Source organism: Cupressus sempervirens, chromosome 3 (assembly GCF_028749045.1).
Source record: "Cupressus sempervirens isolate cs-2001-9-10 chromosome 3, ASM2874904v1, whole genome shotgun sequence".
Lineage (NCBI taxonomy): Eukaryota > Viridiplantae > Streptophyta > Pinopsida > Cupressales > Cupressaceae > Cupressus > Cupressus sempervirens.
In genome coordinates this window covers 562,674,117-562,746,205 of record NC_143120.1, presented here as the reverse complement: position 1 = coordinate 562,746,205, position 72,089 = coordinate 562,674,117, and the positions used below count along the sequence as shown (strand labels likewise).

The following is a 72,089-nucleotide window of genomic DNA, read 5'->3' as shown; positions in this document are numbered from 1 at the left end:
ATGGAAACAAAGTTATGGCATATCAAATTTTCAATAAATTACAACAAGATTTTACAGATTAACCACTTTCAACAACAAGAAGAGGATACTTAACATGAGAGCACAAGATATGATAACACCTAATGTAAAAAGGTTTATGAAAAATGTAAGAAATTATCATAATGGGAATAATAAACAAGTGGAAAGTATTGATAAAATATTTGTAAGAGAAGGAACACCAACAAACACTAAATTATGGGTGGAAAAGACAAAAGATTCATTAGAAGATGAGATGGAAATGGTCCAAGTCTTGAACCCTCCACATCAACATGAATTATCTTTGTTTAAGCATAAACTTGGGCTATCATATCAAAAAAATGATAGACCCCTCGATGGTGGAATTAATTTTGTGAGGTTAGAAAAAGCTTAAAATTATTATATGGAGTCTACATCTAAGTTCATACAAATTCATACTCTTTCTATATTCCTTTCTAGTCTATATTTTAGCATCATCCAAAGAATGGGAGGGACTTCTACATACGCCTTGGATAGAAGAGATGACTATCTACCAATACTACAAAGACCTTCATGCAACAGAATCTTGCCAGGAATTTAGGAGGGTTAATGATGTCTTTCTCAATAGGTTAGTTTTTGAGCTCCAAGGTCATGAAAATAATAGGCTGTCAGAGGAATCCATGCAAGCTATTAAAATTTATGGTTGTTATTATATTAAATTTCCTAAATTTGCATATCTCAGAATTGAGGGTTTTTCTGATGAACTACTTAAGTTGCCACATTACTGTCTAGATAGTATTGTTTTATTAGAGATATGTACGTAGCTCATTTTCGTGTCTGACTATTCCAAAAGTACAAAGAAGTCAGTCTCATTCTTATTCCTTATTGAAATTGGTCACTACAGGTGTTCAAACTACAAATAGGCCAGGTTAGCACAACTTGCATTGTCATGTTTATGCCTCAAACCATATACTCCCAGAAAAGAGTTTGATTATGCAGGATTTGCCAGGGATAACTCTAGGCACACATCTTCATTAACTGATGTTCCTCATCTAGAAGATTATTGGGAAAATTGTACGGATGAATTTGAAGTGAGAAAGATATTATGGTCCAGATTGACAATTAATCATATCAATATGTTTAAGGTAGCTCTCAATACCCACAGGATAAAGGAGGATGAAGCTGAAGAGGTGATTGACCTATTCTATGTTGAACAAATTGAATGCATACCTATCCTTGAGCTCGAATGGACTAAGAGGGAAGAAGATGACCTAATGTCTCGTACTTCAAAGGTGTTGAAAAGAACTGAGAAATGGTTGAAATCAAAGAATATTGAATCAACCACTCTCAACATCCTAGAATAATACTCAAGAGCTAAGCACAAAAAAGCACAACCCAAACCTAAGGCCATCTCTAACCTTGATGTTGCTGACTCTGTTGCAGGTTCTCCTAAAGTTGAAACTGAAACTAAAGTTGAAGTAACTCCCAAGCCACTTCAACTTAAAGTTCAAGAAGAGGTCCCAAAATTCAGAAGGGTAACTCATTCCAGCACTAAAAAGGCAACATCAAGTAAAGAAACGGGGACAGTCATAGTTGACCTAGATCCTACCAAAGTAAAGACAATTTTGAAGCACTCTCCCATTTCCCTCATGGCTAATAATACCCTAGATCCTTAGAAGTCTCCTAAAAACACTGATTCTCAATCTGACGCCTTGGCCTTAGCAAAAATTTCTCCTATGGAAAGTAAAGAACCTACTACCCCCAAGTGGCTAGAAACTTTTGTTGAGAAGAAAAGGAGTTTAGTACCAATATCCATGCCTATTGATGACCTGGTCAGTAAATGCCTAATAAAGCCTTCAAAAACTAAAAGGGCCAAAACTAAGTCTAGGTTGAACTTTGATAAAAAGCTTGGGACACTAGACAGCTGAAATAACCAAGCCACCAGAAGGTAGTTCCCATGAAAACCTCACTCCTCAGGACGATCAGATATTGAAGATTGACCTTGGAAAGGGGAGCCGTGCTATTGATATGAAGATTTTCAAGGTTTCAAACAAGAAAATAGCAAATAGAGTTTAGAAGGATGCACAAGACAAGCAAGAAATGAAAGAGGTAATGAAAAGCATGGCACAATATATCAATACCATCCTACATCCATAACCCAAACCTCTGAATGAGATGTTAGCAATGGTGGATGTATCCTCTTCAATTAATCAACAATTTCTTGACAATCTACAAAAGTGCAAAGTTGTTGCAAAAACATTCAAAAAATGGTTGCAGTTTGTCCTAAAAGAAATTGAGCAACATATTAGACTTTTGGACAAGGCTTCGAAGGAGACTGTTGTCATCGTTGAAAAGGTGGAATCTAGCAATGAAGGTTTTGAAAAGGAGAGAAATAACTGGGTGAAGGTGGTGCTTTGGATTGAAGAAATTTAGGGATTTGGTTTGTGAAAATTCCAAGCTGAATGCCCTGTTGCTGGCCTTGATGAGAAAACCTTACATATGATTAAGGATTTAATCGAATGGAGGAATGAGGCACTAGTCCAGGCAGTCACCGAAACTAAAGAAATCTTGGATAGCCTCAGGCTTGTGGATGAAATCATTCGAGGTGATTTAAAGTTGTTCAATAAGAATTGCGTAGGAAAAGAGAGTGACTCTGTTGCCCCTGTGGAGGAACTAGTAAGTGAAATCCAAAGAAAGTTCTAGGAGGTCCAAGATAAAAAGATACCATGTAGGCAGGATTTCTCCAATGTTGCTCGTATTGAGGCTATGCTGATAATCAATTTGAAGCATTTGGAGATGCACGCAAAGAAGATGATAGAACTAAAGAGAGAGAAAGAAATCTAAAAACAGAGCATGGCATATATTGGCTTACCCCATTAGTCTGTTATCTTTGCATTTTCAACCGCATATGAGACATGTAAGCCACAAGGATTGCGGCCAATGCAGACAGTTCCTCCTGATGTGTCACATGATCGATGGATAGTTATTTTTCTTTCCTATTTTATTTTCTGATGCTTTTTAGTTAACAAAATTGTGTTAACATATGGACAATTTACCTCTAATGGAGTAATTTTGGATAACTATCCAACCCTATGCCTATATATATGTAATAGATGATATTTGATAGGGTTAACCTCTTCGTAGACTAAAACAAAAATACTTTTGTTTTGATACTTTGTGCTTTTAAATTTTGAAATAAAACAATTCAAATTTGCAGCAATTGAAGTAAAGTTTTATAATTTTATTTTACTGAAACTTCTTGAAGCAAATACTATTTTTTTCTTTGTGGTGATGTACATTCTTGAGAGTCTGTGTTATATTCGAAAGTTAAGTTATAATTTCTGCACTCTTTTGGAATTATTATTTTTAATCTCAGAAGCTGTGGGAGGTTAAATCTTTATTTTTTTAACACTGTTATTTTATCTTAACATGCAATCATGTATATGATATTGATCATTAAGGTTAAGTAGTTTTTCAACATCAACATTTATCTTGTATTTGTGAGATGATTTTGAACTTTTAAGTATTTTCAATAAAATACTTCTTGGGAAGATTTTCCCTTGATAGAGGAAGAACGATTATCTTTTCATAAAGGTTAGTTGCACTTTGATTAATATTGAGTAAATCTTTAAAGCAGAGAATTCCTTATCAATAAATAGGAATTCAATTTGTTAGTTTGCATTTTTCTCCCTTGTTCCAATCTGCTAGAGATCTTGGGAAAAACTGTTCACTAACACCACTAATCAATATAGATATGATATATCCTTAGGGGTCCTACAACCGCTAGGGACATATGTTATTGTAGAATGGTTCGAAATGGGTCATAGGGTACCCTATGACCCATTTTGACCCATTTCATGAGAAAATATGAACTCCTAGGGGTCCTACAATCCCTAGGGACATATATTATCATAGAATGAATTGAAAGGGGTCATCGGGTATCTTATAACCCCTTTCAATCGAGTAGAATATATAATATATCCTTAGGGTTCCTATATCCCCTACAAATATAGGTTATCATAGAATGGATCAAAATGGGTCACAGGGTATCCTATGACCCCTTTCAACCCATTCTATAACAACATATAAACTCTTAAGGGTCATATGACCCTAAGGGATATGTTATCATAGAATTTGTTGAAATGGGTCATAGGGTACCCTATGACCCATTTTGACCCTTTCATGAAAAGATATGAACTCCTAGGGGTCCTACAAACCATAGAGACATGTTGTCATGAAATGGGTCAAAAGAGGTCATAGGGCTTTCGTCTGATTAGAATATATAGAATATGTCCCTAGGCATCCTAGGGACATATATTATCATATAATGAATCATAAGGGATCATATCTGGTCCTGTTATCAAAATTTCATTACCTACAAAATTTTGTTTTAACATTCATTACTGTTTATCAATCGCATTCATTTGCCAATGTTCACAGAAACGGAAAAAGTATATTGCATTGATAAAATGAGAAAATTCTTTATTTGTGTTAAACAATGATAATTTTCATTTTGAAGTTTATACATTAAAGAATTAAAGAACATGTAATGAGTGAAAAAGTGATCAAAATCTCTCACACAAGGCCGTGAGGGTAACCTATTCACTATTCTTGTGCAAATAAGGAACATGTAGAAAATAGAATAAATGATACAAATGAAGATGCAAAAGTAGAGAAAGGGAACTAGCCATTGCCTGGGGGTATATGGCTGGTCTGAGCCCGCATTCTCGAGGTTGCCTTGATGAAACTGAGTTCTCCCTGGTTCCCTAAGCATTCGACTCCTGCAAAAAAATCAAAGAAAGGTACAAGCTAGATCCATATGGATGTAAGCAATGTCTGGTTCTGTAAAACATACATATACACTTGTACCATTTACCCTTGATCCTGATTTGAACAAGAATAGTGAATTCAATTAATCATGGAGTAACAATATCAGAAGTCTGAAAATCAATTCATACAAGTGATTTTATTATTAACATGTTTGTGCCATGTGTAGAAAGCAGAGACATTAAAATGATCAACAAAAAGTGCAACTGCTAATGAAGTTGTTTATAGGTGTCACAAGCCCATGCTCGAACCCTATAAGTCAACTCAATCAACATTTTTTTTAAAATCTAGAAATGCATATTAATTGTTGCCTGGGAAGAAAGAAGGCAGTTTGTTGTAGTAAAGAGAACACATTTGAGCTTGAATCTTGTGATGGGACTCATGAGAAAACACCCATTAGTTATACCAAAAAGGATTAATATTTGGGGAGTATTTCTGTTCGAGTAAAGTATATAACCTTGGATCCTTCAGAGAACGAGCATGTTAAGTGCATTTGTAATGTCCATGCGATTCAAGATTACCTTTGCAAAGGAGCTCACAGACATCTATTCCAAAGGTCAATAATACTAATGTGGATAGAAGTGTGGGTTCTATACATGCCACAACATTCAGTTGTTTATGCAAACAAGCAAATTCAACACATCTATGATCAAGCAACAAATACAGTGAAAGTTATAGATGAAGAGTATTGTAATCGATGCACTATAAATTCCCTTAATTCAAAGAGTATAATAGCTTATTCGGAGCTCATATTATTTGAATTTTGAAATCCAGAAAGAGTAAGTCTACAATGGTTGGCTCTTGATTTTAGAAGAATAAGCCACATAAAACTCGGTTTGCATCAAAATCTTCAAGGCACATACACAAACTATCTGAGTCAGGTGCAAAGATATCCAAGGGTTCACAACATGATATGAGTAAAGGAGAAAAAGCTGCCAGGATCCAATGCTGTAAAATGGTTCGGGAACAAAAGCGGGCTGCACTTTTGGCAAAAAAATGTGCTTTAACTGGCTCAACAAGTCCCCCACAGATTATTGTACTATTTCCTCTTTCATCAAATGTTCAGTTGACAAAACTAAAGCAAAAACTTTCGTCAGCAATTGCTTTGGATGAAACATGCAATTTGAATGGTGCAGATACAACGCAGATTGATATATCAGATAATGGAAAAATAGAAGCTATAACAGATGTTCTTTGTTCTTCTACTTGCAAATTAAGATCAACAATTCTGGAAGCACCACATGGCAATCTTCATACATGCTTAGACATGGCATAGGTTGCAGATATAATTGCATTTATAGCTTCGGTTGATGGCTATAGCAATGGAGTTGTGCACAATCGATATATTGATCTAATGGGAAGCCAATGCTTATCTATGCTTAGAGCTCTGGGTTTGCCCAACACTATTGGCTTGATTATTGACTTACCAATGAATCAAAGGAAGAAACAAGATGCTAAAAAAGAATGCATTTCAACTCTTACAAATGAATTTCCAGAAGACTGTAAAATATTCCCTGCAAATATGAAGGATGACTTTCCAAAGTTAGTAAGACATTTGGGTGAGTTGCGCTTGTCAGTACCTCAATGGAGGAATCAACGACCTTTTCTTATGACTCAGCAGGTTGAAATTTCAACATTGGACCATGATTTAGGCAAGAGTACACTGCTTTTTTCAGGCTATGTGCGAGCACAGAGTCTATCTGTTAACTAGTTGGTTCATGTGCAAGGAGCTAGAGATTTTCAACTGGATCAAATTGACATTCTTGAAGATCTGTTTCCTCTTAATCAACACAAGAAGAGTAAAGTGGATTCCATGCAATTAGATGATAACTCACAAAGTCAGAAGATTCTTCGATCATTGGTGTGAAACACATTAGAGCAGGAACACATTGTTGTTGAGAATGTTCTAGATCCTCTTGTAGGCGAACAGACATGGCCAACAAAAGAAGAGAACCCAAAATTTGAAGAACATTCTTCTTAATATAATAGCAAGGAATTCTTGTAACAATCCTACGGATGGTAGCCATAATACTAGTAAAAACAAAGCAAATTCATACATGCTTACCTGTTATTGTACATGATAGCTCGAGCTAAATGAATGGACACAATTTTTTACCTAAAAAACTGTGAAAAGGGGAAAAATCAAATGGAGTGATGTCTTCAGTCAACCCACAAATTACATTTCAGGCTCTCATGGTGGCAAGGGTTTCAAAAATCTTCATTATCGCAGACAAGAAGCAAAATGGAAAAATGAAATATGCTTAATGATGTTAGGGTTCATATGCAAAAGACACCCTTTTCTATATTGTAATATCTTTTCAAGTCCGAGCCCTTATGCCTATCGACATTTTTTTTCCTTAGTTTTGTTTAATAAAGCTTTGTAAATATGTTAACAGTGTGTTAATATTATCTTGTAAAAGATATATTAATATGCTATTAAGTTTTCTTATGAGCTTTATTTTATTTTGTATGTGCATAAGCATTTAATAATTGATTTTTATGATCAATTAGTTACCTATGAGGCATGCAGAATCAGTTGGGGGAACAAATAAAGGGAATATAGGACTTGCTTGAGCATATTAGGGATCGAATTGAGCATTCCAAGGGGTTGTTAAGGGGCATTTATTGATAGTTTGAGCCTTTTGGGGGCAGCTTTGATAAGTCACATGGGTGGTTGATAGCTTGGCTTGACTTTTCTAGTCATTGAATGCTTGTTGGAGGAGTGGGGAGGTTATTTTCAAGGCTATGTTTGTGCATACGACCCAAGAGGTTGGGTTTTGTACTTAATGAGTTTTAGAGCCCATTAGAAGTTAGTTCTGAGTTATGCAAAACAATATGGAGTGATATTTTATCCTGAGTACTATTATGTGCTTTTTCTGTAACTATTTTGAAGAAAAGTTGAATATATGACAAGCATTTTACAGGTTCATTTTGGAAAAGATTTTCAAGCCTCAATCTTTTTCAATGGTATTGTGTAGTTTTTTTTTTCTGATTTGATAAGGTTAGCCTGTGAATCAAAACCTTAATGTGAAATACTATTGCAGGCCAATATAAAATTTGAGTGCTCATTAGTATTTTTCCTACATTTTGATGGTGAAATGTTCGTTATTAGTTGAAACCTTTCTTTAAACATTTTTGGTGCATCACCTTTTAGGAAGTAGTTTATTTTTTCCATTTTTTGTAATCTTCCTTAACCCTTTTCTCAGCAAGAAAGTAGTGTTAGAAGAATCAATCAAGTGATTTCCCATAAAGGAGCCGACCTAGAATCCGGAGGTTCAGTCATTGATAGGTTAGCCACAGCCTTTGGCTGTTCCAATGTTGGCCTAAATTATCAAATTTCTATTGTAATTTGATAGGGTGCAAATTTGGGTGACAACAGTTTTTGGCACGCCCGGTGGGAGTCAAGGAGTTTTTGTACTTCTTTTATGTTTTTTTGATATTGTTGTTGGTGTGTTCAACAATATATTTTTCTGCAAAAGGCAAAAATAAGCACACTTGGGGACTCCGTTACTCTGGTATGAGTATTTTCAATGCAGTAATTTATGAGTAAAGTCCAAACAAGAAGCAGTGCTGCATCTCTTCAATACAGTGAGCTATCACTACCCAGGAGAGGCAGGAGAACAACTGACAGAGTGCAAGAAAGCTTAGTCAAGACAAGAAGAGCAAAATCTATTCCTCCTCCTATAAGTCCAGTATTAGTACAGTCATTCCCATTAGTGTTTGGCAGAAGAAGAAGAAGAAGAGCAAAAATGGCAAGAGCTTTTGCTGCGTTTGACCAGGGGAGTCCTTTAAATCTAGCACAACATGATCCCATACCAGTAGCTGCTTTGAAAAGTTTACCATACTTTCAAGAGAAGAACAAACCACTCCTATAGAGCATATTCAAGATGTAGCTAATTTATGTGCATTACATCATGTGACAGAAGACAATATTGCAGTTAGGCTCTTGGCAGCCTCATTTAAAGGAAAAGCTCTAGAATGGTATAGAAGGTTAGCTGCAACATCCATTACAGATTGGGACCAGCCAGGAACAGCCTTGTGTGACTTTTTTAAGGATACCTCAGATCATTTTTCTTTGATGGAGCAGTTGTCAACTATCAAGCGGGCTCCTCATGAACAGGTATCTAATTTCAACTTTAGATTCCAAAAGACTTGGGAAAGAATTCCTGCGACAGTAAGGCCATCTGCTGAGCATGCATTCTTATACTTCCTAAGGGAATTTAACATCAACATTGCTGTAATGATTCAATCATTAGGAGGAAATACTCTCCCAAATGCATATCAAATAGCTATAAGAGCAGAAAATAATTTGATACAAGCTGGTCAAATAGCCCCAAGGCCTGCAATGCCTATTTTTCCAGTTGCACCAAGGCTATCACTAGTAGAGCCATTGCAAGTAGCTCCTTTAGCGGCCATTCCAGTTGTACCAGCACTGCCAGCACCAGGAACATCTCAGAATGCATTACAAACAGATGTTTCAGCTCAATCAAATGAACTTCAAGAAATCAAAGGCTTGCTACAAAACTTTGGTAATGAGATAGTTAATATTAAAAAGCAACAAAGTCAGAATTATAGGCCTTATCAATAGCCTATACAACCTGGGTTTCAGCAAAACCAAGGGAATAGGCCCATGTTCTAGCAAAATCAAGGTCAAAGAGCATACAATAATAGACCTTTTCAACCCTATAATCCAAACTCTGCCAGTACTTCAAAGGAAATGGTTCCTGTTTAGAATAACTTGGTACAAGATTTCGAATGGTGCTATCCTTGTAACCAAGCACACAATCAGAATACTTGTGTGAATGGAATGATCAATCAGGCACTGATGATTCAGAGTATACCAGTCAACCAGCAAGTTGTAGCCAATGAAGTTTCAACATCCAATCAAGTAGAGCAACAACCTAAAACAACATTGTTAAACTGGCAAAAAGAAGACTTTTGTGGAGTTAACCAGGACGGTTCCATAATAACAGATAACACGAGAAGCAAAAAAAGAGCTTTGGATGCCAACATACCAGAAAAAGTAGCTATGGTACCAGATAAACCAGCAACGGCCGTGGTTACAAATCAAGCCCAGCAGATTCCTTCCAACCAAAGGATTTCACCAAGGGGTCAATCTTTACCAACTGCTAACCAATCAACAAATGTACCCAAACAAAGCATCCAACCTGCTGCCCTGGCAACTGATAATCCGGTGATTCGTTCTAAAGGTGCCAAAGTAAGTGTCCCTACCTTCAATATTTTAGATTCAATGAAGAAGGTTAATGTTTCCATGTCATTGTGGGATTCTTTAAGTATTCTGGGGCAAAAGGATTTGTTGCAATCAACTTTGCGTGATTTGAATTTGTCTAGTGAGCCTAATCCTGATAGTGCTAAAGTCATATTGACTAATGCCGAAGAAAGTCCAGCAGTTCAAACTTTGGTACAGCCTAAATCACCTCCTTTTTATGTATCCTTAATTATTGGAAATAGCCTAGTCCATAATTGTATGATCGATTTGGGAGCTAGCAGCTCTGTTATGCCTAAACAAATTGTGGACAAGCTAGGAATTAAGTATGAGCCTCTGTAAAAGGGAGTTGTTCAGCTAGATGGAACATCGGTAGGCACGATTGGTGTTGTTAAGGGTTTGGATTTGTTTCTCCATGCCTGTCCAAACTTTTCTATTCCTCAAGATATCTACATCATTGAGTTACCCCCTTATTTTGCCTTGTGTCTTTCGCGTGATTTCACTACTAAGATAGGAGGTTATTTATCTTCAGATTGGTCACATATGTTGTTTAGGACTAGGTATGGCACCAAAGTCACTATCCAGTCTGAACCTATTGCAAAAGATCACATTGAGCCCTATAATCCTAGCCCTGTCAATGCCGACTTGATAATAAATGAATTAGAGGATAATGGGGCAAAAAGTCAAACTCCGATTGAAGGTATTCTAGATATGCTTCTCGATGAATGGGCTATTTAGGACCAAATGCAAAATACGTCAACCCTTGTTGAACAGTCAGACCTTGGAGTTTACATGATGATAGAACCAAATGTCGTTATCCCAAATCTGGTCAAAGAAATTGAACAACAAGATGAGGAATTAGTTGAGCAAGTTTGGGACATGTATTTTGATGGTGCTAGAAGTAAAGTCGAAGCTGGTGGTGGTTGTATGTTGATATCTCCTAGTGGAAAGAGGTATTATTCTTCTTGTCGTTTCTGTTTTAGCTGTTCCAATAACTGAGCTGAGTATGAGGCATTGATACATGGACTAGAATGGGCTAGAAGGATGGGTATCTGTTGTTTAAAGATCTATGGAGATAGTGAATTAGTGGTTAATCAAGTGAGGATTTTGAAAACAACCAAGAACAATCTGTTGAAATCTTACAGAAATAGAGTATGGGATTTGTTAGAAGATTTTGATGCCATAAATTTGATTTCAATTCCAAGAAATCAAAATAGACACGTTGACAGGTTGGCCACCATAGGGGCAAAATTTAACATTCCCAAGGAAGTCAACAACAAAGGCTGGAACAAACATATTAAGGTGGTTGTTAGATCGGTTATACTTGATAATAGCGTACATTGGAAGGCCTTTGACAGTGACTAGCAAATCGTAAATTTTATCAGAGAAAAGGCAAAATTCTCTCTAATGAATCAAGATAAAATTCAACATCTCTTTGATGATCAAATTATCCAGCTAAAAAACAACAAAGTTCCAAAAGGATTGGTTACCCTTGAATTAGTATTTAATATTGATGATGAAGCTAAAAAGCCAAAATCCAGCATTCAAGTACAACAAGATCATTATGAAGAGGTGGAGGTTTTAGTGGGGAAGAAACTTAAGCTAGGAAAAGTGTGTATAGCAGAGGAGAAAGTATCTTTTATGCAGCTTTTTAATGAGTTCAGTGATGTTTTTGCCTGGGAGTATGGAGACTTGAAAGGCTTTGATCTGAAATTAGCTCAGCATACCATCGAATTGGAAGCTAGTGCTAAACCAGTTAGGCAGAAACAAAGGCCTGTGAATCCCAAATTAGAGCCTTTAATGCAAAAAGAACTTAACAAACTAATTGAGAGCAACATAATTTTTCCAATCAAACATACTTCCTAGGTTTCAAATCTAGTCCCAGTGAGAAAAAAGAATGGCGAGCTTAGGCTTTGTGTAGATTTCAGAGACCTTAATAGGTCCTCATTGAAAGATCGTCACCCTCTCCCCTCAATGGAACAAATTCTGCAGTTTGTTTCAAGAGCTGAACGCTTTTCATTGCTGGATGGTTATAGCGGATACAATCAAGTTTTGGTTAAAGATGAGGACCAGTATAAAACAACGTTTACAACCAAGTGGGAAACTATGGCCTATAAAAAGATGCCTTTTGGGTTGTCTAATGCTGGAGCAACATTCCAGAAAGCTATGGATATGGCTTTCGACAAACTAATGTACAAGATAGTGCTGGTATATCTTGATGATATAACAGTATTTTCAAAAGAAGCGAAGGATCATCTTGGCCATTTGAAACAGATTTTTCAACGTTGCAGAGAGTTCGGGATATCTTTAAATCCTAAAAAAAGTGTATTTGTTGTTCACCAATACAAATTGTTAGGTTATATTGTGTCAAAAGAAGGAACCACCATTGATCCTGAGCGGGTTTCTGCTATTTTGGAGCTGCCTTTGCCTCATCATAAAAAGGGACTGCAAAGTTTCTTAGGAAGGATCAATTTTGTTCGAAGGTTCATTCATAATATTGTAGATTTGCTCAAACCATTGACAACCATGCTCAAGAAACATGCAGTTTTTAGTTGGACAAAAGAGGGAAAGAAAAGTTTTGAAGAGATCAAGAAAGCTCTAAGTGAAGCTCCAACATTAACAAATCTAAATTTTGATAAGGATTTTGTCCTTTATGCTTATGAGAGCTATGATTGTATTTCTGCAATTTTGGTCCAAGAAAATGAAGATGGCTTTGAACAACCAATAGCCTTTTTCAGTCAAGGGCTTCACGACTATGAGTAGTGTTATTCCTTTGTGGAGAAGCATGTGCTGGCTGTTATCAGAAGTTTAAAAAAATTTAAACCTCTAGTGTCTAATAGCAGGATTAATCTTATGGTTTCTCATCCTAGCGTGAAGGATTTCCTATTAAACAAAGATTTAAATGAAAAGAGGGCAGGATGGATTACTAAAGTCATGGAATATGACGTGCATATCAAGATTACCAAGCTGGTCAAAGGTAAAGGTTTATGTGAGCAGCTAGCTGAAGGCCCTGTTTTAATTGAGATCGATAATGTTTTAATGCTGCAAACTAGACATCGGGAGGAAGCAGAGGTTTTAGAAGGTGATTGGATGACTGAAATGATAAGTTTTTTGCAACATGGTACATATCCAACTAATATGAATAAACTAAAAGAAGGTATTTTAGGTTGTAGTCAATTCCATTTGTTTTGCTTGAAGGTGTGCTAGTTAGAAAGGACCATAGTGGTGTGTTACTGCGATGTGTAGCTTCTCATCAGGTTGAGAAGATTTTGCATGAGTTTCATGACGGAGTAGCAGGAGGACATTTTGCACCCAGGACTACAGCTTGGAAAATCCTAAGGGCTGGCTACTACTGGCCAAGTTTGTTTAAAGATGCACATGCTTGGGTCAGAAAATGTATCAAATGTGTTGTTTTTGCTGGGAAAGACAAGTTGCCAGCGTTACCTCTTCAACCAATTCAAGTGGATCAACCCTTCATCAGGTGGGGGTTGGATTTTATAGGACCTATTAGCCCTCTATCCAGTTCAGGACATAAATGGATCCTTACTGCTACTGATTATTTCACAAGGTGGACTAAGGCAGTGGCATTAAAGGAGGCTAATGAAACATCAGTTCTAAATTTTTATGAAGATTTAGTAGTTAGGTTTGGAGTCCTGGAATCAATTATATCTGACAATGCATTGGTATTCTTGGGATTAAGAATCACTGATTGGGTTGTCAAGCATGGTATTCATTTAAATACATCCTCGAACTATTACCCTCAAGGTAATGGTTTGGCCGAATCCACATATAAGAATCTGATAAGGGTTATTAAGAGAACATTGGAAGATAACCAATGAAATTGGAATACTAAGCTGAAATCTGCATTGTGGGTAGATCGTATAACACCAAAAAGATCAATTGGAAATTCCCCTTTTATGCTAGTTTATGGGAAGGAAGCCAGATTACCCTTATCTGTCGAGATTCTAACTTTGGAGATTATGCGTCAATTGGAAATTTTAGAGGGGCGAGACCCAATGGCAGTCAGATATGCTGAGCTCATGGAGTTAGAAGAAATGCGGGACAAAGCAATGAAGGATATGGAGTATCATCAACTCCGAATGAAAAGAAGTTTTGATAAGAAGTCAACTGTCAAAGTTTTCAAAGAAGGTGATGTTGTCTTGAGGTGGGATGTTCTGAAAAGTAGACCAGGATAGCATACTAAGTTTAACAAAATGTGGAGCAGTCCTTTCATCATTACGAAGTGCAAGGAGCACAATGCTTTTCAGTTATCAAAGATGAATGGAGAAAGGCTACCGATCCCTGTGAACGGGATCCACCTCAAACCATGTTTTGAGGTATGAGTTTCAATCCTACTTTGTACATATTAGGTTTAGATTCCCTCGTTTTCAATAAATGCGTCTGCATTTAGTTTAGTTTAGTTTTCTGTCTTGTTTTTGGTTTAGTAGTCTAGGTTAGTTAAGTTGTTGGTTTACGTTGTTCTGCAGTCATATCTGCCTTTTCATTCACGCATGCATAAATGTGTGTGCTCAAATGCATATATATATATATTCAATATATGTCCATACACACATACATATTGCCAACACTAAATATGTTTGGCCGCCAGCCATACATATCTGCATATCCATGCATACGTTGCATACATACATGCACTTACGTCCATATATCCATGCATACATCAACCAAATGGTCGACTATGACGGTTCAACTCCTAAAGTTGATACTTGAGTTCTGACCTTGCATAGCTGTCAATTTAATAAGAATTTCTAGTCTTATTAAATTCACGAGCATACATTCAAAACTGAACCAGCAACTTTAGAAGTCGCTTTGTGTCAGGTTTAGGTGCTAGGGATGCATAATTCAAACTCTATGTCTAATGAGTACAACAAACTGGTCAAATGTCTTCACAACATACATACAAGCATGATTGCCCAATCAAGATACCTATGCAAGAGTCAACCATCATTACTTTCAACTCAGTATCATTCACATAACTCATAATGATGAACACAAGTCTTCATCATTACAAGACTCATTACTTTCTTGCATTATCAGACTCCATAACCCAATGGACTTGTAAGACAACTGATCTCGTGTATAGTAGGCATACATCCCATGGAAGTCACCAAAAATGTTATCAAAATTTCATTACCTACGAAATTTTGTTTTAACATTCATTACTGTTTATCAATTGCATTCATTTGCCAATGTTCACAGAAACAAAAAAAGTACATTGCATTGATAAAATGAGAAATTTTTTTATTTGTGTTAAACAATGACAATTTTCATTTTGAATTTTATACATTAAAGAATTAAAGAACATGTAATGAATGAAAAAGTGATCAAAATCTCTCACACAAGGCTGTGAGAGTAACCTATTCACTATTCTTGTGCAAATAAGGAACATGTAGAAAATAGAATAAATGATACAAATGAACATGCAAAAGTAGAGAAAGGGAACCAGCTATTGCCTGGGGGTATATGGCTGGTCTGAGCCTACATTCCCGAGGTTGCCTTGATGAAACTAAGTTCTCCCTGGTTCCCTAAGTGTCCAACTCCTGCAAAAAAGTCAAAGAAAGGTACAAGTTAGATCCATATGGATCTAAGCAATGTCTGGTTCCATAAAACATACATATACACTTGTACCATTTACCCTTGATCCTGATTTGAACAAGAATAGTGAATTCAATTAATCATGGAGCAGCAATATCAGAAGTCTGAAAATCAATGCATACAAGTGATTTTATTATTAACATGTTTGTGCCATGTGTAGAAAGCAGAGACATTAAAATGATAAACAACAAGTGCAACTGCTAATGAAGTTGTTTATAGGTGTCACGAGCCCGTGCTCGAACCCTATAAGTCAACTCAATCAACATTTTAAAAAAAATCCAGAAATGTAGATTAATTGTTGCCTGGGAAGAAAGAAGGTAGTTTGTTGTAGTAAAGAGAACACATTTGAGCTTGAATCTTGTGATGGGACTCATGAGAAAACACCCATCAGTTATACCAAAAAGGATTAATATTTGGGAAGTTTTGCTATTCGAGTAAAGTATATAACCTTGGATCCTTCAGAGAACGAGCATGTTAAGTGCATTTGTAATATCCATGTGATTCAAGATTACCTTTGCAAAGGAGCTGACAGACATCTATTGCAAAGGTCAATAATACTAATGTGGATAGAAGTGTGGGTTTTATACATGCCACAACATTCAGTTGTTTATGAAAACAAGCAAATTTAGCACCTCTATGATCAAGCAACAAATACAGTGAAAGTTATAGATGAAGAGTATTGTAATCGATGCACTATAAATTCCCTTAATTCAAAGAGTATAACAGCTTATTCAGAGCTCATATTATTTGAATTTTGAAATCCAGAAAGAGTAAGTCTACAATGGCTGGCTCTCGATTTTAGAAGAATAAGCCACATAAAACTCAGTTTGCATCAAAATCTTCAAGGCATATACACAAACTATCTGAGTTAGGTGCAAAGATATCCAAGGGTTCACAGCATGATATGAGTAAAGGAGCAAAAGCTGCCAGGATCCAATGCTATAAAATGGTTCGACAACAAAAGCGGGTTGCACTTTTGGCAGAAAAATGTGCTTTGACTGGCTCAACAAGTCCCCCACGGATTATTGTACTATTTCCTCTTTCATCAAATGTTCAGTTGAAAAAACTAAAGCAAAAACTTTCGTCAGCAATTGTTTCAGATGAAACATGCATTTTGAATGGTGCAGATACAATGCAGATTGATATATCAGATAATGGAAAAATAGAAGCTATAACAGATGTTCTTTGTTCTTCTACTTGCAAATTAAGATCAACAATTCTGGAAGCACCACATGGCGATCTTCATACATGCTTAGACATGGCAAAGGTTGCAGATATAATTGCATTTATAGCTTCGACTGATGGCTATAGCAATGGAGTTGTGCACAATCGATATATTGATCTAATGGGAAGCCAATGCTTATCTATGCTTAGAGCTCTGGGTTTGCCTAGCACTATTGGCTTGATTATTGACTTACCAATGGATCAAAGGAAGAAACAAGATGCTAAAAAAGAATGCATTTCAACTCTTACAAATGAATTTCCAGAAGACTGTAAAATCTTCCCTGCAGATATGAAGGATGACTTTCAAAAGTTAGTAAGACATTTGGGTGAGCTGCGCTTGTCAGTACCTCAATGGAGGAATCAACAGCCTTTTCTTATGGCTCAGCAGGTTGAAATTTCAACATTGGACCATGATTTAGGCAAGAGTACACTGCTTTTTTCAGGCTATGTGCGAGCACGGAGTCTATCTGTTAACTAGTTGGTTCATGTGTAAGGAGCTAGAGATTTTCAACTGGATCAAATTGACATTCTTGAAGATCCATTTCCTCTTAATCTACATAAGAAGAGTAAAGTGGATTCCATGCAATTAGATGATAACTCAAAAAGTCAGAAGATTCTTCGATCATTGGTGCCAAACACATTAGAGTAGGAACACATTGTTGTTGAGAATGTTCTAGATCCTCTTGTAGGCGAACAGACATGGCCAGCAAAAGAACAGAACCCAAAATTTGAAGAACATTCTTCTTAATATAATAGCAAGGAATTCTTGTAACAATCCTACAGATGGTAGCCGTAATACTAGTAAAAACAAAGAAAATTCATACATGCTTACCTGTTATTGTACATGGCAGCTCGAGCTGAATGAATGCACACAGTTTTTTACCTAAAAAATTGTGAAAAGGGGAAAAATCAAATGGAGTGATGTCTTCAGTCAGCCCACAAATTACATTTTAGGCTCTCATGGCGGCAAGGGTTTCAGAACTCTTCATTATCATAGACAAGAAGCAAAATGGAAAAATGAAATATGCTTAATGATGTTAGGGTTCATATGCAAAACACACCCTTTTCTATATTGTAATATCTTTTCAAGTCCGAGCCCTTATGCTTATCGGCATTTTTTTTCCCCTTAGTTTTGTTTAATAAAGCTCAATGTGTAAATATGTTAATAGTGTGTTAATATTATCTTGTAAAAGATATATTAATATGCTATTAAGTTTTCTTATGAGCTTTATTTTATTTTGTATGTGCATAAGCATTTAATAATTGATTTTTATGATCAATTAATTACCTGTGAGGCATGCAAAATTAGTTGGGGGAACAAATAAAGGGAATATAGGACTTGCTTGAGCATATTAGGGATCGAATTGAGCATTCCAAGGGGTTGTTAAGGGGCATTTATTGACAGTTTGATCCTTTTGGGGGCAGTTTTGATAAGTCACATGGGTGGTTGATAGCTTGGCTTGACTTTTCTAGTCATTGAATGCTTATTGGAGGAGTGGGGAGGCTATTTTCAAGGCTATGTTTGTGCATACGACCCAAGAGGTTGGGTTTTGTACTTAATGAGTTTTAGAGCTCATTAGAAGTTAGTTCTGAGTTATGCAAAACAGTATGGAGTGATATTTTATCCTGAGTACTGTTATGTGCTTTTTCTGTAACTATTTTGAAGAAAAGTTGAATATATGACAAGCATTTTACAGGTTCATTTTGGAAAGGATTTTTTAGTAGTATTGTATAGTTTTTTTTTCTAATTTGATAAGGTTAGTCTGTGAATCCAAGGGTTTCTTGTTAATCTGTCTTAGTTCATACCTTGTCACTGAAGTGTATTTTGTCTGCAGGTCACCTTTGTGTTTGTTTCATTTTCATCTTATCAAGTTAAAAATTTCTATTTTTCTTAATGAGTGAGATTCAAAACCTTAATGTGAAATATTGTTGCAGGCCAATATAAAATTTGAGTGCTCCTTTGTGTTTTTCCTGCATTTTGATGGTGAAATGGTCGTTATTAGTTGAAACCTTTCTTTAAACATTTTTGGTGCATCACCTTTTAGGAAGTAGTTTATTTTTTTCATTTTTTGTAATCTTCCTTAACCCTTTTCTCAACAAGAAAGTAGTGTTAGAAGAATCAATCAGGTGATTTCCCTTAAAGGAGCCGGCCTAGAATCCGGAGGTTCAGTCATTGATAGGTTACCCATAGCCTTTGGCTATTCCAATGTTGGCCTAAATTATCAAATTTCTATTGTAATTTGATAGGGTGCAAATTTAGGTGACAACAGGTCCAATGATCCATTATGATCTATTTGTTAAAGTTGATGAAATGTCAACCCCATAGCTCCCAAGATTCACTTGCACGCAAAAACCTGTCATAGAAAGAGAGAAGCAAAAACTATGGAGGTTGGAATACCCAAATCCATAGACGAGACATTCTTGATGAGAAAAAAAGAAGATTGCTATAGTCAAAAGGGAATGAATATTACAAAGAGAGATTGTCCTTATAAAAGGAGATCAAAACCCTAACAAGGATCTAACCTAAGTTGCATTATAATAATTAATAAAATAATTAATTATTATATGTCTAAAGTTTAGCTTAAGTACACTAGAGATAATAAGTGACTTAATAATTAAATCAATATAATTTAATTAATAAGAAAATACTTTATAACTCTAACAGCCCCCCTTAAGTTAAACTTAGGGAGTAGCTACAAACCTAGAAACTACTACTGTAAGGAAATCTGGGTCCAAGCAACAAGGCCCGATGAGGTACCCAAGCACAACCAAATCTTTGAAAAGAGGAGAAATAGAGAAAACCACATGGGAAAAATCCTACTCCAAAAAGAGATGAAAAAAATGCTGAAAAGAAATAGTGAAGGACTGAAGAAGCCTCTAAACTAGGGAATGTCCTAGAAGATAGGAACAAAAGATGATCACGAAGAACACCACTGAAGCATGAAGCTGCACACACTGCCAAATTATTGATCTGAAGAACCTTGATTGTATAGAACATTACCAGGTAGAGAAGACTAAGTCTAAAGAGCTGATCAATCGATGATGGAAGGTATCTTCATGGCCTCCAAAACCATAAATAAAAGAATGTCTATATGGTAAATGATCCATCTCACCAAAATGCATAGGTATCTAGCCATTGCAATCACCTAGTACATAGGATCAAATACTGAATAGATAGCTCACTCCATCGAACCAAGAAAACAATAGAACCAACATAACCCCCCTATAAGGTTGAGAGATAAGACATGAACACTAAAACTTAATGTAATATCTTCTGCAAAATGAAGAATTAGGAACATCAAGAGTGCAAAACAAGTACAAACACCTATAATGGCACATGTCATCGATGCATTATGAGGCTAATGTCCTGGAAGAAACACCCACTTGACAAAAGAAGATGGCGAATATGACCAACTTGAAACCACCCAAGGCACTTTATAATGTAGTGGGAGTACAACAAAACACAAAGATGTCCAAGATCCCAAAATGCAATAGAGTGACACTTTATCTCAATGCATTTGCAAAAATATCACAAAAGGATTTCAACAAAGATCAAAAGAGACATAAGGTTGATACAAGAGATAGTACAACCCATGAAAAATTATCTAAAGAAACAAAATCGATCTCTGAGCCTGAAATAACCAAGATACCTACCAACATGCAAAAATATAAAAAACTAAATGAGATGTGCCTGGAGCAAAATCTGAAAGATAAAATGTCTCAAGATATATCTCTCAGAATGCAAAATAGAACTCCTGACTTTGACTGCATAAACTAGAAACCAAATAGCAACAAAAGTTAAAAAAAATTGCACCATCATGACAGGCTCTGATATCATGTTGAAGTTGATGAAAGATCAACCCCATAGCTCCCAAGAATCACTCGCATGCAAACACCTCTCACAGAAAGAGAGAAGCAAAAGCTATAGAGGTTGGAATTCCTAGATCCATAGATGAGACATTCTTGATGAGCAAAAAAGGAGATTGCTATAATCAAAAGTGAATGAATATTACAAAGAGAGATCGTCCTTCTAAGAAGAGATCAAAACCCCAACATGAATCTAAACTATGTTGCATTATAATAATTAATAAAATAATTAATTATTATATGCCTAAATTTTAGCTTAAGTAAATTAGAGATAAAAGTGACTTAATAGTTAAATCAATATGGTTTAATTAATAAGAAAATATTTTATTACTCTAACACTATTAAGACGCCTTTATGCATTAGGACCAATTATAACTTATTAATACCTCTTAGACCACCTCAATGGGCTTATGATATACACTAAGGGGTTACAATATGTCTTACCGAGTCCTAGTGTTATCTAAGTGATCCTATGATACCTTATGGTCCATTAGGACCCATTCAGACATATAAGAATCAATTACAACCCCTTAGAAAATATAAACAATCAAAACACACTATATTTAAATAGTGTGATCATTCTATAGTGCGTATGGGCTACACAATCCACTACATTTTAGTAGTGTGATCGCGCTATGCGATCCACTACATTTTAGTAGTGTAATCACGCTATTAGGCGATCACACTTTTAAAATGCATTGGAATTCACCAAACCTAAGGCTTGGATTTGCCTTGGAGATCCAACCCAAAGGTTTGGTGATCTCAAAATGTGTTAATCGATAAGCATGCCAAAAATGCTTTATTTTCTTCTGTGTACCCCATTAGTATTTGTCCTGGTTGAATATTGATAAAATCAGGTAATGTGATATTGTATATCTCTTTCTTAGCTATTTAACCATATGATTTATTTTGAATTTAGATTTTTTTAAGCCTTTTAACTATAATTTATTTTGAATGTATTCCCATTTTCTCTATAAAACCAACATATAGTATTTGGGGTTAGATTTTAGGTCGTTGATCATATTTTGCAACAAGTTATTTTTTTGAAAACTAGACTCCATTCTACGCACTTGAAAAAAATATGATTTTCGATTAGTTTTGATTGATTTCTAAGGGTTGCACAAAGAGGTTTAACGTCTTACAAAATTTGTTATATATATATATATATATATATATATATATATATATATATATGTTAGATAACTTTACACCAGAGCAATTAAAGAATTAAAAAAAAAAGATTAGAATTTTAGGGGGCCACACTTGTCACTTTATTATATTTTTACTAAAAATCAGTACCACTTTCTGTGGCCCCCTTTTTTGAGGGGCTTAAACTCCATCGATTTAAAAAAAATAAAAATTAGTAGTTTAGAAATTAGATTCAAAGGACTATGACTTTTTTTTGTTGTATTTTAAAATATTGAGCGTATCTATCTTCAAATGCTCGTCAAAGTGCAAAAATTGCTAATTTAAAAAAAAAGGTGGCATCTTAGACCCCCTTTTGACACCCCATCTTGGTATGCATATACTCATATATACATGTATATGTACATCTACACACACACTGTGTGTGTGTGTGTACATGTGTGTATATATATAGATTTACATGTATATATTTACACGTATATATATGTATATATGTGTGTGTATATAAATACATATGTATGTATGTATATATACATATATATGTATGTATGTATGTATATACATACACACACATATATTTGTGTGTATGTGTGTGTGTGTGTGTATGTATGTATGTATATGTTAGAGTAATAAGATATTTTTTTATTAATTACATTATTTTGATTTAATTATTAAGTCACTTATTATCTCTATTTTACTTAAGCTAAACTTTATGCATGTAATAATTAATTATTATCATGCAACAGGCAACCTAGGATATTTTCTTTTAGGGTTTCTACATTTTAGGCTTTTACCTTTCTCCTTTTATAAGGACAGTAATTTAAATCTATTCATTCATTCAATATAATTTACAATTTCTTTTTTGCACATCAAGAAAGTCTCATCTTCTGTGGATCTATGAATTCGAGCCTCCATAGCTTTGCTCCTCTCTTTCTGTGACAAGTATTTGCATGTAGTAATTTTTGGATGTTGTGGGGTTGAGTTTTCATCAACTTCAACATGGTATCAGAGATTCAAACTTTCATGTCCCTCTTCTCTTCGTGAAAGGTTTGGCTTTAGTTATAAGATATGTAAGTTTTTTTATTTTGTATTGGATTTGGGGAGTCATTTTGAGCCCAAAAAAACCTTACCATTGGATTTGTAGCACCCAAAAACCCCTATCTCCATTTAAAATTTGTCTGATTTGGACACAGTTGCAATTTGAGGCAAAATAATTTGCCCCAAAATCGAGCACACTTCCCAAGGAAATGATTTATTTTTCTATAAAAATAAATTAAAAATCTCTAAAAAAAACAAAGGGGTGTTGTTTAAATTAATTTGAAAAAAAAGTGCTTCTTCTATAAAAAAATCATGTGACTCATGCATCATCAAAGCATGCCTATGTCAACTAAGAACTGATGCATGTCAGTATAGGTATGCTACATGTACAAGGAATGACATCATCATCCTCTAGCCAAAATTTGATGGCCTTCAAACTATTTTCTTTTTAAATTTTTTTCCCATAAAAAATAATTGGTGGTTTTTTGGTCATATCTTCATCATAACGAGGTATTTTTTGACAAATCTTATATTGTCGGAAAGCTTTTTCCGAACACATCATGATGGTTCAAGATATTTGGATTTTTTATGCTCTTTGGTTTCTTGTTTATATAGTTAAAGCCAGGGGTTTTATTTTCCACTCCGGGAGACATATCATGTGTATCTTATCTTTGATTTGGGAATTCTTTGTATCATTAGAAAGGTCCTTTAGTACTATTTTCCATATTCTTTTCTATGCACATTCTATTCAATTTTTCTTTCATTTTTGGAATCTTGTGGATATCTTGGTTGTTTCAAGTTTAAGGATCAATTTTGTTGCTTCAGATGATTCATCATGAGTTGTACTATCTATTGTATCAACCTTATGTCTCCTGATTCTTGTTGACATCCTTTTGTAGCATTTTTTGCAAACACATTGAGATAAAGTGTCACTCTATTGCGTTTTAGGATCTTGTACATCTTTGTGTCTTGATGTATTCAAACTACAATAGAAAGTGTCTTGGGGGGTTTCATGTTGGCCATTTTAGCTATCTTCCTTTGTCAAGTGAGTAGTCCTTCCATGCAATTGTCCTCATGATGTATCGATGAAATGTGCCTTTGTAGGTGTTTATACTTCTTCTACACTCTCGATGTTCTTGGTTCTTTTTGCAAGAGATTATGCATTCAGTTTCAGTGTTCATGTCTTACCTATCAACATTATAGGGGGGTTCTATTAGTTCTATTTCTTTCTTGGTTTGATGGAGTGAGCTATGTACTCATTATTTGATCCTATGCACTAGGTGATAGCAATGGTTGGATACCTATGTATTTTGGTGAGATGGATCATTTACCATACAAACACTCTTTCATTCCTACTTTTGGATGCCATAAAGATATCTTCTATGTTCGATTGATCATCTCTTTAGACTTAATCTTCTCTACCTGGTCATACTCTATATAGTGGAGGTTCTTCAAATCAATAGTTTTGCAGTGTTTACATCTCCACACTTCAGTGTTGTTCTTCGTGATCGTCCTTTTGTTCCTATCTTCTAGGACATTCTTTCCATCTCTTTTTGAGTAAGTTTTTTCCCATGTGATTTTCTCTATTTCTTCTCTTTACAAAGATTTGGTTGTGCTTGGGTACCAAATCAGGCATTTGTTGTCGAGACCCATTTGTTTTTGCTTTCAGTAGTAGTTTCTAGGTTTTTAGCTACTTCCTAAGTTTATCTTAAGGGGGTGATAGAGTAATAAGATATTTTCTTACTAATTAAATCATTTTGATTTAATTTTATTAAGTCACTTATTATCTCTAGTTTACTTAGCTAAACTTTAGGTATATAATAATAAATTCTTTTATTAATTATTATCATGCAACCTACGATACTTCCCTTTAGAGTTTCTAGCTTTTAGGTTTTACCTTTCTCCTTTTATAAGGATGGTAATTGTAAGTCTATTCATTCGTTCAATACATTTTGCAATTCATTTTGCACATCAAGAATGTCTCATCTTTTGTAGATCTCTGAATTCAAGCCTCCACAGCTTTGCTCCTCTCTTTTTGTGGTAGGTGTTTGCATGCATGAAATAGTTTGATTTCTTTCTTTCTTACTTAACAATAAATAATATGTATGATACTATGCAATAATACATTTTTCATATGTGATGCAAGGGAAAGAAAATGAAATGGAAATATAGGTCATTTGAGAAAAAGATTATGATGCTAGGTCTTCATGAGATCCCTAGAAAAATAACCTAGCATGTCATGAATGAAAAAGGAAAATCACAAAATTTTTGTGAATGTTTTTAGATGTCTCATATTATATTGCATGAGATTGCAAAAAGAAAAGATGTAATTATTGAGTTTATGTTGTATGATCTAATGAAATATGTTATTTCAAGATGATGTAATCTTGGAGCTGTATGTATCTAGGAGTTTGGTTATGTTCTTTAGCGGACCACATACACAAGGTGTCATGTAGATTTTACTCCCTCATTGTGACTAGTGTTAGTCACTCTGTATACATGAATTAGTTTTCTATTTATTGGTTATGTTATTTTCAACTTTGATTTTGAGATTTTTTATGATTCTGATATGGCTGGGATGAGTGTTCTATGTTGATAGTCTTGGGAAGTGAAGTGATGTTCTCTATCATGTTCAATACATAACATTGATATAAAGTATAAGGGAGTAGATTATGGAAGCAACTAGTAGATTACCCAAAACAAAATTCCTTGTAGGTGCAAGAAATGTTTGCAACAAATCACACTACCTCCAATGTAAGCATATGTCTTCTCAACATAGCTTGTACATGGCTCAAGTGGGAGGCTCGCCTAATGGATCAGGGTTGAGCCCCATCATTATGTCATTACACCCAAAGCCCAAAATGATTTAGCTACTTCCCAAACTTCTATATAGCTCATAGACAACCAAATCCACCCCTTCACTTCGATTCATGAAACCTAAGTATTGGTGTTTCACATGAGGTTCTACAAAGGGAACAAGCCTCACCAACCACACTAATGAATGCTAATTCCAAGAATGTGGAAATTCTTAGGGATCCTCAAGTCTATTGATATTATAAAGATTATTGTTCCTAGAAACATATAAGGAAAAATTAAACAAAATACATTGTCCCCCTCACATAGAACATGGATGGACATTAGTTGAGAGGAAGAAGAATTTTCCTTCAAAAGCCAAGCATTAAATGATGTTTTGGTCATTTAAGAAATGTAAATATTTTGAAGAAACTCAAATATATGATTTTGTTGCACCCTAATTAAATGGTTGTAAATTTCTATGTTATTATTGTTTATTTATATGTGAGTGGAGTCCATTTTAATAGTTTATGAAATTATAAATAAATAAATTTAAAAAAAATTAAGAATTTATTTGGTCTTAGTTTTAAAATAAATAAATGTATAAATAAAAAATATATAAGACACAGTAATTTTTTTTTGTATAAAGTATATTTATTTTTATATATTATATCATAATATAGTTATATATGTCGTTAAATTTTTTGACAAAATCTTATTGATACAATTGTCTAAAAAGGAGTCCAAGTTTTTGATACCACTTCCTTAGAAACAAGATGACAAAAAAAAGTGAACGAGAGTTTGTACATGAAAAAGAGGGAATGTGCATAAGAAATTATCAAAACGCTCCAAAATATATGTCAACGTGAATTCATGTAACACTACGCAATGTAACTACTTTAAGCCATATTTATTTTCCTAACCCTACAAAGAAATAACTAATTGCGGATCAATTTGAATATAAAAGTTTATTAACTTAATTTTACCTATTTGCCTTATAAAACTACTTAAATGACATGAAAGTTTCATATATTAATAAAATCTATTATTCAAACTTTAAAACATTAACATGTTGGAAAAGTTGCATTTCAATTATTAGCACATATGCTTGCTAATTAGACTTGTCACTCGTATAATAAGTCTAATTAGCAAGCATATGTGCTAATAAAATAAATGCAACTTTTCCAACATGTTAATGTTTTAAAGTTTGAATAATAGATTTTATTAATATATGAAACTTTCATGTAATTTAAAGTAGTTTTATAAGGCAAATAGGTAAAATTAAGTTAATAAACTTTTATATTCAAATTGATCCGCAATTAGTTATTTCTTTGTAGGGTTAGGATAAAAAAATATCATATATTATCTTATATTTATAAAGTATATATATATATATATATATATATATAATAATTAAAATCATAAAGATTAATAGATTTTAAAATTATAAAAACAATATAAAATTTAAACTAGCGCCACTTTCGTCTCAGCATTATTTAATTTAATTATTAGATTAAATTGGTCAACAATTTCTAAAAAATAGAACACTTTCCTTCACCATTCTACATAATTAAGATGGACTCCATTAAGATTTATTAAAATAATTAACATGGCATTTGTAATCAAGTTGGCATATACAAAATGAAATTAATGAAATAAAAGACATCTAATGATGTCCATAAGACCAAATATTCCAAGCATTGCAATATTTGAGCTTTGCATGTGTCTTTAACCTTGCATGATCACTACTCTAATAGAACTCCATACACAAACAAAAAAAAGATTTTTATGTCACCACTAAATTAAGAAAGAATACATACCTCTCGTCTCTAGTTTAATAATTATTTTAAAAAGAATTATTAGCTGAGATTAACTAATTCAGAATGAAGGGTAATTGATAAAGGTATATTTCAAAATTGGAGTTACTTTGACATCAATGTAATGACAATCTTGATTATTTTGATGTTGACAAAGATTTGGAAACTCTCTCTCCCTCTCTCTCTCCCCCGCTCCATGCTCCCCCAAACCCAACCTCGCGCCCCCCTCTCCCCCACCCAATTTCTTCTTTCTCCCTCTATTTTTGTCTGCCAATCCCGTCTCTCTCCTCTCTCTCTATATCACCCCCTCTCTTCTCTCTCTGTTGAGATGTCTCTAACAACTTTATATCAACTTCATTAGCTTCATACATAGCTCATGCCAGCTGGTAAGCCAATGCAGAACTCCTGTAAACTCTGTTCATTCATATCATCTCACTTTGAATCCCTAGTTACCATATGTGGCAATTGTAAATAAATAGCTCATCTAAACCAATATAACTTTGATCTTACTGAAACTAATCTCACTCCCACTTCTCAGTCAACTGGCAAAGAGATGTAATACGCATGAAATTACATCTATACAGCAATCTATGTATCTGTATCTTACGTCTGACAGCATATGAATTCAGTGTGAAGCAGACAAGTCATGCTTTAAGTAAAATCTGTGTGGAATAAGATCATTGCAGAAAGTATCTTGGATGCATAAAGCAATTTTATTTCTTGTCACTTTGTTTATTCTTGACTTCTCTTCCGACAGACAATGGATATAGAATGTTCAACGTTCATTAAACTGCTTTCGTACAAGGATCCAGCCCCTTGCTCCAAGGTTCTACTCAATCTCTAAGATCCTGTTAGTATTTGGATAGGAGGGTTTACCTTCTGAATACAAACTGAATTTAAATAAGACGAACTGCAGAGACTACTCACTCTGAATGCCATGAAAACCTTAGTTGCATAAAGCAAATTCATCTTTCTATAGCACCAAAATTAAGCTTCCTCAGCTAATAGTCAAACTGGCATGTTGGGTAATGCATGTGAAACGACTTTTACACAAGGACCCAAATAGCTGTTATTAGACATTCCAATCAATGCATGTATTTCTATATAATTCAAAGGGGTCACACTCTGAATAAACTCTCCAGTGCCATGAAAACCTGATTTGGTACTTGTAAATCTCCTTACAATTGAGAATATTCCAGAATAAGACCATTTTCTCAAATATTTGTGATTGTAATACATGTGTGTACATACATACATCTGTATATGTGTGTGTGTATGCATGCATACGTGCGTCAAACTTTCCAGTGTATTATTGATACCTTCAGTGATTGAATCTGTGCAGATCTCTTATCAAGCTGGTCTCTGCGTTCCTAAAACCACAAGCCACCCTTCAATAACACAACCACAAGAAAGTTGAAACATATAAAAAGATTTTACAAAGAAAAAAGTTTGTTGTTACATGAAAAGGGTAATTGATCAACTCATTTACAACATCATGCGGCTAGTTCCACTACCAACTTAGGGTAGTTCAAGAGAAGGTGAACAGTGAACAGTGAACTTAGGGTAGTACAAATGATACTAAGTCAAAAGAGAACAGTGAACACCAGCCTACGGCTGATGTTGGTTAGAAAATACATAAATTTACAAGTATACTTCAACATGATAGCGAAATGATTGCTTGGGACTTGAAAGTTTGAAACTCTCTTAGTCATCTCCTGTTAAACTCTCTCTTAAGTTTTGTAGAAATGTTTCCTGAGAATTTCCACTCACTTCATACCTTTCCAAGACCTCCTGTTTTATATATACTGCATCTGCACCTGCAAGTTTCATTTCCAAAGCTTCTTCTGCTGAAGCGACACCCTAATAGCAAGATTCGATATAAAATGAGTTTTCTTTCCACAATGCAACTGTGATCTTGATCTCAGAAGTTTTCCGCAGACACAATAAGGAGCATTTATGACAAATATCAGAAGGCCATAACAACGCTACAATTCTGAGCATAAATTGACAAATTATTTCAGAAACCATATGCTTTATGTTAATGTGTAACTAATTCGCAGCATATCTTACCACAACTGAATAACAACCAAAAGGTAGATTCCCCAGCAAACTTCTAGCGATGTCTTGCCTGAAACCTGGGATTGGCAACTACACAGGAAACAAAACGCCATTAGTGGACAACAAATGAAGCTAGTGTGCAATTTTAGTTGTCTCGTATGATGAATATTGCATTGAAATTTTTTAACATATAATTAATAAGTCAGATTAACTATGCTTTGGAGCTAAGTGTACCATGACTTGCTGTGATCACCAGTCACCATCTAAGATGAAAAACTATATTTATGCAAGAAATGCATTGTAAATTTCATTCAAAGCACAACCATGAATATAAGTACACACTATCTCCTTCAAGAATTATATTAAGTGAATTTTATTATAGTTTCCAAATGTGAAATAAAATTATCCACAATAGATTTCAAGAATTATGTTAAGTGAATTTTGTTATAGTTTCCAAACGTGAAATACAATTATCTGGAAAAGATTTCAAGAATTATGTTAAGGGATTTTTATAATAGTTTCCAAATGTGAAATAAAATTATCCGCAATAGATTTAAAAAGGGAGGCATTCATACTATTCAATTACTCAATTCAAATATTCTCTTGCTGTTGTTTTAACATATATAATAGACGATCCTCCTCTTGCCATAGGCCTTAAAATAGAAGGGGTAGCCTAGGGACTCAATACAAAGATTAGGTGGCTGGAGAATCACATAGTACTAGGGCTTGTCTCACCTAAGATCATTAGGTTTACACACATCGATTAGTCCCCATAAAGGCATGGGCAAGTGGGGGAGTTATTTCCTGACCATGTACCTATCTATCTTACTGGTTAATTGGTCAGATCCATCTATCTAACACTACCGCTGGGTACTTTTCCTTCTCTATTCAATGCCACCCATAAAATAGTAGGGCCACTCAATTCAATATCAGAATTTTAACATAGGTATATTATAATCACTTAAGAAATGATGACAGCCTGATTAAATAAGAGCTGCAGGTCATAACTAGAAGCATGGTTGCAGACTTGCATTTCAATAAATTTGTAGGCATATAAATGAAAGCGAGATTCTTAAGGCATTCAAATGAAGATATATAGTTCACTTACACATTTAGAAAATTAACCCCAAATGTGAATTAAAATTCAATCAAACAACATACCTGATTTTAATGGAGAGGTATTTTATGCTTCTTATTGATGATTTCACTAGAATGATTTGGGTTGCATTTCTTAGAGAGAAATCTGAAGCTTTTGAAAAATTCAAGATATTGAACAATGTATCACACATCTTTTGGAGAGAGGCACTGAGCACCACAAAATACACTATGAACAGAGTGCAGATTAAACAAGGCACTGGTAAGACATCTTATGAACTTTGATTTGGACACACGCCTGCTGTAAAATGCTTTAGAGTCTTTGGAAATAAGTGTTACACTAAGAGGGATGATGATATTGGAAAGTTTGCTTCTAGAAGTGATAAAGGAATGTTTCTTGGATATCCATTGAAGAGCAAAGCATATAGATGTTTTAATCAGAGGTTGAAGACTATTATTGAAAGTGCTAATGTGAGAGTTGATGAAAAGTTCAGAATTCAAGAAAGGATACTTGATTATGATTTTGATGGAGAGACTAATCAAAGAACTAACACTCACAATGTTGAGCATGAATTATTTTATAAAACTGACCTTGATTTGTAGACTGAATTACAAAGAGAAGAGCCAAGATTAGAACCTAGAGCATAAATCAGAGTTGAGCAAATGACACCTAATATAAATGTGGCAAAGAATCACCCTATGGAACAAATCATTGGAAGTGTGATCAAAGGAGTTATGACAAGAAACAAGGTTAGTGAAGAATTGTGTTTGATACTCAAGTTGAACCTAAGCACGCTAATGAAGCTTGTAAGGATGGCTATTGGATAAAAGCTATGAAAGAGGAATTAGAGCAGATTGAAAAAAAAAAGACTTGGGAATTGGTTCCTAGACCTAAAGATAAGAACATTATTAGAACTAAGTGGGTATTTTGAAACAAGATAAATAAACAGGATGAAGTTGTGAGAAACAAAGCAAGATTAGTTTGTAAAGGATCATAGCAAGAAGTAATTGATTTTGAGGAGACTTTTGCATTTGTTGCTAGATTAGAAGCAGTAAGAATGTTTTTGGCATATGCAGCTAACAAGAACTTCAAAGTTTATCAAATGGATGTTAATTAACTTTTCTAAATAGAGAACTTGAAGAGGAGGTATACATTGAACAACTTGATGGTTTTCCTTTGATGCAAGAAAATGATCTAATTTGCAGATTGAAGAAAGCCTTGTATGGATTGAAACAAGCAACTAGAGCTTGGTATGCAAGATTGGATAAACACTGGACAAATTTGGGATTTGTGAAAGGTAATAATGAAGTTAGCAAGAAATTTTCAGAAGAAATGAAGAAAGAATTTGAGACGAGTATGATTGGAGAGATGAAATATTTCTTGGGATTGCAGATTGTTCAAAATAAAGAGGGGGCATTTTCATATCACAAGCTAAGTATCTTAAAGATTTGTTAAAAAGATTTGGATTGGAAAATTGTAAATCTGTTGGAACACCTATGGTACCTAGATACAAATTATCTAGCAAAGATGAATCCCCTAGTGCAGAACAAATAAAGTACATATCTATTATTGGTGGATTGCAGTACTTGACACATACCAAACTTGGTATAGCTAATGTCGTTGGAGTTGTGGCAAGATTTCAAGTAGATCCTAAAGAGACACCTTTCAGCAGTAAACAAAAATTTTCGATACTTGAAAGGAACCCTTGATTATGGTCTATGGTATGATAGATCACATGATTTGACATTATGTGCATACATTGATGTTGATCGCGTAGGAGTGTAGATGATAAAAAAAGCACCAGTGGTGGAGCATTCTTCTTAGGAGGAATATGGTTTCTTGGCTGAGCAAGAAACCGGATTGCATTTCACAGAGTAATGAGCAAGCGAAGTATGTAAAAACAGCAAATAAATGTAATTAGATAATTTGGGTAAGCAGAGGTTGAAAGATATTAGGATTGAATTTACCGGGCCTATTAAAATTCATTGTGATAACACAAGTACAGTATGTCAAAGAATCCAGTTTTACATTCAAAGACAAAACACATTTTAATTAAGAATAAATTTTTGAGAGAAAAGCTAGCAGAGAAACAGATTAGATTGGAACATGTTACTACAAAGGAGTAGATAGTAGATATATTTACAAAACCTTTGGGTAAGGATACATTTGAGTATAGGTATGCTTGGGGTCATGCCCTGACCCTTTTCAAAATAATTGATGCAGAGATTGCATCAGTCCAGTATGAATCAGAGCACTATTCTTGTGTCTGGACTAGATGCTTGATGCTTCTCCTATGGGGGAGTATTTGTATTTGAGCCGAGTCATTAAGGACTCTTGGTACTGGTATTTAACAGTGTCTTTGAACATTTTGTTGAGAGTTTTTGCCGATTGTTTTGGAAATGATTGAACTTCGATAATTGACATAATGATACCTTTGTCATTGATGTCAATGGGGGAGAGTAATACATGACAAACACCTAAACATTTTTATGCATGAAAAACATTAATTGATGTCAATGGGGGAAGAAGATTTTTTTTGTTATTTGGGAGAGAGTTTTGATGTTTATGTATGGAGGAGATTAACACCTCCGTGCATGTTGATCAATGGGGGAGATGTACTATATGGTTGTGATTATATTGAGGTACATGTTTCCATTTGTGAAATAATGTTAGAAATTCATATTAAAGGCTGTTTGTATCAGCCAAAAAAAAAAAAGGCATATCAAACCATGCTTCACTGTGTAAATAAAAGAAATCAGATCCTATAAAGTTAATATTCAGTAGCAAACTAAGGAGGAAATATGAAGAATGAATGAAGTAGTCTGTGCAGTATACATTCAACAAGTTCATTCTTGAAAGGCAACAAAGACAATATAAACATTACTATTAGTTTCCCAAACTGCAGATACTAACAGAAAGGCCAATTCTCAGAGAGAGATAGATTACCTTCACATATACATCATAGTAAGAAGTCAACGGGTTAACTGGAGTGTGCACACAACATATTCACACAGTAAAAGGGGCTTAGTAAATATCTTGCAGACACATATTTTGCAGTCACATATACAGATAGGTGACTACGAGATCAAGCTCCATTACCAGATTTAATAAAGAAACATGGGCAAAAATGCAGAGAAAAAAAAACCATATATATGGTCATTAGCGTCAAAATCGTATAAAGAAGATATATGATGGAATGAATAATAGCAGAAAATCATCAGAGACACACAGGTGTTACTATTTTGGGAAGATAAGAATATTTGCACAAAACAAACCATATCCACAAGGTCAGGATATTAATTATAAGAAATAAAATAAATATAATACGCAGCCATCAAACTATTGGACAAGATTGTGTAGCATTAATCATGAACTTCGTTGAAATTAGAATGTAGTGGCGATAGTATATATGTGTGTATATTGTACATGTGGAAGGGTAGTATTCTGAAACAATAATTTTGTCACTAGAAACAATAAAAAAATCTCATGAGTTTGATCAACGACAACAAACATCTAGAGAACTATTCAGTGCAAGGATCATTATTTTGGGTTTGAGTATATGTTGATGATGGAGTATTTTCATTATAATCTTAATTAGGGAAAACATATGCGGTTGAGATTTGGATCTTAACTCATTATAAACTCAACACAAAATAAAGCCAATGATATACATGTTTATAAGCAAATCATGTGCTGTCAAGTATGCAATGATTAGAAGAAACATCGGCATATGTGCAGCCCGATATGTTTTTGGCCAGGTTCAACAAAGTAATAGATAAGGCATGTGAACAATCTTCCAATAATTATAGATGGACTGCATATCTCATTTCAAGCTGCTTCATAACCTATACCAAAGGTTGAATGATCAGGCAATATTATAAAGGATGTGTTTTATGCATTTTACAGACTGCCTAAATTCTGTCGGTAAAATGTAACTTGGGATAGATTTGCCAATTAGTTATATAAGACTCTTATGAAAGAATATGTATATATATATATATTTGATGATGAGAAAACAACAAGACATATTCGGAAGAGAAGCAACAAGGAGATATATTAAGGGGACCTAAAATATTATTTGCAATTTGGATATACTAATTATTGTAAATAAGTAAATACCATTTGTACTCATTTTACAAATTTAATGAAAAGCCATGTTTTATTTATTCATCTTGAAAATTAAAATTCATAATATTCTTTCAAATTTATCCCTGGTGATTATTAATTTTAAAATTAATTGTTGTGAAAGTTGAAAAATTAATTCCAATACAAATCATTGATCATCAGAAGTTGCATACGAAATGTTGTCTATGTGCGTTTTGACTAGTTGGTTTTCCCAAAGAAATTAAATTCAACTAGACTAAGGTTGATAAGTAGGAGATGGTGTAAGTACTGTCATCTCAAGGTAGAATGAGGGACTGGTCTGCATTTTATGTTGGAAAAATGGGTTAACATTTGAAGTCTCGAAGTTCAATATCCCATCATATCCATAATTCATGACATTATTCCTTTCATTCAAATAACATTCATTTCACAAACAAATATTAAAGCATTCATATAGTCTTATTTTAACAATTTTAACAATTTTTCCAACCTAAGAACACCAAGTCTAAATTTGCTATAGAATTTTTTTGAGCCAAGTGGCCAAATTTGAGGTGAAGGATTATCCGCCTAGGTGTAGCGAAGCCTCAAGTGCAGGGGAATTTGAATTACTCCCGTTCGTTGGCCAGAATTGATTGAGAGTCCTATTGGAGAATTGACAAAGTTCTTGGATTTCCAATTTGGGATTTTGGGAACCAACAGCATGAATGAGGGAGTAAAGGCAGATGAGGAAGAAACATGTTATGGTGTTCATGGTACTTAGATTTTTTCATCTTATGTTGCCATCAATGCCAAAAGGGGAGATTGTTAGCATGAATTCTGATGGTATTCTTATGGGGGAGTATGTTAGCATTGTTGGAGATATGTTTCTGTGCTTATGTGTTGCATTCATGACAGTGTTTGTCATTGATGTCAACATACATATTGTTCTATGAAGATTACTAGAGTTGCAGAGGAAGAAACGTTTAATGTGGTCAACGGTCAACGGTCAATGAGTTGGGTTTTACACACTTGGGAAACCATTTTTTGATGTGTACAAATGCTAGAGTTATGCGTGTGTAAAGAGATATGAAGATATGTTAGAGTTATGCGATGATTTTTGGAGGTAGCTTTCAGAGAGAGTTTTTGGTAAGCGGGGACTGGTAAATTAGTTGCATCTTTTAGCATAGATGAAATTTGGTTAAGCAAGCTTAGAGGAAGGTCAAAGACATGTTCAAGATGCTATGTTCAAGGTGGCGAAATCAAATGTTCATTCTGTTAGATTTGGTGAAGATTGTTGAGCGTATGTTTCCCAGGAGGCCAACTATTGATAAAATCATTATGGAAAGAGTTTAATGGTAATGTAACATGTATTGTAATATCCTAATGAGGTCCTATACTATTTATTGTAAATTGAGAAAGCCTCAAGGCCAACTCAATACTTGTTTTAGGACTTGGTATAAAGGAAAGTTTGTTTCCTTAGTTGTAAGTAGATCAGTGCGATCCAGTGCGGATGATTTGTAATCACTGACATCATTTTGCTATGTATGCGAGCTTGAATGCGAAATTGGCTCAGAGCAGAGATTGATGTTGAGGATGTATTATAAGTTTCAAAGGAATTGTATTGGCAAAGAAGTTGTTATTAATCAGTTCAAATTTGGATATTTTGTCCTGAAGATTGTTTAGTGAAGACAGTTTGGGCTATTTGAACAGTGGGTTAAATTATCCTCCTTTCAACTCCTAATAGGGTTGGAATCTCCTAACAGTGATTCAAAGTCTTCTGACAAGGACTCATATGTACTAATTGTATTTCATTGGCTCCTAATAGAATCCATCCTTTCACAAGGAACTTTTATATTAGTACATCATCTTGTGGGCATCATTCCCACCAGGGTTTTTCCGTTGATCAAGGGTTTCCCTAATTAACATTTATGGTGTAGCATGGTTATCGTTCTATGGTTGTTGCATCTATTGTTTACATACTTCAAAAATAATAACGATATTAAGAGTTGTTTTAAATGCATAGCTGATTCACTCCGCCTCCCCCCCACCCCCCTAGTTATCTTGGTGGACTTTGCTTTCTAACAATGGAAACTTAGCAAGTCAAGCTAACATCCAAAATTTAATTTACAAACAACTAGGGGAAGAATCCCCTACCTTTATAAATACTTCAAGCCACTCATGTGAAACCCCCAACAGGCTGTGAGAAGTATGAGCCTCCGCAAAACAAGGGATTGTGGTTGTATGATGTAGCTAACGGCAACCAATACGCAATAGCTTCAGTGCCAAATCTCAAGCTAAGGAAAAGCAATAATGATCTATAAATACACACGTGCCCAAATATCCTAAACTTTTTTGTCATGATGGGTGACCCTCTCAACCTCATGCATGACCTCCATGAGTTTAATTGGTTTGACATTATCATTTTTATCAGAATGTAGGAAACAAATACCAGGAACTAGGCCTACCTCTGAGACACAAGATGAATCAGCCCCTACACACATGATTGCTGATTGTGATTGTTAAACATGGTATTCCACAATCATGGGGTCAAACCTGAATACTGAAAGCCCTTCTCTTTTGATACAAATAAGATCATTGGATGGTTTATCTTTATTTCCACTAGTCAGGCACTCATTAGTAAGAAGTTGAAATGGGAATCTTAGAAACTGGAAGGTTACTTTCTTAGGGAAAGGATTTTCAAGGGTGAACAAACTCATTACCTCTTCTTCTGCTTCCTTTTTCTTGCCTTCTCGGTCAAGGAATTTGAATGATGAAGATTCAGGCTATCTCTTGGAAGAATCCAATAGATTGAATTCATCTAAGATCATTAGAATTTCAATTCTCCTTTCAAACACATTAGGTCTGGAATCAATGTCATAGAAAAAAACTTCCACTTCTGGGTCTTGATTTAAAAGGTCCTTAGTAGCCTTTTTAAGAATATTTTATCTTTCTTGATCTCCTTTCTAATCTCAAAAGTGAAAGTTTCTAGATTAGTAAAAAGTGAGGGCACAAACATAGTACAATTTGTACCTTCCTTTTTATTACCTAAGTGAATGACAAATGCATCAATTCCCACTTCTATGATCTAGCCACACCGCAAGAAATTACCTAAATTTTAAGATACCAATTTAGGAGAAAGACAACCTTACATTCCTCTTGTAATTCTTATTGTCCAAATGTAATAAGCGGTTGCTCAATCTGTTCCTTATTCATGCATGTAAATGTAAGAAATCTTGTTGGTTCTAACTATGACAAACACCAATTTGCTTTAATTTTCAGATGTTTGACATTTTCTCAAACACTTTGCATGCAAGGTCTATCTTCTTGTCTTTTATTTTTGGATTGCTTTTGCTTTTTTGGAATGGTTTCAAATGAATTCTAAATGCTTACAAATGATTACTAAAATATCTAGGTAAAGAACTAAATTGCAAATGCAATCCTTTGTATGTTTTTGAATGCATAAATATGATTCTACATTTAACATGTGTACCCATAGCCAATGGACATTTTCACAAACACTTGGCATGCAATCTAATAAGCTGACTATGAGCAATTTAGATATGGCATTACATCGAACATTTGATGTGCATTCTTATTCCCCCACATTTAATTCAAACCATCTAAATGCCAAATGCTATGCATGAAGTAAGAAATTAAATAACTATTGAAACTTGTGGCAGAAAAATGTATTCAAATTGATGTTGCAGCCATGATGAAAGGAATTCAGCTGGGCGGTTAAGCTAGCATCTGAGTTTGCTATTCAAAACCCACATGTGCCAACCAGATGATTGGCCACACTACTCACAAAGAGAGAGGGGCTGCCATTAATTCACTTCAAAATGCAGATCTAGAGGCTGCGATATTCATATTTGTCTCTCAACTCTCTGCAAATAATCTGAATGAAAACTATGATGATTAAAATTCCTTAAGTTCATCACCATTAATCTCAATCATTGCTTCTGTATAAAGCCATCGCTAGATTGCACAATTAATTGGATGTTTCACCAATTTAAAGCGTTGAAGCCTGTGTAGAATTCATAATTCCACCATGCTGAAATTCTTCAAACCCTTGTTTCTTCTCTTCACCAAATCAACAAAGAAAATGCACAACAAAATGTCTTTTGTTTTCTCTCCAAGGCTCTTTTATAACAATTCTCCATGTCATATCCCCTCTCTAGTATGACTAGCAAAGTCATGAGATTTGGCCTATTATTGGAGTCTCGTAGGCTAGCAATGGTGGATAGAGACTCATACTAGATACTTAGTGACTGGAGTTGGTTCTACAGTCAATTTAAGTGCCAGTTAGGGCAGTTCCTTAATTTTAGGGATTTTCCTAAAATTTAGAAGGTTGTGGCAATGATTAGATTTGAGGCTCCTCAAGACCAATATACGGTTTCAGTTTTAGGGTGACAGGGTATATTCCCTAGTTTCTAAGAGCATCCCTAGTTTTTAGAGATGGGACTACCAGTTGGCCCACATTGCCCAGCATCAGTCACAAGACCACTTCACAGGTTATTTGGTTGCTTTGGCTTTCTAATTGAATAAAAGAAATATTTCCTAAGTTTGCGCTTAAATAAATAAAAATAAAGCTATTTATATAGCTATTTAGTGTAATAAGGGGATTTTGGCTTCATCTGTTTAGGCAGGCCTATGTGTTATAGCTTGTTGGAAAGTCTTGAATTATTATAACTTATTTTCATCATTTGGACACCTTCAAGCACCTAGAGTTATATTATTTGAGGAAAGGGGTGTTTTTCCTATACATAAAGGTCTTTTAATTGAGAAGATATCATTTTATAATAAAGGGAAAGGCATATTATCCCTTTAGGGTTCGATTGGCTTTGAGAGGGAGATAAAAGGAGATATCAGCTCATTCTTTCATTATCTTTTACATCTTCATTCTTGGTACTTGCGATTTCTCTTTGAGAAGTGATTTTAGAGGACTGGGACACAAACCCCAGAGCCTGGCTATTGGGACGCAAACCCCAATAGATGGTTTCAACAGCATTCTATAGTATTGTTTCAGTAGTTGACAAAGATTGTTAAGTTCAGCATTTGGGGTTGCTTGTGCATTGCATGTTGGGGGTCTTATTTGGCACGTTGGGATCTTCTTGTTGCCTTGGTGTGACTATAGCAACCGTATGACTGTCTTTCAACTGGGACGTGGTTTGTTGGTTGACTTACGTCAGCCATCTCTACCCTTTTGGTGTGTAGCCGATCCTTCTTGCAGTTGGCATCATCATTCATTGTTTGTAAACACTTTGCTGGCATACTGATTACATATCTTGCCTGGTACGATTTGTAGCTATTCTAGTTGACTGAATATTATATTATTGCACGTTGTTTCCAGTCTATTTCATATTTGCTATTGTTGTTAATTATTGTTTTACTTATATCTGGAAAATACAAAAAAAAAGAAACCTGCAACTTTTGTCTAATTCTCTAAGACCATAAGGAAAGCATAGAAAAATTTATTATTTTAATTAAAATTTACAAAAGTTCAGTGAAAGGATCCTTTTGGGATCTTTCAGTGGTATCAGAGCCTAAATCCTGCCAGCCTGTAGGGTTTCAGGGAAATTATCACAACAGGTTATAGAAAAGGGTTTGATAATTCATTTCAGCGTTTCGCATATATTTTTATATATCTTCCATGCGTCCTGGTGGAGAAATACACAGGTTCTACAAGCGTAGGAGAAACCAGTGGTGAGCAGAGGCCGCCAGAGACGTAGAGACACCAGCTATGGGTGAGGCACAGGGTGCTGCTAGTGACGGCATGCCTACAGAGGCAGAGGAGAGAGAGTTTATGAGAACTCTAATTACTACGCAGCCTAGGATAGTCCAAACACTAGACAAATTACAGGATACCCTGGAGCGGATGGAATTGGATAGGCATGGAGGTAGACAGGAAAGACATGGAAGGAGCAAGTTGGTTTCCATTGTGGGAAGCCAGACTAGTCATTGCTTCCATGTCTCAGTAGAGAGCTTCTTTGACCTCCATAGGCAGGAACATCCACACATTCCTGCTCAGGATAGACCATTATTGCCTCAGTTTGGGCAAGTTGAGCTGCTGACACAAGTGGAGCCAACTAAGGTCGGATTCCAAGATTTAGTCATGGCAGCCACAGTTGAGTGGAGGGCCCTACCCCCAGAGTTTAGGGATGTTTTTCCTTTTCCACAATATTGTGCACAACATTGGGATAACACCATGTTTAGAGGAGACAGGGGCTACAAACCATAGCAGAACAATGACTTCAGTAGAGCCACTGGAAAGATCACACTGGCTACCTATGATGGCATGGGTGATACGAGTGCACGAGCTTGGGTGCACAAGTTGGATACCTATTTATCATTGAGACCTATGCCTGAGAGAGAGGCTATACAATTTGCGGTTTTGCATTTAGATGGGGTTGCCTATGATTGGTGGCACCATGGATTGGTCATCTAGGATTATGCCATGGTTCACTCCTATGCTGAATTCACTAAGTGGCTCATTCCACTAAGTGGCTCATTGCTAGGTTTGATCAAAAAGACACCAAGCTTTACTGCCAGGAGTTGGCACATATTAGGCAGACAAGGAACGTGGAGTCTTTTGTCAATGAGTTTTAGCGTATTGTAGTCATGGTTCTAGATATGTCTCAAAGTCATTGTGTGATGTTGTTCAGAGAGGGTTTGCAAGATAGGCTGAAGGCACTGGTATGAGCATTCAGGCCAGCCACCCTCAAGGAGGCCATTGATGTTACATGTAGACTGGACACCCCTCCTCCTTATCAAGCAGATAAGAAACCTTTCAAGGATTCTTGGCCTCCCCAGAAGGCCAACACTTCCTGGGGCAGAGGGGGACCACCTTCTAGACCACCCAGAATGGACTAGGAATCGAGGAGAAAGAAACTATGCTTCTCCTGTAAGGAGCCATGGGAGCCTGGACATCGTTACCTTGGTAAAGGCAAGGTTCATTTGATAAAGGTGACATTTGCGATAGGCGATAAGGAGATACTTGATACTAATACTGAGGATAGTCTAAAGGAGGTTGAGCAGGGACACCCACAATTAGAGCTAGACACTCTAGAGCCTTCGGCGTTAGCTAAAGTGACTATGGCTACTCTCACTAGTTATCCTAGATTTCATGCCTTTCGTTTGAAAGGTACATTGAGAGGCCAACGGGTTATGAGCTTAGTAGACATAGGTGCCAAGCACAACTTTATTGACTAGAAGCTAGTTGACAGGCATGGGTTCCAGTCTGAGGAATTTGTTGGTTTTGGAGTGAAGGTTGTAGACAGTGTCGTTTTGAGCTGTGCTTGGAGGATTCCTTAGCTTAGCAACCAGATGGGAGACTATACTCTAACAGATGATTTTTTTATGTGCTATTGCTGGAGGATTATAATGTAGTTTTGGGCATGCAGTGGTTACAGGGCATTGGGCGATACATCATTGACCACCATGACATGCAGCTAGAATTTCTTTCTGGAAGAAAGAAGACTATCTTGAGGGCGGCTTCAGACGTGGTCCTAAGGAGGTAACTTCCCGTAGGATGAAGACTATCATTCATCATGATGACGTATTTTGGACTGCACATTGTTTTGTGAAGTCCAAAAAACCTACTCAAAGTGGCAAGGCCTTTCACGTAGACATACAATCAGTGATGGATTGGCATGGTTGAGTCTTTGGTGACATACCTCTTGGTGTACCTCCTAATAAAGGTTTTGAGCATGGGATAAAGATGGAGGATGGAGCTAAGCCCTTGATTAGTACCCCATATCATCATCCTAGAGCATATAAGGATGAGATTGAGAGGACCATCCATGAGTTTTTGGATATGAAATTCATTCTCCCTAACTCTAGCCCTTTTGCTTCTTTTATGGTGCTTGTGAAGAAGGATGGGACTTTGTGGATGTGTATTGATTACAAAGCCTTGAACAAAAAGACAATCAAGAATAGATACCCCATTCCATGCATTGATGAGTTGTTAGATGAGCTACATGGAGCTATCTACTTCTTGAAGATTGATCTCTATTCAAGATATCATTAGATTCGTGTGCGGGATGAAGACGTGCACAAGACTGCTTTCTGTTGTCACTATAAGCACTATGAGTTTTTGGTGATGCCTTTTGGCTTCACTAATGCATCTGCCACCTTCCAGTCCTATATGAACCACATCTTCAACAAGCAGTTGAGGAAATCAGTTCTGGTGTTTTTTGATGACATATTGATTTACAACCGGACATGGGAGGATCATTTGAGTGTAATGTTCCGGTCATAAAATAAATATATTTAATTAAACCTTATTAATGGGCTGATTGATTTAATATATCTCGGACCCATTTTTATTTTTGTTTCCGTAGTTTGTGTTGCTGTCGGCTATCTTTGCACACCCTCGGAAAGTTTTTCCCAACGGGTATTCAAGCACGGCTTGTAAGTAGTCATTAGATATGCAATTTGGATTATTTCTTGGTACTGCGAATTCCAGTTGGGATTCTCCATTGTTTTCCATTTCGGAAGTGAAAGATCTTCCCTACTTGGCTATTCTGGTTTCGGTGGGATTCAACCCTCACCCTATTCCATCTGTGTATTGTTTAGCTTGGATTTGGCAAATTAGAGCATCATTTGTATGTGGAATATTATTAATTATTTGGTGCAAGTGTGTATCTATTTGGTCTCTGATTGTCTGCAAGTTATTGTGTTCAACATATTACATCTGTATCTCAAATAGCGTTGCCAAACATCTCTGCATCTGTCCTCGCCATACACCTTCCTGTCCATACCATATGGCCACCTATTACCACTATATTGCTTGGTTGCTCCTTTGTGTGGCCACCATACTGCCGACTATTCCATCGTACGGCCTTCCCAAGATCACCGTACAACCATCTAGTTGACCATACGGCCTCCTACCACTCCCCACGACTGTCCATCCTGTGTACAACAGATCTACCGTACGGCCCCTTCCTTCCACCCACCTCTGTACGACTCCCCTCTAATTGCAATCGTACAACCATCACCTCTCTCCTACGGACTCTTCCGTACCACTCCTCCCAAACACTTCCTCGTATGGCCCACTTAGTACATCCTCTGCCACTGTATGGATCCAACTCTGTGGCCTACAAACGACAATTTGCTCCAGTCGGATCGTACGACTATCACATTTCTAGGTTGAAATATTACAGTGGTATCAGAGCTTTTGATTTTGCCTACCTGTGGAAGTGAATGCAAGTTTATACTCGAAGGAGAAGGCAAAATAACCCTATTGATAGAATGGAAAATCATCAAGATCCTATGACAGAACTCATGAATCTTTTAAGAGAGCTCAACAGAAACCAAATACAAATCAACGAAACCCAAAGGTTGATGCAGGAAACAATATAGAAATTATCTGAGGGAAAGACAACAGAAGAACAAAATGGGCATAGTGACGACTCAGTTTTTGGAAGGGCAAACTTTCAACCCTCTCGCTCTCGACTCTCGATACCCACCTTCCTTCCAAGGACAGAAGCACCATGCAAAGAAAAAGAGCCACTTTTTAGGAAGTGCAAGAAAAACTTCAGGAAGATTCGTGGAACGCAAATATGGAAGGTGATATATCTTACAAAGACTATGTTGATCTAAGAATGAGATATTCTGGTGGAGGAAATCGCAGTTATTTTAACGATGATCTCAAGAGAAAGATTGGAAAGGTGAACTTATCGCCATTTGACTATTATTGAAAGTGCTAATGTGAGAGTTGATGAAAAGTTTAGAATTCAAGAAAGGATACTTGATTATGATTTTGATGGAAAGACTAATCAAAGAACTAACACTCAAAATGTTGAGCAAGAATTATTTTATAAAACTAACCTTGATTTGTAGACTGAATTACAAAGAGAAGAACTAAGATTAGAACCTAGAGCATAAATCCGAGTTGAGCAAATGACACCTAATAGAAATGTGGCAAAGAATCACCCTATGGAACAAATCATTGCAAGTATGAAGACAGGAGTTATGACAAGAAACAAGGTTAGTGAAGAATTGTGTTTGATACTCAAGTTGAACCTAAGCATGCTAATGAAGCTTGTAAGGATGACTATTGGGTAAAAGCTATGAAAGAGGAATTAGAGTAGATTGAAAAAAACAAGACTTGGGAATTGGTTCCTAGACCTAAAGATAAGAACATTATTAGAACTAAGTGGGTATTTAGAAACAAGATAAATGAACAGGATGAAGTTGCAAGAAACAAAGCAAGATTAGTTTGTAAAGGATATTCATAGCAAGAAGGAATTGATTTTGAGGAGACTTTTGCATTTGTTGCTAGATTAGAGGCAGTAAGAATGTTTTTGGCATATGCAGCTAACAAGAACTTCAAAGTTTATCAAATGGATGTTAAATCAGCTTTTCTAAATGGAGAACTTGAAAAGGAGGTATACATTGAACAACTTGATGGTTTTCCTTTGATGCAAGAAAATGATCTAATTTGCAGATTGAAGAAAGCCTTGTATGGATTGAAACAAGCAACTACAGCTTGGTATGCAAGATTGGATAAACACTCGACAAATTTGGGATTTGTGAAAGGTAATAATGAAGTTAGCAAGAAATTTTCAAAAGAAATGAATAAAGAATTTGAGATGAGTATGATTGGAGAGATGAAATATTTCTTGGGATTACAGATTGTTCAAAATAAAGAGGGGCATTTTCATATCACAAGCTAAGTATCTTAAAGATTTGTTAAAAAGATTTGGATTGGAAAATTGTAAATCTATTGGAACACCTATGGTAACTAGATACAAGTTATCTAGCAAAGATGAATCTCCTAGTGCAGAACAAACAAAGTACATATCTATTATTGGTGGATTGCAGTACTTGACACAAACCAACCTTGATATAGTAGTTATGTACTTGACACATGCCAAGTTTGGTATGTGTCATGTTTTTGGTTTTCCCCCAAACTCCAAATTCGAAATTGCATATTGAAGTGCTTTGCTTGTTGACATGTTTGAGTGAGTTGCCAAAGGTACGTTTTTCTTTTGAAGTTTTTGTGTTTTGTGTACTTGTTTTTCAATTTTGTTCACTTTGGAGAAGTTATGAGTTCTTTTCCAAGAACTTATTCTTGTTTCTTTTCATGCAAAAGCATCATCACATTCCATTTCCATATCACAACACTTCGCATCTCATTCGTCAAATGCGATTACATGTATTTCATCCTATCTATCATTCGCACATACATGTAATCTCATTCTCCATTTCCATTTTCGCTCATCTCACTCTCCGCATCTAATCGCACGACACGATTACATGAAAAATTTTTACGTGTAATTGCATCTCCAAAATCCGGTTTTGACTTGTCATTTTTTAAAAAGTCAAAAAATGTCATTTTCATCTTCCATGTACTTTGACTTCACCTTTTCACCAAAGATGACTATAAAGTTCATTTTCCATTTCCATCTTTCCATATGCACTCACGCCTCCATGAGCAAATACATGTTTTTCCATTTTCCGCATCTTTCCATGCTTCACATCTCATCTACTATCCGTACTTACATGTAAGCTCATCCTCCATCCGCATTTGCATCTCATCTCATCTTTCATCCCTTACTACATGTTGCACTTACATGTAATCCATTTTCCATGCAATAACATCTTGAAAACCTTAAGTCATGTTTGAAAATCAGCAATCTCCATTCACACGCATTCCCATGCGTTCCACCTTCACACATATTCATTTCCTTTCGTTTCATTCCATCTTTCATTTTCCACCTTCATAAAACTTCATTTCGCATTCTATTCACATTTCATCTCCATTCACTACATATCTCTACAATGTTTCCAATCCATATTAGAACCTTTGTTGCTGACCGAGAATCAACTTGTATGACGATTTCCTCTGATGATGTCTTTATGTTTTGGGATTTTTGTGTTGCAGCTCAAGCGCAAGAGATGCCCTCACCATCAAAATCCAAAGGATAGATGAAATATCAATTTGATAAAGAGTTGGCTCATGAAACTCCAACATTAGTTGTAACTATTCTTGATAACGTGCTAGACACAAAAAACGGTCATGTAGATGTGGCTGATTTTCTACGTAGAGCAGAACCTCCTATTGACCATGAGATAAAACACATCAAAAGAAGTCACATTCACTTGGTGTTTGCATTTTCTATGGCTGCCATAGAACCTGATTTCATTCTTGGATGTACAAGATGTTTTAGTCCGAAATCAAAAACAATCAAGGATGCTGATGGCAAGGTTATCATTAGTCTCGATCCAGAGGTCATTGAGCAAATCTTCAACGTATCACATAATGCAAAGTGTGCAGATCTAACCAAAGAATCATCTTTGGCAAGCTGGAATGAGAAGAAAGGTGATTATCAGAAGTACGTTAACCAATACTGGTTAGATAATAAAAGGAACAATTTCTCAAGCTGGCCAAAGACCATTCATTGGTCTGACTTCAAGCAAGAATATAAAGATCTCATCATTCTTCTCAGCAGAGTTTGCGGTCTTAATGATTCCAGTGATTGCAAGCCATGGATGTACAAATTTATCTTCCAGATCATGGAAAACAAAGAACATATCTTTTCGAGAGAGTTGATTATCATTGCACTTTTCCAATAGTTGCTTAATGTAGGGACCTTTGTGCCTTTTCACATGAACTCCTAACTTGTCTATATTGCTACTCCCATGGGATCTTTCTCTAGTCTTTCAACCAAAGGAGATCGTCTTCAAATTCCAGTTTGGGATTAGTATGACCAGATCACTCTAGCTAATACTAAGTTTCATTATAGAAGAGTCGAAGATGTTTTTTCTAGGCATTTCCGGTGCTTGTTTGATAGACAGTTATCCATCAAAAGGGTATTTGACGCAGCCTGGGAAAAGGTAAATCAATACAGTTGTACCTTAATTCAATTTACAACTCTTACATACTTAAGAATTTGGGTACTTTAAAGGTGAGTCGTATACCTTACCTAGGTATGCTACTGATAGGATCATCCTAATAGAGTTAGCCAAACAACTCATGGAAGTGCAATTTGATTAGCATACTTTGCATAGGCCTAGTTTTGGTATCACTTCTGCCAAACCCTTGGCGATTGGTAACTATTCGATCAACTCTGTGCACAAAGCAAAGAATATGGAAGCAGAATTGCAGTTGATCACCTTGATGAAGTTCAAAGCCTGATTCGACTTTGATTATCGAGAAATGAATTCACAAATCAAGAGGGCTTTCACGCATGGTCATTGCATCGAGGATATCTGGATTGATATGAGAATAGAGTTGGATATAATGAAGATGGACTATTGTAGATTAACCTTGCAGCAAATAATCGATCTTAACGTGTTGGAGATTCATTTAGATTTCCAAGTTGAAGATGATGGCAACATCCTTGATCCGGAATTTCATCAAGTTGGTTTTGATAAAAGTTGCCCTTTTCCTATTTAGTGGCAGCAGAGAGAAAGTACATCTATCTTGGATAGATTGCAATCCATTTTGACAAACACCAACAAGCGGCTGAAAATTAAAGGCCTAAAAAGAGTTAATCCTAAGTTGGGTTTGGATTGTGGAAGCTTTGGCCCTCCTGGAAGAAAGTCACAGTTGGAAATTAGAGGGAAAGATGGTGCTTCCTCTTCTGATGTAAAGAGTTCCCTCAAATTCATTTAAAGGGCGGAAAGGAATCTAAGTCATCTTAGATCTCTGAACCAATTCAAGAATCAGAGGAAGAATTAGAGGAGGAATTGGAAACAAAATCAGACAAGGAAGATGAGGAAGAAGAAGGGGAATTTATGATCATATCTCCCCAAGGCCTGCACAAACTCATGCACCATTCATGCATGAAGCACCTTTTCTGGATGAAGTAGATGATGATGTGGATTCATTCTCCACTGTTTTTATACCTTCTATTCTAGTTTCGGAAGTCAATACAATGGCTCTTCATATTTCTTTTGTCGCTCTTCTTATTTTGGCAAATGAACAATATGAGCATTTGGAAAGCGTGTTTGAAGATTTTCCAACTCTTACAAATGGTCAGGTTTCCCAACTTGATACATCTTTGACGGGTTTAAAGCTTTTCATGATGGAGTCCTCTCATCATCTCCTATGCATTCAATTGTGCAGACTAAATCTTGTTCAGTCATGATGGAGATACAATCAGGATCAATGCCAATGGTCTCTACTGTACCTCCTTCAATGAATGAAAGTTTCAGCTTGCCTACATGGTTGAGCAGGATCACAACAAAGAGAAGAAAAGTGGTTCTACCTCCAGATAATCTTCCTGTCAAGAAAATCAAATCCAAATCTTTGAAAGATAAGATTGTTTCAAGGATTTTGGTTGATTTGGATAAAACTAAATTTGTAGAAGTTACTGAGCCACTGGTGGACAAACCTGTTGAAGAACTTGCTCTGATTACAAGTTCACTAAGGTTGAAATCGGGAAACACTCACGTTTGAGTTGTTTACAAGATGCTCAAGATGCATTAGCTAATGTATCAAAAATGAATCATGAATTATGGGAGAAGAAAAATCAACACAAATAGGAGGTTTTTTGCCTAAATGAAATCATTCGGCAACAATCTTCTCAAAGTGTTGTTATTATATCTCAGACATCCAAGGAAAGAAAGTTGATTGAAGCTGCCAAGTCTTGGAAAGGAAAAATCATCTCTGAAGGAGTTCAAGCCATCACAGAGACATTTGTAGTTCTTAGGCGCATCAAAGAGATGAATGAAATGGAGCAAAACTTGATTTCTTCTTTGACTCGAGAAACAAATGGTTTGAAGAAGATTCTTAATGACTGGGATGAGATTGCAAAATTTGATCTAGATGCCTTGGTCTCATATGACATTCTTCCGTCATGTGAAATGTTCTTCAAATTTCAAGGACCTATAGGCTACAAAGAGGAAACATTGAAAAAAGCTAATTACAAAGTTGTAGGCAGCCCTTGGAGATTGTCAAGCAGTTGAGAGAGGTGTCACTTGTGATTTGAAACAAATGGGATGCCAAGTTCTCGATGAACGTGGTAATCTCATTGCAGTTGAAAGGGTAAGTTCAAAATATACAATTAGGATCAATGCTGATTTGGATTCTCAAGATTTTGGTTCTCACACGATGACCAAGTCTGTCCTGTATAAATTCTCGACAAAGCACTTGTTAGATTCTCTGACAACAAATTCCAAGGTTGTATAATCAACATATGTAGATGCAGTAAAGATAGATGCTATATCAAAGACAGTGGAGATTATTGATCTTCCTACAATGTGTGATGTCATCATCAAGTTCAAGGCACTGAAGAACAATCTTTAAGATTGTTATTTTTGTTTTTATTTCTGTTTGTAGGTCTAAGAGGATGCATTGCAAAAAAAGATATAATTACATGTAATGCGAGTAACATGTGCATGAAAAGATGTAATGCAAGTTGCATGTAACCCAATAATTTCTCCTCTAGTTAGACTAGGTCAAAGTTGGTTGAGTTGCTCCCACTTTTTCCTCTTTTTTTTTTTTTTTTGACTCCTTTGCCTATATAAAAGAGTGCCCCCCTTATTGTAAAATCATCTTTTATCGTATATTGTATGCAAGAGAGCTCTGGACAAATTGTGCCAGCAGAACTTTGTTTGTGTAGCACTATTTTGAGAGAAAAGTGAATACAAAGGAGCAATTTAGACTTAACTTTGATAAAGTGAGATTGTTACTTGTGTGAATTAGAAGCTTTCTCTATAATTCGAATACGTTATCTTTAACTCATGTTATCTTGTGTTCTTGATAATTGAATATAAAAGAGTTAAGAAGCGATTGGAGCTGGAGCTTTGACTAGGAGCAATTAGAGAAGTATATAGCTAGAAGGTTTGTCTATAATTTATATTTCTTTCTCAATTCGCAAAATAGTTAAGCTATCTCTACTTTTGGAAGTCTTTGTGCCCTAATAGTAAAGCTTTTTTATATAGAAGTATGACCGGACTTAGAGCCAAACCAGTTAACTTTCAGCTAGCCTTTGAGTTAGTGCTGGTTTATTGGGATCACCATTTCCAGCTTCAGATAGAAGTGTTGTTAGAGATTTTGAGCGAGTAAGTGGACTCTTTCTTTAAGGTTAAAAAGAAAGAATATTGGTAACACCTCTTTATAAAGTCTCTCGACTTCTTGCTTACCTTGAGTTGATTCAACGAACGGTGAGAAGGGGGAGTCTTCCATTTAAGGTAGGAGAGACTTTGTCTCACATGCTGTGGCTGGTCATCTTATTTTGCGACTAGATTTTACCGAAAAGTGTTGGTTGCAAAATATCCACCCAACATAACTAAGCACAATATCATGATATCAGTTTCTGGATTAAATTGTGTGAGTTTTTTTACATCAACATTTTGGATCACACTTTGTAATCCATCATCAGGATGAAGAAAGCCAAAGGAAATAACATGATGGAACAAAGAGTGTGATACGAAAAGTTGATGAAAAAGCTAAAATACAATATAATCCAGTAACTGCTATCATGATTCCACATTTTCATAAATAATTTAATGAACAAATATAAAAACGCAACTTGGAATCAATGGGTTCAGACCTTTAAATCAAGTAAAATCAATCAAAGTACCTTCAGACACCATTCAAAGATGAATAACAGAATCTGTACTCCAATCAAATAGTTTACAAAGAAGTCAATTCTGATACAGAAATGTTTATGTTGAGACAACACTGTTGAAGAAGGTCAGAATAGCAGTCAATCTTCACTTGGAATCAGTGAAACATACGAACAGAAACTGTGACGGACAAACACCCCAATTAGAGCACATTTGTCAACACCAAGGTTGACACTAGAGAATAGTTAAAGTTCTCTTTAGTCTTTTCTCTATACCTTGGTAAATATCTTGGGAAGTTGGAGAAATATGTACTAAATGAAGGGTTAACTAGATTTTCAGATCATCCAAATATATAAATTAATACAAGTCAGATTTATTAGCATTATGTAGATTGACGCAGTAAAACCAGATTATATTTAAAACAATGGGGAACTGAGTGCATGTGGATCAGCAAAGAGAGAAATGTACATTAATCCTAGTTGACTAATGACTGGATGATGTTATCGAAGTTTAATATTGCATTAATAGATGTGATAATGTCATACCATTATGTGATAAGTGATACCATCCTCTACCTTTGTTGTTTGACTCAGAGTATCCAGACTAGCCAAAACCTGGCCAAGCTTAGCCTCCCGAGGCCTGGGAACTCAGGGATGAGTGATAGAAAGTTTCTGCTAGGAATGCTAGGTTTGTATGTCCCAAGCCCCGGGCTTGGCCAGCCAAAAAAAACAGAAAAGGAAAGAAAATGGAAAAAGAAAAAAGAAAACATTAGTTTCTTGCACGGGCATTTATACATAGCATTAGTTTATTGAATGGGCGTTTATACTTATTGGCTATGCCATCATTTCAGGTATTCTCTTCATCCATGTTGCTGGGACTTAACTGGAGCTATATCAAATACCCCCATTATTTTTGTTCATTAATCTCAGTCACTTCTCTTGTTGATCTGCTGGAGTTTTCTGGAGTTTCCAAGTTGCAGTCAAGCAATCTGCATTTTCCATCTACAGGGATTTACTTCTGCAAATCCAGATTCCTTCAAGTTCAACTGCTTATATTTTGAAGCACCTATCTTATTAATCTGCCCTCTGCCACAGTTGTCTGGGGTTTCCAAGCTACGGTCAATCAATCTGTATATTCTATCCAGTCTGTCGGATTTAACTTCTGCAGGTCCAAATTACTTCATGTTCAACTGCTTATATTCTGAAACAGAAAATATCGTAATTTTACATCAGATATCTCAGATGTCCACAATTGTTTGTTCTGTCTACTCCTTTGTTCATAACCCTTACAAAATTCCACTCCCATTATCAAAAAAAAAGGCCTTACTCTGTTGCAGGTTCATCTTACCCATAGTTATAGCTCTGATTTTGTTTATGATGACATGGATCATAATGCCTGAGTTTTGTGCGCCTATAGGATTTGTGAATATTTATATATCTAAATGATGATGTTTCATTCAGCTCAAATCCACCTTTGTATTCTTTTGGTCAATGTATGCTTGTGTATGTGATCAAAGTAGGTTTTAATTGATCAGTTGATTAATTAGTGAAGAGTTCTTAGAAAAGGTTTTAAATACTTAAAAGGAATCTCTGTTTAATGGTTTTTTCTAATTTGCAAATCCGAGTCTGAATACAAAGTCAGGCTGCTGAGTCTGATTCTTATAACTATGGTTTGAATTGTATATCTTTCCCAAACTGCCCTCCATAGTGTTGAAATATATATAGTAAATCGTTTCATTGTGAACCGAAGGAACCAGACTCTTGGTCCAATCTACTTGTGATATGTTAGTTTTCAATTATTTGTCATTCTTCTATATGTGTTCAAAATCTTTCAGTCTTCGCACAAGGATAAACATGTGGCAATGCTGTTTTTATAAAAATCATAGAAACAAATATCTAACAATAAGAAAGTTATTTTCTTTCCTACAGATTAAATCTGAGGCAAGATTAAAGATAGGTAAAAAGTATATACAGAAAGTCCAACAGACAAATTGATGCCATAAGTAGCAACTCCTAACGTTGCAACCTCTTCCAGCTCTTTAAGGTTGACGACCTGCATCCAAAGGCTTGAAACTTTGAAATGAAAATCTCAGTAGAAAAGAAAACATTAAAAAAGCAGATTTAGCAAGGAATCTAAGAGCCTTGAGCATAATTTCATGGTCAATTTCCTACTACACATGCGGGCATTAAAAAGCAAACCTCAACAATAGCATCCAGTCCTAAAGCTTGTGTATATCTTAAAATAGCCGATGTCCCTGAGAAATTTAAGGAATGGAAACGGTTAAATATTATTAGTATAGTTAAATTCACTGTGAAAACAATGATATTGATACTTATGATATGGTCCGTTACCTTTCTTGAGGACTGCATACACCAATCTCACAGCAGAGGCTCCAGCTTCAGCAGTTTGAGCAATCTGCGTTGTAAATAAATATTACTGTTTCAGAGAACCCAAATAAACCTTGCAGCGCATAATGGAAAAAACAATGAAATGAAGTAATGACCATCTCAAAAATTCTCTACTGCACATGTACAAATGCTAGACTTGGCTTTGATAGCTAAATACCATATTTAAGGTCAATTTTTTCAATTTCTCAAAGATTATTTTTTTGCCCATCTATATGAAGGGCGCATGCTAACAAATCTTCACTTTACAAATATATCTATGTGCTGACTTCAGGCATTTGATAGGAATCGAAAGTTACGGCAAACATTTGTTATGCTCTAGACGAATGAATCGCCATCCCCATATCCATACTATATTCCTATTTATATAGCGATTCTACAATTCAGGAATGCTTGTAGAAACCCTCCGTTCCTACGCTTCCCTATTTCTGAAAGGGAAGATTCTGCTTAGCATGGGGAATTTAAAGTTACATCACACACCTAGCAACCAATCACATAAAGCTGACGAATTTAGATGATCACCATAAATTGATTTTCAAGTAATAAGCCTCATACTAAAACTGTTTGTACTGCAACTGTTCGGGATTATACCAAATTCAGCTACTGCAACTACCTTCAATCTTTCCTCTGAACCAAAAACTGCATAAACTTTTTAAAAGTTATTGTTAATCAGCGCCTGCCATCGACACCTGTTAGTTTGTACTCGCAATCATCTAACCCAAGTATGATATGTCTGTGAGAAGAAGTATTTTTAGTTGTTAATTGATCTGTAGAAAATAGTCCGTCAAAGTCAATGAAAGTCAAAGGGTAATGTTTTACACTTCATAATAAACCATGAGAGCAATCAGTCAATCAATTAACGGACACTCTAAATTTAGAATGTATTGTGAAGGAACGAACAAGTATAACTGAAAATTATGACAGAGGAGCCAGTTATTCTCAACTGCATAGTACAACTCCGCTGAGAAAGGCAACGTCCAGCTTCCACACTGGTACTCAGAAGAGGTCCACTCTCAATTACATAACAGAATCTTCAATTTAGAGGGAATTTCATCAAAATTCAACTTGAAGCTTCAATCAGAAAGCTCAAATGTGGATGGCAAGTGACAGCCCCTTGTTATATTCAAACTGAAATGGGGATGAATCTAACTTTGCAGGGAAGGGGATTGGATAAAGGGGTATAATAGCAGAAAGTTACCTGGAGAGGATGAATAATCCAATCTGCACCCATGACAGGTACAGATAATGCTGTCATCCACGACAAACAATGACCTCGTTACGTCTCTCCAGAAATATTAGTAACTAATATGATATATATGAAGATGTCCTTAGCGTTCACCTGCGGAGAGTTGATGAATGTGAGGCACTGCAATTGCATTGACGTTAGCGGCAATAGCAATGGCATCAACTCCCCAGTTGACATACTCACTGCATCGAAGCGTATCTGAAGCCGTCTCCGCGTCCACCTCCACTATAATTGCAGTGAACCCTTTGAGTCTGATACTGACGAGGCGCTCCAGCAGTAGAAATGGTTTTGACTTGGGTTGCACAGAGGTGAGCCTCGCCTCGAGCTGTCCACCACTTGTTTGACTAAGCTCTGCTTCCAATGCCTTCTGTTTGGCCTTCACTATCTTCTCCAGATTATTATTATGCCCCTGGAGGGGTTGGCCCTGGCTTCCCCTTACATACAAACAAGGATAACTCCGCCTCATCACGCAACACACACCTGCAATCATAGCTTAATTCCCCAAACTCGAACCTTGCAGCAAGCTATACTGATGGTTGTTTGGTTTTCTCCTCGGTTACATACAATGGATGGGATGGTGTTTTATGTGTGAGGTTTCCATCTCGATGGCATAATCTCTCACGATACAAAGATATCGTTACGTCAAGTATTTAGTTTTTTACGTGTGAAGTATTTATAAGAGATCATTATAATTTTTCACAAGAGATCATTATGTCAAGTTAATTTAATATTGTAATATTGTAATATGGTTTGTTAATTTAATATTGTAATATGGTTTGTTAATTTAATATTGTTATATGGTATGTAATTAATTTAATATTGTTATATAGTTTATGTTTGTTTAAAGGTTTAAATATTTTTTAAAAAAATTAAGATATCAAATATTTGAGGAATTTTATAGAAATCACTACAGAAATTGGATTAAAAAAATAAAAAATTATTTGTATATCAAATTTTGAAAAGATGATAAACACTCGACATTCATTGCATCTCTTGATGATCACAAGGGTGAATTATTGGATCTTCCCTAGAGATCAAGTGTAATGTCCCCATCTTTTTAGCAACAAAGTGGAGTTCTTAGCCTTCACATTCTCCAAAGGCTAAGTCGAGAAATAAGAGGAAATTGATTAAATTAATTTCTTATAAAGTCATTAAATAAATTTAAATTAAAAAGTGATTTTATATTAAATTAATTAAATTAATTAAATTAATTATTTTATTACAAGGGAGAAGCTTTAGAGAATGCATTAATTATTGGAAGGGGGAAGCTTCTAGTAAATGCAATTAATTTAATATTTTATTTCCTTCTAGAAGGGTGTAGGGAAAGTATAAATAGAAGTGGGAGCTTCATTGTTTACCATCGGATGATGGTGAATTGCATTTGATAGGGACTTGGATGTACAGTTCTGTTCTTGGCATTAGAGGACGCCCATCCTCTCTTGTGACATTCTAGATGTCATTCCCTTGGGGTTTGGCCTTTGGAATTCATTGCTATCAACTCATTAACAGGCAGCCTGGGCACATTTCCAACTACAGGCAAATTGGGTGTGATTAGTGAGTTGAATAGTTTGTTATGTATTTGATGATGCTGGAGTAATTAGTGAGTTGCTATGTATTTAATTTTATTCGTTGGAGGACTAATATTATTTTAGGAGTAGTTCAATTTTTAATTTGCATGAATTCCTTTTTGTTCATGTTATGTGGTTTAAATCTATGCAAAGACATCACAATCTCTCTCAACAATTGGTTTAGTTCTTAGGCATTTCAAGGGTGCCCATTATAGTGGTATTAGAGCTATAAGTTCTGCCATCCTATGGAGGTCTTATAGGGAATTTGGAACAGCTAGATAGAGGGGAAAATGTTTGACATAATGTCAAAACACTAAAATCAGGAATTAAAAGGGCGAAGCATTTATGTTTGAGCATGCGATAGGGGCTTTATAATTTTTGCAATACCAAAGCAAGAAAAAGTAGGAGTTCAGACTTGCAGAGCGAACAGTATAGTTCATTCGTGTAGAGGGACATACAATCCAGTCATACAGACACATATGATATATTCTTTGAACAAGACCACAGTATGGGTGACTGAGATGATAGGTATACAGGACTAGGCGGAGGTAGGAATATCGATCTAGATCAGGAAAATGTAATGTTTAGGTTATTGGGTACATTAGAGGAGGGGCAGCGTATGCAACAAGAGCAGAATAGGTGAATGGATATGATGTTGTAGCTCATGGCTAGAGAGGTGAGCATCCATATTAATCCAGGTGATGTCAACAATGGAAACAATAACAATGGGGGAAACGAAAATAATAGGAGCAATGATAATGGAGGTCGAGGCAACAACAATGAACTTGAGAATAACATTAATAATGGGCATGGCAACAATGGGAATGAGGTTGATAACTTTAGACATGTTGCACACATAGCTCAAATAGCAAGCTCGAGACCTCTTCTACCCACCTTCCCACCTAGAGATCCAGTTCAACCAGTTAATGAACCATATATTACAATGTTATAGGATCAGTTCAGGAGGGATTGGGATGCTAGTGGACCGGAGTTTCAGGCAGATATTTCCGTCAGAGGTTATATGGACTTGAGGATGAGACACATGCCCAGATCAAGAGGAAGAAGTCAAAACCTTGAGTTGACGAAGAAATTTGGGAAACTTTCTTTACTTTATTATGATGCTTAAGGGAAGATGACCACATGAGCTTGGGTGCAGAAGATAGATACATACTTGCAGTTGAATCCTATGCCTGAGGAGGAGGCTATAAAGTATGCGACTATTCACTTGGATGGACCAGCACATGAGTGGTGGCACCATGGCATGGTAACCTTGGGACCTAATCAGATCACATCTTACAAGAAGTTCACTAAGAAGCTCATAGAGAGATTTGATACTAGGGATCTTGAATTATAGTTTAAGAATTTGGCACAACTCAAGTAGTGGGGATCAATTGATACATATATCAGTGAATTTTAGAGGTTAGCTATGTTGGTCACAGATATTTCAAAAAGGAGGTTAGTAGTGTTGTTTATGAATGGACTCTCAGATCCCTTGTGAGGTTGGGTCAAGGGGTATGACCCAACTACGTTATAGGAGGCCACTAAAAAGGCTTGTGACTTAGCACCTTCTTCTAGGATAAGATTTTAGCACAAGGATTCTTATATGAAAAAGGACAAGGAGAAGGACAAAAAATCTTTTCCCAAGAATGCTTAACCAAAAAGAGGTAAGTTGGATAATGTCACCTTGAAAGAAGATGCTATGTTTTCATTGTAGAGAGACTTGAGATTTATCTCATAAGTGTCCTCTTAAGGCTAAGGCAAATTAAATGGAGTATTTCTCAATAGAGGAGTCACAGTCAGAGAGGGAGGATTAGCACTTTGATTTAGATGAGGATAACACTATAGAGGAGAGTAGCATTCCCGAAGGATGAGAAGTCATTAACATGATTAACGAGGGCTCAAAAGGCAATTACATTTAAGGTCAGGGGTACTATCCAAGGGCAGAAAGTGATCTCACTCATTGACACTGGGGTTACGCATAATTTCATAGATGCACAATTGGTAGCCAAGAGAGGTCTACAAACTAAGGAGCATGCTAGGTTTAGAGTCATGGTAGCTAATGGAGACAAATTATTATGCACTCGGAAGATATCTAATCTTCACATCAGGTTTGGAGATGGCTATGAATTAGAGGATGAGTTCTATGTGGTAGACATGGGAGACTATGATGTCATCCTTGATATGACATGGATGGCCTCGCTAGTTGAGTTCACACTTAACCTAGCAAAATTAGAGATGAGGTTTTAGCATGATGGGAGAACTATTGTACTTAAAGGACTTTCAGATGGGAGTTGTAGAGTAGTTTCCATGAGTAGAATGTAGAGACTCTTTCAATATAATGACATAGAGTGGGTAGCAAAATGTTTGACTATGCCAGCTTCACAAGAGCCATAGTTGAAGAGTCATCCACTAGATATCCAGGAGATACTTGATAGGCACATTAAGGTATTTGGCGAGATTCCACATGGGGTTCCTCTTGACAAGGGGATAGAGCATGTTATTGAGCTTGAGGAGGGAGCCAAACTAGTTATGATTACTCCCTTTCATCATCCTAAGAAACACAAGGATGAGATAGAGAAGGAAATTAAGTAGTTGTTGGAGATGGGACATATCAGGCCTAGTAAGAGCCCCTTTGCTTCAACAATAGTGTTGGTAAAGAAGAAGGATGGAATGATGCACATGTGCATCGATTACAGGGCATTAAATAAGAAGACCATTAAGAACATATATCCCATCCCACAAATAGATGAGCTAATTGATGAGTTACACGGTGCATGTTTTTTTACAAAGATTGATCTACGATCAGGGTATCATCAAATCAGGATGAGGGAGGAGGACATTGAGAAGACAACTTTTTAGTGTCACTATGGCCACTTTGAGTTTTTGGTTATGCCATTTGGGCTAACCAATGCCCCTGCTACATTCTAGAGTTGCATGAATTAGGTATTCAAGGAGTAACTTAGGAGATTTATCTTGATTTTCTTTGATGGCATTTTAGTCTTTAGTAAGACTTGGGAGGAGCATTTACAACATCTTGAGATGGTGTTGTCCACTTTGGAGAGAGAGTCACTACATGCCAAGGAATCTAAGTGCGTGTTTGGGATGACTGAGCTACTATATCTTGGGCATACCATCAGTGTAGATGGAGTTCGGTTAGATCTCAAAAACATTAGGGCTATTATTGATTGGCCTACTCCTATGAATCTTACACAACTTAAGGGGTTCCTTAGTCTCTGCAGGTTTTACAAGCAATTTGTTAAGGGATTTTCACAGATCGCTGCACCCTTGATAGACCTTACCAAGAAAGGGGCCTTCGCATGTACAGGGATAGCTTAGAGAAGCTTCGATCATTTCAAGAAGGTGATGTCGTCATGTCCAGTACTAGATCTACCAGATTTCACGAAGCCATTTGAGCTTCATTGTGATGTGTTAGGAGATGAGATTGGGGTAGTCTTGATGTGGGAGAAGCATCCCATAGTTTTTGAGAGCAGAAAGCTCCATGGAGTGGAGAGAAGCTATTCCATCTATGATCGAGAGATGTTGGCTATTATGCATGCATTGGCTAAGTTTCGACCCTACTTAGTTGGGGGAAAGTTTGTTATCAAAACAAATCACAACATCATCAAATACTTCATGAGCCAGCGTGATTTGAATGATAGACAATAAAGGTGGATTATGAAGTTACAGACCTATGACTTTGACATTGAGTTTGTCAAAGGTAAGAAAAATGTGGTAGCAGATGCTTTATCTAGGAGACCTCATATTTGTGCTCTAGCTGAGATTACAGGAGATTGGATAAATAAGATTACAATAGAGTATGTGAGGGACACTTGGGCTTCTAGAGTGATTGTAGGAACCATACAGGATGATCATTATGTGGTGATGGACAGATTGATTAAGTTCAAGGGTAGGATATATATTTGATTCCTTCATCACAGTTTAGGGAGGTAATAATGAAGGCATTTCACGATGCACCTACAATTGGACATCCAGGGGTTTTTAAGACCTACAGGTAGATCTATGAGCTGTTCACATGGAAAGGGCTCAATGATGATGTTTAGAAGCATGTCAGGGAGTGTGCAGTTTGTCAATAGAATAAGGGAGAACACACATATCCTACAGGGTTGTTACAACCTTTGCCCATTCCAGATAGGAAATGGGAAAGTATTTCTGTGGACTTCATCACCGGGTTACCACAAGTACAAGGGAAAGATTGCATCTATGTGATAGTTGACCGACTGACAAAGTTTGCTCACTTCTTTGCTATTCCATCCACTTACACAGCAGCATAGGTGGCTGATCTTTTCTTTAGAGAGATATTCAGGTTACATGGGCTACCTAGTTTTATTGTCAGTGATCGAGATAGTAAATTTATGAGTACTTTTTGGCAGGAATGTTTAGGTTGTGTGGTACAGATCTTACACCTAGCACTAGTTATCATCCACAAACAGATGGGCAGACAGAGATTGTGAATAAATGGGTGGAAGGATATTTGAGGAACTATGTGACTACACAACAAAGGGCTTGGGTCAAATGGCTACATATGATAAGTGGTGTTATAACACCACTTATGGCTACATATGGGAGAGTACTATTATAACACCACTTATCATATGTCCATCAAGATGACTCCATTCATGGCACTGTATGGTTATGAAGCACCTAGTTTCATGGCTTTGGTTTTGGGGGATAGTAGAGTGCCCAAAGAAAAACAATTCTTGTAGGATAGTCAGGATATTTTAAGGGTGCTCAAGGAGAATATACAGCAAGCCAAAAATCAACAGAAATTGTATGTTGACCAGCATCGGATAGAGCATAGCTTCGAGGTTGGAGATATGGTTTACTTGAGGCTACAACCATACAAATAGTCATCACTCAAGAAGAGTGAAGCAAAGAAGTTGAAGCCTAGGTTTTATAGCCCCTACAGAGTGATTCACAAGGTGGGCAAGGTTGCTTACTAGATTGAGCTTCTAGAAGGTAGTCAGGTGCATAATGTGTTTCATGTGTCGAGGCTTAAGAAAGCCATCGGTCAGAGAGTTGTTCCTTTTGCAGAATTGCCACCATTAGATGAGAAGGGAAAGCTCATATTGATTCCTGAGGCTATTCTGGATACTATGGAAAAGACTCTGTGAAACAGGTTGATTAAAGAATATTTAGTCAAATGGAGATACTGGCCAAAGGAAGATGCTACTTGGGAGAGTGAGCAGGTGCTACAGCAAATAGGACTGAGATTGCTTGAGGACAAGCAATTTCAAGGAGGGTGGACTATAATGTCTTCATCTTTTTAGCAACTAAGTGGAGTTCTCAACCTTCATGTTCTCCAAAGACTAAGTGGAGAAATAAGGGGAAATTGATTAAATTAATTTCTTATAAAGTAATTAAATAAATTAAAATTAAAAGGTGACTTTATATTTAATTAATTAAATTAATTATTGTATTACAAGGGAGAAGCTTCTAGAGAATGCATTAATTATTGAGGGGAAGCCTCTAGTAATTTAATTTTCTAGAAGCACAATTTATTATTGTATTGCAAGGGAGGAGTTCCTAGAAGAGTGCATTAATTATTGGAAGGGGGAAGCTTCTAGTAAATGCAATTATTTAATATTTTATTTCCTTCTAGAAGGCTGTAGGGAAAGTATAAATAGAGGTGGGAGCTTCATTGTTTACCATCAGATGATGGTGAATTGCATTTGATAGGAACTTGGATGTATAGTTCTGTTCTCGGCATTAGAGGATGTGCGACATATTCGCTTGGGGTTTGGCCTTTGGAATTCATTGCTATCAACTCATTAATAGGCAGCTTGGATGCATTTCCAACAATAGGCAGATTGGGTGTAATTAGTGAGTTGAACAATATGTAATGTATTTGATGATGTTGGAGTAATTAGTGAGTTGCTATGTATTTAATTTTATTTGTTGGAGAACTGCTATTATTTTAGTAGTAGTTCAATTTTAAGTTTGCATGAATTCCTTTGTGTTCATGTTATGTGGTTTAAATCTATGCAAATACATCACAATCTCCTTTAGCAATTGGTTTAGTTCTTGGGCATATCAAGGGTACCCATTACATCAAGCATCTTAATGTCGCTTCAACTCAGGCATGCTTAACCATGGTGTTTTTTTTCAAGGTTAAGTCTACTTAGCTTGTTACCCCAATTTGGAAAATCTTTAGCAAGTGTTGTGTCTTATTTAATCATAGAGCCCCTTTAGGTATCAATTGATAAGTGCAAGATATTTACTTTATATGAATCAAAATGACCAATTTAGTTATAAGTATTATTAAAGAGTAATGGATGACAAGGGGACTCGTAGAGAAGTTATGTGCAAGAAAAGTTACCCTTTATTGCTTCAAAATGAGTTTTAAATAGAATCCCAATAGACTTGTGAATCCAAGTATCTTCAAATTGAGGAATTTCTAAAGAATAAAGAATATTGCAAATGTATTGTAAAGTACAAAATTGGGTAGCCTAATGTGGCAAGGACATAACTTTCCATTTGTAGCTTAAAATGTGAAACCACTTTATTTATTGGAGAGGTCTTGAAGAGATCTAAATTCATTTTCTTAAAGGAAATCAATAGTACTTCCAACCCCCAATTCTGCTTTGAAGACCTTAAAAAATGTAATTTACTAAAACATAAAAAACATTGAAAAATATATATTTATAAATCTTTCCATCTCTTCATGCTTGTCAAGTCTTGATGGGTCTAGATTACTTTCAAATGGATTTGGACTGCCCCTAGACTATTTTAGGTTTTTTTTGTCATGTTTTGCATCTTCTCCTAACAACTCCCAATGGCTCTAGATGCACACTAGATTTAATAAAAATTAACAATTGTAGAAATTTCAAACACACATAAAACAAAATTTACTGAGAAAAACTTGGTAAAATCATATAAGTAAAAAACTACGAGCAAATGTCTCTCAACTTTATTTCTCAGAAATTTTCACAATTACAACAATGTTCAAAACATAAGAACAATCATAACTTTGAGTTACATATAATAACATGTACCATCTTAAAATGGAAACACTCATCATTTAAGACTTTGGCTCCCTCCCTTTAGTAAATTTATATTTCATGCATTTATCATGCTTGAATGACTATATTTCCATCCCTTTTTGTTGTTTTAATTGCATTTATTTCTTGATTATTTTTGCACAAACCCCAAGACCATGCAGACATGGACTTTGAGACCTCCTTGGGTATAGGTCAACATAGGTCAACCTATACTAGTATAGGTTGACCTAAGACAACCTATGCCTAGTATAGGTTGAAGTAAGTTGACCTATACCTAGGACCTAAAGATTTTTTGGTCTTGTATCTTCTCAAGTTCCCCAAATTGTTTCTCCAATGCTCTAACTGGCTCACTTTGTTTTTTGTCCTAAAAAGTAGTTTATAAAGGAGCTTGGACATTCCATTTTCACACCTCATACTCAGAAGATCATATCATGCATACATAAGTCTTTCATCCACTTATATGATCAAGCAAATTGGCATCTTCAAGAATTTAAGGATTCATTAAGAGCATTTCCTCTTCAATAGCTAGCATCCATTGTTGGTCATCAAGGGAGGAGATCTAGATGCATATGTTGCATTTAGTCATTTATTCTTCCTTCAAGAACATCTATATCCATGGCTCCATGAGTTGGTATTGATAAGATCCAATGCATTTATAGAGAGTTCCTTCATTCACATTGAGGATTTGACATCAACAATATCAAGCATTGCAAAATCATTCCTAACAATGGTTTCATCAAGCAATGTGAATGATTGATAGTTTATTTTGCTTCCTTACATGCTTTATATTTCATTTGCTTTCAAGAATAATTTATCATCTAGGGATTTACCAAGGCAAGCCATCCCCCAACAAATAAAATTATTTTTCTCTTATTTGCAGGCTCAAGATCAAAGTTTTGAATAGAGATTTGGGTCATTTTCATAGAATTTTTGGGATCTGGAGAAATTTTAGTCATATATATACATCAATTAAAAGTGACTCTTACCCTTTAAAATGACCTATACCCATTTTGTGATATATACATCAACTTAAAGTGGTGTCTTCTTAGGACAAATTACTTTTTGGGTTTTGTTCCTCTTTACTTCCTAGTTCTAGATCCAATTTCTATATTGTCATTATTGCTTCCAAAATAGTATTTTTAGACCTTTAAAGTGTCTTCCTCATCACATTATCAAGATAACTTTCCTTTTTTCTTATCTAATTGAACTTCAAATATGATTTCTTGCACAATTAGGGTTGTACTTATGTTTCTTGGTTTTAAATCCATTAACACTAAGCAAGTTAATTTTAGTTCAAATCAATCAATTTACTCTCACCTAACACATCCAAGGTTAATTCACATTGCATGAAAGAAACTTTCTTGCATTTCTTAGCAGATTTGGTTTTTGTAGTGGCTCCTTCATCTTTAGGTTTTGTTTATCAAATTTGAGTTATACTGAGGGTTCTGCTTGCAAGCCCTCTCTTTCCCTTTACACTTTAATGTTTGGGAGTGGAATTTTTATTTGATGTACACATCTTATTTAGTGCTTTTATTTCCCCCCTATATACAACTGAGTTATAGATTACAAATTACAAACCATTTACTAATGTTAGTAAGTATGGCTCGTATAACTACATGTAATATGCTTGTCAAAAATACTATTTTTGTTAAGTTGCCAAAATGACTAATCTATTTATAATAAGTCAAATCATACAAATTTTCTAATTATAGTAAGCCTAAATTAAATGTGCCTCTTGTATGACACCTTCAACATGGTTTCCTTACGGTAAGCATTTTAGTGGAATGCTACATGTACATCTATGATGACTCAACCCCATTTGATGATTCGATTACCACAACTAGTGGTTATCTATGATGACTTCACATTCCAACACTAGATTCACGTCATATTTATCTAGACTAATCCCAACATACTCTGGATCATTATGCCCACCTTGAGAGATAATGAACCCCATTGCACCAACACCTAGTAATAAATCAATAAAACATTTTGGAGTTTTTCTTTTGATGGACAATTTGTTGTGTGAAAAGAATTGATTCATTGAAAAGGAAAGGCTTTTTTATTTTTACCATTGTTTTCACCTGCTTATTGAAGATAGGGTGTATTTCTTGAAAATCTTATTAATCTATGTAGGGCATAGTTTCATGACTTGGTGGTGAGTTGTGGTAGACTTTCCCAACTGAATTTTTTAGTGTACATTGTAGTAAAAACTTTGTAGATGACATTAACAATTTTTTTTAAGCATGGTTAATTGCCATGGTTTAGTTGCATGTTGCAAGTTGTTGTGCTAAAATGAGAGCTATTTACAGATGATTGTACCCCTTCATGGTGAATATCAAATCCAATGTATACATTTGATATCTTATGAAATAGAAATCTAGAATTTGTATAGTGTAATGTTGTCAATTGGGATTATGCCTATAACAAGATGTGGTATCTAGCTATCCTATTGGACTATGGAAACACTCTCAGATTGTGAATAATCCTACAAAGAGAGTGAATCTTCACGATTAAAAGGTTGAATCCTCTTGTAAATTTACCTAAACTAAGTTGTATTGGAATCAAATAGAAGGAATTCTCATGAAACTAAAATCTAAAACTTAAGGATGATGGACCAAATTTATTCTCAAGCTTACAACTAACAACTTCACAAAACTATTCATAAAAAAGAATATTGCAAATTCACAACTCAATTAGACAAACTTTATAAAATAAATCTATCAAAGGTTTTGGTATCCTAGTGTTTGAAGAAGAAACACTAATATTTTTAGATTTAATCATCAAAATATAAAACACAGTCATAAATTTGCACTATGGGATATATAATCTTCATTCAACACTTGTAAGGATATTGATTAAATAAAGGTTTGAAACACAATATTTGATCCAACAACTTACAAATAAATGTTGAATACAAAAAATTAAAAGAGAAGGAAACAAAACATTTCATATGAATAACTAGTGAATCTACTACAATGTGCATGCCAAGAAAAGTCTATCACAGTTTTCAAGGTGTAACATTGTGACAAAAAGTCATAACTCTCAATAATGAGGTCAGGTAGAAGATGAAAACAAGAGATAAGAAGGGTCAAACTACTAGAAACATTTAGTTGATCACCTCTAGAGTCTCCTAGACATAATTATAACTCATTTGGAATTTCAATTTGATGGATAACTACCATAACTACCTCAAAATCATGTGTTCTCATGACCTCGGATGCAAGAACAAACTCCACAAAATTAGGAACTCAACTGACAGTAACTACAACCCAACTAACACAAAAATCCTCTCAACTAATAAGCAATTGAGAACCAACTCCAAGAAGGCCTCAAACTGCATAAAAGTAGCTCAAAACTACCCAATACATATGCAATAAAAACAAAATCCCCTCTAGGTACCATGTGATTTTGCAAGAAAGAAAAATGCCTCCAACCATTGTAAAATCTAGTCTATAAGTGCATGCAGAAAATAAAACTCCCCTGTGCAACTTGTCATCGTGCAAGGAAAAGAAAAGAAATCCCCTCTACACAACTACAACCCCAAGCCTAGTTTTTTCATTCTAAAAGAATGATTAATAAATACAAATTTTATAACTTAACACTTATTTATTATTATTCACAATAATTTTAATGCAGTAATAACTTAAAAAATATATTGGTCCATTACATTTGTATACTTAATATTTAATAAATAATAGTTTTTACTATTTAAAAAATACTAGATACACAAATAATGGATGATATGATTAAAATAGTATATTTAGTGTTACATATTATTTATATTTAACTAGTAGTTGTGCACTTTTGTACATGCAACCATTAGTCAATAGGAGTTCTGATTTTTTTAAAGAATGATTTGATTTGTATTGTGCAAAAAGTAAATTTGAATAATTGAGAAAAATGAATTGGCCCAAAAAAATTGAAGTTATCGTATTTTAAAAGCAATTGATATATATTGGTAAAAAGTAATAAATGATTTATTTCCTAGGGTGCAAAGAACTAAAATTGGAAACTTGACAAAAATGACTTGGCCCAAAAATATTTGAAGTCCTCACATTTAAAAAGAAATTAACACATATTGATAAAAAGTAATAAATGATTTCTTATTAAGGTGTAAAAAGTAAATTTGAATACTTGACAAAAATGACTTTGCACAAAAACATTTAAATTCATTGCCTTTAATACATCCACAAAGCCTCTACAATCATTACAATCTAAGAATGAAACAACTTTATATAAAAAAATTTATTTTTTATATAGTTGTTAGATAATTTTTTTCAGGTATATAAAAAAAGTTAGGGTATGGAGATTGTCTGACAATATGTTCTAAAAGAGAAATGAGATAGAACATTACATTCAAATCATTTGACATAATAAGTGCAAAAATATTGTCTTATATAATCAAATTATGGAGATAATGGATTTGTTTAGCATAAAATTTCAAGCATGTACATGAGTAAAATCAAAATTTTGTGACTATTTCTAGTGTTCCTTTGTCTATATTCATACACAGTTATAAGGATCCTTATCTTAAATTATAATTGGGAATACCATGTTTCACTTCCATGAAAATTACAAAAGTGTGGATGGGATTTGTAAAAGAATATTTATTTCTTAATTACATTATAATTAAGAAATTTTCTCTAATGCTTATTAATCTAATTGCTCAAAGAGTGTCAATTATTAGTCATTGTTCAGAATAATATTGTTATGCCATTCAAAGATCGACACAAATTTCATTCAATAGATGTATAGACAAAACACATTTAAAAAAAAGAGAGCTTTGAATTGCTTGAGAATAAATAATCTTCCAAAGGTCATTAATGGAATTCTTTGTTTCTAAAAATCTACACAATATTTTCAAAAGATAATATAATAGCAATTTGACATGGCCTAGTATGGTAGGAAAGAACAAATAACATTTTCAAAAGGCAATATCACAACTTACATGCAAGTTAAAAATAAAAATTAAATGTATCATCTTAAGTTAGAATCACTTCAATTTTAGTAATGGTTTAGCTCCCATTTAATGTGATTTCATCATAATTTGCATTTTCCTATTTCTCCTTATATCTTTCTATTCCTCCTAGATAGAATTGGGGTAGTATCTAATGGGTCCTCCTTGGTATTCCTATTCTATGGTGTAAAGCTTGATACAAGATATATCCCTTTGGTGTCCTCCTTTTTAATTTTCCAATCACCAAAGTCCCTTTTCTGCCCCAAATGGGGCTTCTCTCAAGATTTGCACCTAATTGCCCAAAATCAATGCCTATTCTAGGACCTTGAGGCAATCCCAAAGCTTTTTAGGACCTTGGGTTAGGGATGTAATGTGTCCCTACCCTAGGTCAAGGATATACTGCATCTCTACCCTGAGACCTATTTTGGGCCCCCCTTCTTGACCATTGTGTCAGGGTTGATCCAAGGCATTATTTTGTTGTCTAGTCGGCTGGCAAGAGAAAGTTTATTTTGAATTCTTAATAAGCACGTCTAATTGCCTCACTTTACATCTCCATCTATCCACATTAAGCACACACATTCAAGCATTCAATACATCTTCAAGGAAATTTGTTTACAAGCCTATTAGAGAGGAGATATAATGTTGCATTCAAGGTGCTCTCAAGGAGCTTCAAAGGACTTAATTTTGGTGCTTCATCATCTATCTTCCATGCTCATGCCACAACCTTTCAAGATTGTGGACCTTGTCATCAATAGATAATTCCAATATTCATCCTTCTTCTACATTTACATCTTCTTGATCCAAATAAATTTGGTAAAGTGAACTTATTGCATTTGATTGAGAAATCCTACTATTCTAAGGTGAATTTTTTCATTACTTTATATTTCCATCATTTCAATTATTTCTATTTCAAGGTTAACTCCTAAATTGGGGGTTTCCCAAGGCAAACCCCCCATCAATAAAAACAAAACAATTTTCTTGCAAGTTAAAAATGTCAAAAGGCAAAATAGAGCATACATTCAGATACCCTTTTTAGAAAACTTCAAATATTTGAAATCATTTTTGTGATCAAATATAGAAGATCAAGGATGCACTACATCCCCCACCCCTGCAAATTGTCCCTATCCTAGAATGACACTACCCCCTCAAGTCGACTTTGTTCTGGAGTCAAATGATTTATGAGTTTTGTAGATCTCACAGTTCCAGATGTGTAACTATATTTGTTCACTATTTGGAATAGTAGAGAGGAAAAAAACTCAAATCCAATATTCCACTCACTTTACAAGGTTAGTCTCTTGTTTTCTTTATTCATATCAACAAATTTACTTTCCATATCTATAATCTTAATTTCATTTCAGAGCTCTTGCTACATTAGGGTTTTTGGGATATTGTATTCTTTCTCTAATCTATAATCATTATATATTTGTTTGCATTAGTGCTCCTTCATCATTTGGATTGCATTGACCTTCTTAGATCTAATCACCTTAGAGTTGGAATTGAAAGGATCAATCTCCTTAACCCCCCTTTGAGGTATAAGGTCAACCCTCCCTCCCAAAAAAAAAAAAAGAGAAAAAAAATGAAATGTGAAGTAATTGAGACCTTTTCCAATTGCTTCACATTTCACCTTATATATTAGATTATAAATTGCATGCAAGCCAAAAGCCAAAAAAGGTACAAATTTAAAATAGTAATAGCCAGAATTAACTCAACATAGCTAATAATAGTACCTTCTAAAATATTAATACTTTTTTCTAGAAATTTGTGCAAAAACATTTGCACAATAGGAAAGATTGGCGAGTTGGTGTTTCCTATATTAGATTCTTAATTTTTTTATCAGTAATATTTCAATTTTGATTGGAGCTACGAACTAGTGAGACCACAAATCTGACCTACAAGCACATACGCATAGTAGGACTCTGAGCCTAAGGGACACAACCAACACACTCTCAACGTGGGTCCAACATAGGGTCCACGAGCACTCTTAGCCCAATGATGGTTTGAGAGCTAAACTGGCATTAACACTGCTATCCCATCTCCATCAGCTTGAACATCATTTGACATGAACACCGTAATATCCATCTCCTTTCATGTGCAGCAATCCATCAACATTAATGTTGTCATTATCTCCATAAGCATGGCAACCTAGATGGGCCCAACCAATAGAAATATTATTTTTAGGCCAAGTGGGGGTTCTAAACCTTGGTTGCACAATTAACAATGCAACCACAACACCACTACACCACATGATGATCCCCTAGATTTTTAAATATTAATATTCAAATATATAAGTAGAAAGAAAATTTATTCAAAAATATTTTGTGTTCCTATGTTACTTAATGAAGTAATTTTTAGTGATAAGATAATGTAAAATTTTCTTGAATTAAAATATTGTTACAAACTATAAACCTTATATAATTTGACACTTATACAATTGAATAATAATTAGATTTTAAAAATATTAATATTGAAATTAAAAATTTAGTTAAATAATATATATGATTAGGAAGATAATATGATCTAGAGTATTTAATTGAACTCCCAATCTAGGATAAAGAAACCAATAAAAATTAGGTCAAATGCTTCATAAATAAAATAAAATATAACAAAAAGAAAAATCTTTATTGAATATTTGCTTAATAAGTATGCTAAAATATCTAAATAATATGTAAAACCATTAATATTTAGTCTTCTACTCGACCATATTTGGATTAAGCATTGACACCTAAAAATGTATGATTTTAATTAAAGAAAAGAAAAAACTAAATTTAATCGATACAAAATCTAATATGACCCGACAGAAATAGCAAGTTAGTAGTGATGTCATAGGAAGTTTGACTTGTATAAATTATATATTATGGTTTTAAAAAATGTTAACATTTTTTTAATATAATTTGTGTAAAAATATGTAGACAACTAGAAAAAATAAAATGTTAGTGATGCAGAGGAAAAGGTTTACGCAAAACTTGGAAACAATCTAATGCCAAATGGGCATACTTCCGTACAAATGGCTAGAAGCCTAAACTTGATTTGGGAATTTAACCATACAATATGACGCTTTGAGAAATATTTTTAATAATACATGAGAAATTTCCAAATTAGACATTGTCACCAGGGACACAAATACACAAATAACATAGTTTTACCACCTTCCTGTAGCAACAGTGACACGAAACTACATAAATAAGACAACTTTTAGAAAACAGTTTGTTTGACCCTTCAAATCACAAAATGAATTTGTCTAGAAAAAAAATTGTTCAAGACATGCTAAACTACCCAACCACCAATTTGCAGGTCTTTAGTCGACCTTACATATGTCATGCCCAATGTTTGAACAACACACACACACACACACACACACACACACACACACACACACTCTCTCTCTCTCTCTCTCTCTCTCTCTCTCTCTCTCTCTCTCTCTCTCACACACACACACACTATTCAATTTAATTTTTTGAAACACTTTAAGGATTCATACCAAATCATTAACATATTATTGCTATAAATATCAATTACTTTTAATCATATTCAAGGAAATATTTAAAGTGTAGTGTATCCACAACATTGAAATGTCTCTTCTAATA

At 35.2% G+C, this 72,089-nt stretch overlaps 2 protein-coding genes and 1 pseudogene across 2 annotated transcripts; 2 read left to right on the top strand and 1 right to left on the bottom strand.

Moving 5' to 3' along the window:
- Window positions 1-5,596: 5,596 nt before the first annotated feature.
- On the top strand, window positions 5,597-6,802 carry LOC149567666 (uncharacterized; annotated as a pseudogene).
- A 9,766-nt stretch (window positions 6,803-16,568) lies between these two features.
- LOC149567665 (uncharacterized) lies at window positions 16,569-17,587 on the top strand. Its single transcript, XM_089816657.1, has one exon. It carries the CDS (start codon window positions 16,569-16,571, stop codon window positions 17,364-17,366), a length of 798 nt encoding a protein of 265 aa, XP_089672783.1. The 3' UTR covers window positions 17,367-17,587.
- Window positions 17,588-28,962: 11,375 nt separating this feature from the next.
- Window positions 28,963-55,516, bottom strand: LOC149567664 (uncharacterized). The gene is made up of 7 exons (XM_089820919.1): window positions 55,052-55,516; window positions 54,911-54,960; window positions 53,659-53,722; window positions 53,506-53,561; window positions 53,279-53,359; window positions 29,620-29,697; window positions 28,963-29,409 (listed from the first exon to the last, which is right to left on the bottom strand). The coding sequence occupies exons 1-7, from the start codon at window positions 55,446-55,448 to the stop codon at window positions 29,254-29,256; spliced, it is 882 nt and encodes a 293-aa protein (XP_089677045.1). The 5' UTR covers window positions 55,449-55,516; the 3' UTR covers window positions 28,963-29,253.
- Window positions 55,517-72,089: the final 16,573 nt, after the last annotated feature.

Coding starts and splice junctions, on each gene's coding strand:
- LOC149567664 (XM_089820919.1), bottom strand. CDS start 55,448: ATGATTGCAGGTGTGTGTTGCGTGATGAGGCGGAGTTATCCTTGTTTG. Junction 29,698..53,278: donor ATTTGTCTGTTGGACTTTCT/GTATATACTTTT, acceptor TTTCCTGTGTAG/TTGCCAATCCCAGGTTTCAG. Junction 29,410..29,619: donor TTGGTTGTTATTCAGTTGTG/GTAAGATATGCT, acceptor TCTTGCTATTAG/GGTGTCGCTTCAGCAGAAGA.
- LOC149567665 (XM_089816657.1), top strand. CDS start 16,569: ATGAGTAAAGGAGCAAAAGCTGCCAGGATCCAATGCTATAAAATGGTT.